Below are 72,089 nucleotides of genomic sequence, written 5' to 3'. Positions count from 1 at the left end.
GAGACTGCCTACGTTACGCTTGTCTCTCCTATTCTGGAATACTACTGCTCAGTATGGGATTCTTACTAGATAGGATTGGCGGAGTTCTAATAAGGGCAGCTCATTTTATATTACCGCGAAATAAGGGAGTGATTTGAAGTGACAATCAATAAAACAAAGGGGTTTGGTTGCATAGTGAGAAATGACCCTCATGATAAAATAAGAGGCCTCAGAGCTCGACCGGAAATATTTAGTTCATTTTTCACCATGTGTTACGAGTATTTTAGCATGAAATCGTCAAGGCATGGTCTGGAAACGGTTTTATGGACCATCTACCAAGCCCTTAATTGTGAATTGCAGAATTGTCGTGAAAATGTAGGTGTATTTACCATTAGGTGGCGAGTGTTGTGTTACATTGTTAGTTTCTGCAAATGCGGAGGCAGGGAGCGTAATTACAGCTAATAGCAGCACTCGTCCACACCCTGGTATCCACCTTGCGAGTGACACCATAAAGGCGACGCTGTCACTGCTGGAGTACTAGTTCTTCTTCATGTTTTCTGTCCGTTTTGAATATCACATGAGACTAATTTGGGACCGCTCTATCGAATGACCACATAACATTCCTCTTTAAAAATTATTTGTTTGTAATGGGGAATAAACGGTCCCTTTCCGTCAACACTGGGCGTCGCATAAAAGCAATATTTGTTTTGGTTGCCTTCACTTATACACTGAAAAAACTAAATTGCAAATATCTAGCGAAACATTAGAGAAAATTCGCCTTACGACTCTTAAGGGGAACACCTTTTATATTAAAGTGAGTGCTACACCTGCTTTCTTGTTTGCCTAGGACACACTGCAAAGTGTATGTATAGTACCAGCACTGAGTGAGCTAGGTGGAGCTTTTACTCCGGAAACACTCTGCTCCCTTTGCTGAGTATCCTTTCCTTCTCCGCATATTGTTCCACTAGGGAGGAAGCAAAATTTCACAGGTAGTAGTAGCTGAACATCATATCTTCTTATACAGGGTGTTACAAAAAGGTACGGCCAAACTTTCAGGAAACATTCCTCACACACAAATAAAGAAAAGATGTTATGTGGACATGTGTCCGGAAACGCTTAATTTCCATGTTAGAGCTCATTTTAGTTTCGTCAGTATGTACTGTACTTCCTCGATTCACCGCCAGTTGGCCCAATTGCAGGAAGGTAATGTTGACTTCGGTGCTTATGTTGACATGCGACTCATTGCTCTACAGTACTAGCATCAACCACATCAGTACGTAGCATCAACAGGTTAGTGTTCATCACGAACGTGGTTTTGCAGTCAGTGCAATGTTTACAAATGCGGAGATGGCAGATGCCCATTTGGATTAGCACAGAGCAATAGCCGTGGCGCGGTACGTTTGTATCGAGACAGATTTCCAGAACGAAGGTGTCCCGACAGGAAGACGTTCGAAGCAATTGATCGGCGTCTTAGGGAGCACGGAACATTCCAGCCTATGACTCGCGACTGGGGAAGACCTAGAACGACGAGGTCACTTGCAATGGACGAGGCAATTCTTCGTGCAGTTGACGATAACCCTGTCAGCGTCAGAGAAGTTGCTGCTGTACAAGGTAACGTTGACCACGTCACTGTATGGAGAGTGCTACGGGAGAACCAGTTGTTTCCGTACCATGTACAGCGTGTGCAGGCACTATCAGCAGCTGATTGGCCTCCACGGGTACACTTCTGCGAATGGTTCATCCAACAATGTGTCAATCCTCATTTCAGTGCAAATGTTCTCTTTACAGATGAGGATTCATTCCAACGTGATCAAATTGTAAATTTTCACAATCAACATGTGTGGGCTGACGAGAATTCGCACGCAATAGTGCAATCACGTCATCAACACAGATTTTCTGTGAACGTTTGGGCAGGCATTGTTGGTGATGTCTTGATTGGGCCCCACGTTCTTCCACCTACGCTCAATGGAACACGTTATCATGATTTCATACAGGATACTCTACCTGTGCTGCTAGAACATGGGCCTTTACAAGTACGACACAACATGTGGTTCATGCACGATGGAGCTGCTGCACATTTCAGTTGAGGTGTTCGTACGCTTCTCAACAACAGATTCGGTGACCGATGGATTGGTAGAGGCGGACCAATTCCATGGCCTCCACGCTCTCCTGACCTCAACCCTCATGACTTTCATTTATGGGGGCATTTGAAAGCTCTTGTCTACGCAACCCCGATACCAAATGTAGAGACTCTTCGTGCTCGTATTGTGGATGGCTGTGATACAATACACCATTCTCCAGGGCTGCATCAGCGCATCAGGGATTCCATGCGACGGAGGGTGGATGCATGTATCCTCGCTAACGGAGGACATTTTGAACATTTCCTGTAACAAAGTGTTTGAAGTCATGCTGGTACATTCTATTGCTGTGTGTTTCCATTTAATGATTAATGTGATTTGAAGAGAAGTAATAAAATGAGCTCTAACATGGAAAGTAAGCGTTTCCCAGACACATGTCCACATAATATATTTTCTTTCTTTGTGTGTGAGGAATGTTTCCTGAAAGTTTGGCCGTACCTTTTTGTAACACCCTGTATACAAGCAGGCATATGTATATGTAGTGTCCAATAAACAATTTAGGCAGTTTCATATATATATATATATATATATATATATATATATACTCCTGGAAATTGAAATAGGAACACCGTGAATTCATTGTCCCAGGAAGGGGAAACTTTATTGACACATTCCTGGGGTCAGATACATCACATGATCACACTGACAGAACCACAGGCACATAGACACAGGCAACAGAGCATGCACAATGTCGGCACTAGTACAGTGTATATCCACCTTTCGCAGCAATGCAGGCTGCTATTCTCCCATGGAGACGATCGTAGAGATGCTGGATGTAGTCCTGTGGAACGGCTTGCCATGCCATTTCCACCTGGCGCCTCAGTCGGACCAGCGTTCGTGCTGGACGTGCAGACCGCGTGAGACGACGCTTCATCCAGTCCCAAACATGCTCAATGGGGGACAGATCCGGAGATCTTGCTGGGCAGGGTAGTTGACTTACACCTTCTAGAGCACGTTGGGTGGCACGGGATACATGCGGACGTGCATTGTCCTGTTGGAACAGCACGTTCCCTTGCCGGTCTAGGAATGGTAGAACGATGGGTTCGATGACGGTTTGGATGTACCGTGCACTATTCAGTGTCCCCTCGACAATCACCAGTGGTGTACGGCCAGTGTAGGAGATCGTTCCCCACACCATGATGCCGGGTGTTGGCCCTGTGTGCCTCGGTCGTATGCAGTCCTGATTGTGGCGCTCACCTGCACGGCGCCAAACACGCATACGACCATCATTGGCACCAAGGCAGAAGCGACTCTCATCGCTGAAGACGACACGTCTCCATTCGTCCCTCCATTCACGCCTGTCGCGACACCACTGGAGGCGGGCTGCACGATGTTGGGGCGTGAGCGGAAGACGGCCTAACGGTGTGCGGGACCGTAGCCCAGCTTCATGGAGACGGTTGCGAATGGTCCTCGCCGATACCCCAGGAGCAACAGTGTCCCTAATTTGCTGGGAAGTGGCGGTGCGGTCCCCTACGGCACTGCGTAGGATCCTACGGTCTTGGCGTGCATCCGTGCGTCGCTGCGGTCCGGTCCCAGGTCGACGGGCACGTGCACCTTCCGCCGACCACTGGCGACAACATCGATGTACTGTGGAGACCTCACGCCCCACGTGTTGAGCAATTCGGCGGTACGTCCACCCGGCCTCCCGCATGCCCACTATACGCCCTCGCTCAAAGTCCGTCAACTGCACATACGGTTCACGTCCACGCTGTCGCGGCATGCTACCAGTGTTAAAGACTGCGATGGAGCTCCGTATGCCACGGCAAACTGGCTGACACTGACGGCGGCGGTGCACAAATGCTGCGCAGCTAGCGCCATTCGACGACCAACACCGCGGTTCCTGGTGTGTCCGCTGTGCCGTGCGTGTGATCATTGCTTGTACAGCCCTCTCGCAGTGTCCGGAGCAAGTATGGTGGGTCTGACACACCGGTGTCAATGTGTTCTTTTTTCCATTTCCAGGAGTGTATATATATATATAACATATTTTCTTTCTTTGTGTGTGAGGAATGTTTCCTGAAAGTTTGGCCGTACCTTTTTGTAACACCCTGTATATATATATATATATATATATAGTTGTAGCATATATATGTATATATACTACAACTTTTTAAATATTTTTGCTTTCATCTCTTAGCATTAAGTTTTATCTTTACACTAAACAAAACCAGTATCACTGTACCTGACACTGTAAATTTTTATATCTAAATAAAATATTAGTATTGCACAAAGTAAACACCCTGTTCTATTATTGAAGTTTCAAGAATGTTTAGCAACAAAAAAGTATTGTCGTTTTAATATATTAAGAATATTGGATATTTCTGACAAAGACAGAATCTATTGCAGGTCACATTTTAAAATTTTAACACTACAAGGCATTACTTGATGACCAATTATGAAAAGTGTTTTAAATTATTTAGACAGCAAAACATTTCAATATCATTACACGTAGTTATAAGCAGTTTACCACATTCTATTAGGTTTTATGAACTTAAACATGATTGTGTAAGAATGCACATGATTATAGAAGTCAAAGTATGTGTGTTTTAGTTAGGCAGTTGCTGACAGTACTATTGTATGAGTTTCCTGAGCCATAGAACATAAGAAAAATAAAAAAGTATAAGTTTAGAATTGTGTGGAGTATATAAGGTCATTTAGTAATATGTAAGCAGGAAGTTCGGGCCACAATGTGTTCTCCCATGCAGAACGGAATATACTTTATGGGGTCACCAGTATATACCTTCTTTGTTTTACACCACACGATCTAACTGCTCTCTCCTCTGGCAATGCTGTTGAAATCTCCAAATGTGGGCAAAGCCTCTTCTTCTTAATCTTTCTGTCAAAAACGATATGTATTTAGAAAATTGGAGCTATTGCTTCTTCATAAGATACTTACTTTGCTAGCTTCATGTTACACAAAATGAGTACTACAGTGGATGAGGAATCACAGTTTTCTGACACCAATATGACACTCAAGTCTCACTGTTCAATCTGCACTCTGAAGCAGACACTAGAGACAGAAGTGGCAGACTGGTGCAGTTGGCTAGTGTGTCAGGTGAGACGTCGCCACTTGCTAGTACCTTGTGTCACCCCACCACCAACATTAATTACTGTAAAATGCTAAAGACATACTCATTATTTGTGCAGTAACACAATCATTTATTTATGGTAGGCAAGCCTACTGTAACACCACTGTAGGCGCAGAGCCGGAGAGAAGGAGGGGACCAGCAGGGATAGGAGGGGAGGGTAATGGGGAAGGGTAATGGAATGACAGTACCACCTCAAAGAATGTTTTAGAAAAGGCATACTCAGAGCGTGTTTCGTCTGCCAGCCAAGATTAGAGCTCTCCTTGGCTTGGTTAGAGATAAACTAGGACTGAGCAAGTCTGGTAGTTACAGAATCCCTTGCCATTGTGGGGGAAAATGTATAGTGGTCATATGATTTTCACCATTCACAACAGATGTGTTGACCCCCATCACACTACACGATTACTGCAACCTGAGAAATAAGTGGTGGGGGAGCACTGTCTAATTGAAGGACATAGAATGATGTGAGGTGAGTAGATCCCAGACTTTCATGCCCTATCAAATCGTAAAACGAGTGTGCATTCATGCAGTATCATGCCATTAAACATACGCAATAGGGCAATGAAACAATAAAAATAAGGATATCAAAATTCAGTTCAATATTTATTTCTATTTTCTTCTAAAACAGAACACAACTACCGATTTCTCCAAATTTTCTTCACTCATGTTCATGCGTTTGTCAGAATATTGTCATACTTAGAAAATGACCTTTCTACATCACAACATATAGTGAGTTACTGAAGCAGTTTTTCCATGTTTAAAATAAAATATTGCACAGACACACTGCTATTTCCGACCAGTTATCAAAAACTGGAGAACTCACAGAAATATGACAAAGGAAATATGCTCAACAACAACTAACTATACCACTCAGCTCACTGCCACCTCCACAATGATTAAAGAGAGATATATGGAGTGGCACCTAGTGGTATGTCAGTATACAGAATGCAAATGACAGTATACAGAACGCAAATGACAGTGGATTATCAGGAGAAGAAAAAGTATGAAACTTGTCTTACAATGGCTTGGAGAGACCCTGAAAACTAGTTTAATGATTATTATTTCTCCCTAGTAAATATTTCTGGAATCTATCGAAACAATTGCATCAAGTAGACTTATGCCAAGTTAGTCTCTCCCAAATGCCTTATATTTTACTCAGTGAAGGTGCCAATCCCAATATTTCACCAGCTTCCAGAGCTCTGTGAGGATGAGTGCTAAGTCTTTGATATTAATTTATGTTACAGTGATTATTAGGAGATGTCATCAGTTCCTTAACGTTTCAACTAGAATGCATTAAATAACCTCGCCAGATATCTCAACCTGTCAAAAGAAGCTTCTGAATTACTGGCATCCAAACTGTGTGACAAAAATTTGCTGGAACAAGGAACTAAAATTACCTTTTACCATGCAAGAGAAAACGAACTGCTACATGGGACTACTAGAAAAAATAGGTTTTCCTGAACATTTTCCAGATGATTGGCGCCCACTTATTGACAGCTTAAAGTCAAGTGCGAAATGCGTCCTATACAATGGGAACAAGTATGGTTCAATAACAATTACTCACTCCACGAAAATGAAGAAGAACGTAACAACACCATAACTTTTGTCTTGAAGAAGATAAAGTATCATGTAATCAATAGGTATTTATATCAACTCAAAGATTATAAACTTTCTCCCTGGACAGCAAAGCCACTTCTTGTACATATGGGATAGCAGAGACAAAACACCCCACAGGATTATAAACAAGTGGCCTAAAAGAGAAAACATCAGCATTGGCGTTGGCAGAAAGAAGGACATTAAGACCCCTTAGTTGAACGAGAGAAAATCATCTTTCTTCCACTGCATAAGAAGCTGGGTTTTATGAAGCAGTTTGTGAAGATGCTTGGTAAAAAAAGGATCACGTCCTTCATGTGTAGGGAAAAAGTGCTTCAGCTGAGTGCATAAAAAATTAAAGTAAGAATATTTGATGGTCCACAATAAAACAATGTATTAAGGATCCTACCCTCATAACTTCACTGAATGAGACTGAGCAAAAAACCTGGACTTCATTTGCTGCCTTTCCCGGAAATTTACTGGGCAAATAGCAAGCTGAACCGTTGAAACGATAAACAAGATGCTTAATAGTTTCAGATCTCTTGGCTGTATCATAAGCATTAAGGTACAGTATTTACACAGCCACTCTGGTCATTTTCCTGAAAATTTAAGACACAATAGTGAGGAACAAGGTGAAAGGTTTCACCAGGATATTAAAACTGTGGAATACTACTATCAAGGAAAATGGGATACGCACAATATGACAGATTACTGCTGGAGTTTATAAAGGGAATGTTCCAAAATACATTTGAGATTGTCACAAAAATGCTTCCAAAGTGTTCAATAACTAGTTGGTTTCATTGATGACTTTTTCATTTATTTTTGTACATAATAATAATTGTGTAACATAATAACAAAAATTCTATGTAATTTTTCATTTGATCTGTGGATTTAACTTACAGTAGTGTAATGTATATTGCACTAAAATTTTATATCTTAGAAATTCGAGCTACTAGGCCTAAACAAAGGCTAGAATAAAATTTAAGGCAAAGAATTCATTTGAAATCAGCTCCAAACACCCCAGTATCAAAACAGCTATTTGCCTATGTTATTATCATTAACTTACTGATTAAATAAATAAACAAATACATTCACCTTCATTTAGGAACATAACACTTTTTTTGAAGATATAAAGTGTAAAGTTGTATCCTGCACAATATCTTCAGATGACCATTTAGCACACAGTCTTTTCATAGCCACTTACATATGGTTGACAGTCACAAAAAGAATCCTAAACGATTTTATCAAAATATTTTGTTTTAAGTAACTCAGCACTACACCAAAAGAGATGATCCAGTAAATGTATGTTCTTTGGCCTAAAATCTCTTATTTCTTTTTCTTTCATTCCTAATAGTTGGTAAAAATGAGCATTGTCACATTTACAACACTGTTTCTTTTTGTAGTTGTTATTTCCTCTATTAGTAGCTTCTTCATTGGTTAATCATATATTTACCTGTAAGTTCTCTTCTATGAGGATTGCCCACAAAGTAATTCATCACATTTTTTCTTCAACAATTCTTTATATAACATAATGAGAATTACACACACAAAACAATGGCATTTTATCTATTTATCCACATAATCTCCATCCTGTTCTATGGCCCAGCTCCAGTGTGAAACTACGGTGTGCATGCCTTGTTGGTATCAATCCTTGTCCTGGGGGGTGGAGCCAGTGTTTCACTGTGTGAAGCATCTCCTCATCATTCTCAAAATGTCTTCCATGAATGGCATACTTTAATGGCCCAAACAAGTGGAAGTCAGAGGGGGCTGCAAGATGTATGGTGTGACAGCTGTGGATGGTCTCCACCTTCTGATGACCTCACTCTCCATGCCGAGTGACTAACTGTACTGACTGTACTTCTGTCAACAGTAGATGCTCCATGGACTTTGCACAAGCGTTTGTGAATATTCCCCACAGTTTCTTCCTCTGCAGTGGGAAATTCAATGACAGCTACACTATCTGTCAGAAGAGACAGAAACTTGGCACACTCATTTAGGAGACTTCAAATAATACATACATAACGTTTTGCATTCGTAGCATTGTATTCGGTTGAGGAAAAAAAATGCGGTGCATTGCTTTCTGGGCAGCCCTCGTATTTCTTTAGGATGACTTCGTTTTTGTGGCCAATTTTTTGTCGATGTGAGTCTCACTGTTATCCCCTAAATCAGTCCTGGAGAATAGGAACACAGAGCTGGGACAGCATTAAGCTTCACCTCGCATTTTGGAGAAAGATACAAAACGGCAAATTCCAAATCTCTTTCATAATCCAAGTCAGCAAAATATGTTCAGCTCACAATCAGTAGTCACTGCAAACAAATCAACACACTTACAAGCATTTATATATTTTTGTTTCGTCTCATTGCTATTAGAAAATATGTGAAACTTGATTCCTAACTTTTTTCGTTGTCTGCAGTGGTTAGTACAAGACGCCATTGCAGTGGAAATCATTATTTTTCACTAATGATTATTCTCAGAATCCCTCGAAAAACTGATAATTGTGGTTAATCCTCAATCGCCTTAAGAACTCACATTCAGGTTAATAACCTAGTATTCATTTACCATTACGGTGACAGCACAATAGCTTATGGCAGCATAGGGCTACGGTGTCAGAGGCAGCTGTGAAGTCAGTGTCAAGGCCGATTCACAGTGGCTGTCACATCAAATTACATCATGGCACTACCACATCAGGGTGTATACCCACTGTCTGTCAAGTCAGGTCACGTCAGTTTGCTTAGTGTAGTACTGAACAGTGAAAGAAAGGCTATGAGTTATCATCCATGTTACAAAAAGTCAGTAAAACACCGAAATTGAGGAACTAACAACGATAAAGTTTATTAATGGCCAAAGCAAACTTCCTAGTGTATGTTCTTGATCAGTTTCGTGTGGTAAAGTACTAAGAAGCTAAACAACATTTCAAAACATCGACCTTCCATTGCTAGCAAACACTATTTATTATAGATTCCTTACATAACTAGTAATATTATAAAAAACTATATTTTTCTTCTTTGTTAGAGCCCCCTTCTTCACTTAAAATATTAACTTACTGCAAATTTCTTCATCAGTTTGTGATATTATTGATATACGGAATGCGCATCATCTCTGTTCTGTTTCTGTAAAACCTATATAATATTTCGCTTTCAGGTACCTTACCTCTCTTGTGGAAGAATAGTTAATGGAAAAAAATTCCAGTTAATCGTGAAACATTTACAAGTTGCCACTAAAACAAAACACAACAACAAGAGTAAACTCGTTGTTTCATTTCATATCAGTAAGTAACAGTCACGGTAAACCCTAACCTAAAAGGTTCGCATTTATAGTGAAACATAATAATAAAATAAAGATTAAGAAGAAACTAAAGCACGAAGTCCGGTACTATTATATGAGCGAGAGAGGCGAAAATACAGTAGGTTAACTTCCGATTTTAGCAGACGATCACAACGTCAAAACTTTCTTCCCGAGACACCTGAGGTGAAGTAATGGACCACTGGTGGCCTGTGTGAATGCTGCCATTTGAAATGTGCTGCTGAATGATTTGATATGACGTGAGGTGACATGACGACCACTGTGAATTGGCCTTCGCTGCTTGCTACTACACACATACCCTGCGACCCATACTGTGTATTCTAGTAACGACGCAATTTTTCTTCCTGTATTTCCATCCATATTGATATTCGGACAGTAAAAAAAACTCTCCTAGCTTTTGGGACTATTACTTCCTTTCAGGGAGAAAAGTGGGATATGTTAGAAAGGAGAAGCATTTCATTCAGACTCCAGGATGAGAGGAGACCCACCTATTGTAAGGACAAAGAGAAAACGAAAAAGATATGGAAGGTGTCAGTCTATGAGACACATAATGCATAGCTTCCCCACTAAAATCTATTGCCATTTCTGAGCAATAATGAAAACAAAGTTTGATATTGTAGGGGCCCAGCATCTGCAACAAGTGAACATGAAATGGTTTTTCATGAAGACATTAGTGCAGAATGCTCCCTTTTCTCTATTGGAGGTTCTGCATTACAAACCTACACTATGCTGCGAATTATGAATCAATTCTTGACGTTATCCTCTATCGACTGGTAAGTTTTTTCATGCTTAGTCTCTTGCAGTTGTTGTCCACTTGCGTTCTGTAGCGTCTGGATGAGTGGCCCCACATTCAGCGAATTTATTGTCACACTAATATTTGCTTCATAGCATTTTGTTACATTCAAATCTGCACCAAGTACTTCATGAGATAGCTTAGATACAAGCACAAGTCTGTATGCCCTTATATGTTGCCAAATTTCTACTGCCACTGTGCTGACTTTGTGATGAGGAAGTATTTTTTTAAAAAAATAAGCACTGAATGTAAAATATAAACCTAGTTCTATAATTTGCAACTGAACCATGTGGATTTTCAAGAATTTCAGGTCTCCCAGCTCAGCAGAACAGTGATGGGCGTTGGTTTTTGGAACTCAAGTTGTTGTGTCTTCAAAGTTTGTTTGTTCAAGACATAATACAAAAGAAAGCCTGTTATTGTGTTGTGTTGTAGAACTAGCTCCAACTTGCCATTAGGAGAGACCTGTTGATACAGTTGTTCTTTTCTTAACACCAGAAGTCTCAATATTATATTGCTGCTCTCACTCTTCAGTGACTTGATAGCTTAAGTTTATCTATACTAACAAAGTGTGCCTGCTACTTTTCTTGACTTGAACGTCAGCTTTTGCTACTCTTACATGCTACTATTGTCACAAATAATGTAATACAGTTGCACTTACATAGTTAATGGGGTGTAGGGAAATGTCACTGCCTTTTGAAGAAGCTACATCCTTGGTGCCATCGACGGTTATCACCATAAAGAGTAACAAAACACTTCGAAATGCTGTTTCCGAAATCTGCATCACTCTGGAGAGAAAGATTTATTTTATGTATACAATATATTCCAGCTAATTTTCTTGGCAGTCTTATCCTTAAGATTTTTTCTAGCTTGTATTAGAAGCTTTCATTGACGTATCATACATTACTTTTCGTCCCTTGCACTTTCGCTAACACGCCAGTTGCACTGTAACACAGAAATGAAACTAACGTATCTGTCGTGTACCTAGGGTGATAACGTCATACATAGAACTGAAAGATTATCACTAATATGATCTGATTTGTCGAGATCGTGGTAGGAGAAAGCTTTTAAAATATGCAAGAGCAATGCGGGTGTGTACCTTGACACCAATATTCCCTAGCTGTCGGCTAGCTGGTGTTTGCGAACTTTCAGTGTTTCGTGATTGACGGCGATAAACAAATTCCGTTGGATGACAGACATAGGAATATTGCAACTGGAAATAAAAAATCACAATAAACTTCTAAGAGTGGTGTAATTTTTGCTCAAAATGTACTTCGATAACACCTGTTCGATACGAAATTGTTTTGGCTGTCAAAAGGTGTATCTTTGACTGCCAGTGTGTGGGGTGGGAACTTGTCAAGTGAGGGAACTAGGTAAGTTATTCTTCATTTGCTTTTTGATAGATTGTTGTATTGTATGTTGGTTGTTGCGTTGGTTTCTTGTCTGCTGAATTTGTCGTTCTGAAGTTTCCGGAGTTTTGGTCCTATTTCGAAAGATGCTTCCGCACGTTGGGCCTAATGTAGGTTATGGTTGCAGGGCTACTCCAACAGCAAATACTTATAATGTTGTTTAGTATTGTAAAGAACAGAATATAGCGCAAGACAATTCAAGGCGCTGTAATTTTTGTTTACAACATTGTGAAACGATGCAATCAATCGTAACAGGCGTACCCATCAAATCATAGTTTTCGTTAGCTTATTCCGGCTGTTGTTCGGAAGTATTTCAAATATAGTGTAATATTATTTTTCATTTTCTTTCAGCATCCAGCCATGACTGACTCAAAGTATTTTACCACAACAAAAAAGGGTGAAATATTTGAACTGAAATCTGAACTTAACAATGATAAGAAAGAGAAGAAGCGGGAAGCTGTTAAAAAAGTACGTATCCGCCCTCCAATCAGTTTTTGAACACAGTTCTTTCAACACTCTTGACACTGATTTCTCTGTGCAGGTTATTGCTTCAATGACAGTAGGAAAAGATGTTTCTGCTTTATTTCCTGATGTCGTTAATTGTATGCAGACCGACAATCTCGAACTGAAGAAACTGGTGTATTTATATTTGATGAACTACGCGAAGAGTCAGCCTGACATGGCAATAATGGCAGTAAACACTTTCGTAAAGGTGAGTTTCATATGTTCCCCATGGCTTTACTTACACAGACGACAATAATAAGACGTGACAGTATTTAGAATTACGTTAGTTGTGGTCATACATAATATACTACTGTAGAAGCAACGGTGGATTGCCGTAGCAGTCGGAGAATTGTTTTAGTGGACTAATTATTATTGGTTAGATTTGCGTTATGAGATTAACAGTAAATACAACTGACATAAATATTCATATGAAATAAGTGTAATAGAATAGTATCAACTTGTGCTTTCTGGGCATAGTTCCTCAGTTTCCGACAAGGCCGGATATTAAAGGGTCAGTTTTAAAGGGTGGGGGTGGGGGGTTGTGTGTGTGTGTGTGTGTGTGTGTGTGTGTGTGTGTGTGTGAGAGAGAGAGAGAGAGAGAGAGAGAGAGAGAGAGAGAGAGAGAGAATCATTACGGAAACGTAAGATTCCAACCGTCTGCTTCGACCAATGACAGAGGTGACAGATTTTTAGCTTCCAGTGTATACAATATGGCGACCCTAACTTCACCACCCTCGGCCACCGCGCCGTTTGTCAACTTATTTTGCGCATATAATGCGTATACGCGCGAACAGAAATAGACATGCGAGTATTTCACTCGAGCAATAAAATGAAACTAATGGGACAACCGCGGGAAGTAAATGGTTCAGGGAGGGCAGATATAAATACACAATACAAAACAAATATTATCCGCAAGTCAAACATAAAGTTAATAACATACGATGTAACACTACAAGCATGAATAGTGCAAGAATCATAAATTTCACTTGATCTATGTAGACCTAATGAAACCCTAGATACCTGATAAACCAATACGCACAACTCCAAAACATGGTATTGCAAAGTTCCCTTCACCTCAAACGAAGCTGACCGTACCAAAATACAAAATCCCCCAGATTTACTAGGACAATCAAAATAAAAAAAACTATACACGAATACAAACCGGCCACAAATACTTCATTAAAACGAAACAAAGCAAAATAATTACCAACCATAGTCACTGCCGAATGGAACTGGGTTGGCTAACTACCGGACACACACACACACACACACACACACACACACACACACACACACACACACACACACAGAGAGAGAGAGAGAGAGAGAGAGAGAGAGAGAGAGAGAGAGCAGTCACACATTTAAAAGAAAAACAGTTCTCAGAAAACAAAGGAACTCAAAAATGTAAAGGTGACCACCAACAAAAAAAGTAATTTATAAGTAAAACAGTCTTGCTGATGGCAACCTAGATCTCTCAAGAGGACTGAGGCACTGCTCATATACATGTCCATCACCCAAGAAGCTGGGGATTTTGTGAATATCATACTCATTGTACAAAACACCTCACATAGTTGGCAATTGAGCCGAATCCCTTCGAAAACCTCATCTTCATTTCATCAACCAATGCAACTCTGAGTGAATAACTATCAGATTTTTCCCATCATATCCATCTCTAACAGAGAACAAGAAAACATTACATTTTGGTCCAAGAAAAACAGTAGACACTAATTGTACCTAACACAAATATGAACACACAAACCTCCAAAACGATAAATCACATTAACTCATTGGTGACACAGCACACCCATCCAACTACTACTTCAAAAATGATTACACAGTCAAATGACTGAATACCACACATCATCTTCAAATATGAACTCCCACTACAAGAGCACACCAACAAATATAGCATGCCATCTACAGACACGACCACTCAGCAACACTGTGCAACAATGATGTCACACAACACAATACGCTTAATGTAATACCTTGGGTCAGAACAGACAGTTGGAATCTGACTTTTCCATTGACCCAAGAAAACTATTGCAATATGATCAAAGTTGTTTATTCTTATGGCACCCTCCTTGTAAGGTAAAGTACAAATATAAACTGTCTGTAGTAGTTTGAAATTTTTGTCCATCTAGAGAGGTACTCATAAGAAAGGTACAGGAATTGTATTCAGGAGAATGCATATTAAAATTGCCATCAAGTCTTTGAGATTTAGGCTTACCATGGTTTTGTTTCCATCAGTTGTTTAAGGCATATGCCAGAATGTTTACTTAGGGAAGAATACAGCTGATTTCGTTTCCTATCTTGCCCCACTCATTGTATGTGTTTCATCTCTGCGATACTGTTTTAAATCCTTATCTTTGCTGTCCTTTTTTCCAAGCTTTGTGTCTGCTGTTCTCATTTTGTATAACTTGGAGCACAATGTATCACCTAAGCTCCATTTGTTCTTCATACCCAGCAACAGCTACTACTTTGTGGGGCTAGTAATATAGGAAATTTCATTTCTGTTTCTATATTTCAATATTTGAAGCAGTATTTCAGTATGAGTGACCTTAGGGGAATAAAAGATGTACTCACATATGTAATTGCTGTGAAAAAAGATTTACTGTTTTGTGTTAACCCTATATTTTATCTTCTACTCTTTAGTGTTTGTGTTTGTGTGTGTGTGTGTGTGTGTGTGTGTGTGTGTGTGTGTGTGTGGGAGGGGGGGGGGCATTGAGTTTCTGTCTGTGTGTAGCCAGTGTAAGTGCGAGTTGGTCAATACCAATTTAATTGAGGTCACTTTGGGTATCTACTAGCCAACAATTTTGAATTGTCAGGTTTCTTGGTCATGCGAGTCATACAGTTGTGCTATATGACCAACAAATTTCCTACATCTTCTCTGTGCAATTCAGGTCAACTGCAAGAAGCAAATACAATTGGAACTTTTGTGCATCCAGATTTTGAACAGAAGTCTATAACTAAGGCAGTATATTCAAAATTTTTGAGTGTGTTCATTGATGAGAGACTGAATTGGAAGAAATATGTTAATGATCTGTTGAAGTGTTGTTCACCTACTTTTGCTGCTGTGGTTATTGCAAATTTTAGTGATAAACACACCAGTAAATTAATTTACTAAGCCTATTTTGATTCACTGCTCTCGTATGGCATATTTTGGGATAATTTCTCATTAAGGAAGAAAGTATTAATTGCACAGAAGTGTGGAATTGGAATAATAGTTGCGTCCACCCAAGATCATATTGCAGACATTTATTTAAGGAAGTGTATTTGCTTAAGAGATTCGTCATTAACCCTTGAGCCTATGTATGAAGTGCACCACGTACAAATAACATTGTCTTGTACAGTTTCATTGTTTTACAGTTGGGAGTGCATGCCTGTTCCTTCATTATTGCATCAGCTAACACAGTGCTAAGTTGTGCTGCCATGCACCCAAGAGAGCAGCAGCAATATAAAATAAACAGTGTGCTAGGTGGTCAAAAAATTTAAATTTCTGCTAGTGGCATAAGCCCCAATGAGACTGTTCTCGAAGAGATAATTAGCAATCAAATAAGAGGTTTTCTGGGATCCAATGCAACTGCATTGTTTAATGCTATGTGGGGTTGTTAGTGTATGGCAACACTTGTGCTCAACAATACAATGACATAATGCATTTTATTATTGTTTAATTGAACTGTGATTTAGCTTTTATAATGTAAGTTTATTTTATTCTTAGTTAATTAGGATTAAACTGTTACTTTCCTCATGCATGTTTACCTTTGTAACATAAAGACAACTATTGTTTACATGTGTACAAAGACCGGCTGCGGTGGCCGTGCGGTTCTAGGCGCTCCAGTCCGGAGCCGCGCTGCTGCTATGGTCGCAGGTTCGAATCCTGCCTCGGGCATGGGTGTGTGTGATGTCCTTAGGTTAGTTAGGTTTGAGTAGTTCTAAGTTCTAGGGGACTAATGACCACAGCAGTTGAGTCCCATAGTGCTCAGAGCCATTTTGTGTACAAAGTATGCCGCGTGCCGACTTGTGCTATAACCAATGGCACACACGCTCTAGGGGTAATAACCCATCCCAGTTCAATAGCGCAACAGCAATATGCATAGCTAAACCACTAGGAGAAAAGCTGATTGTCACTATTCTGGGTTAAATCTAACTTTGGACCTGAAAGGCGTGAATTATACTGCCACAGAAGTCTTCGCTCACTTACCAAATAGCATCAAAAGTCTGACAGATACCGAACAGTATTTAAAAACAAATTTAAAGAATTTCTGAATGACAACTACTCCTACACAATTAATGAATTTTTACATATAATTTAATAATTTCACAATTATTTTAAAAAATTTCATGTAAAGAAACCTATTGTTAACCTGACACATTCCACATCATTACGAAGTGTCCTATTCATGATCTGTGGAACAAGTATAAACCTGATATAATCTAAATACCATCCTGAATGTTGGGTCCAAATATTTTTCTCATTATGTTGTTTTCTTGATGTCTTTGATGTTCATAGTTCATGATGTCTCAGTTGCATGGAGTGTTTCTGTAGGATTGACTGAATGGCGGTGACAAATTTTGGCTTTGATGGACAGCCATATCTTGTTGTAAATATTCAAAGTAGTTGTGTAGGCCTTCGCAACTTTTCTGCACACAATTTGGTAGCCAGCTTTTTGTTGCTAGTGTTTCCAGTAACTTCGTGTAGACACTTCTAATGATTAAACGTGATTTTCACGTGTCTGTTAATATGCTGAAATAAAAAAATAGTTTGCCAGCATTCTCAAATAATTATTATGGAATGTGGGTGGATTGAAGATCAGTGTTTGTTGGAAGATTGTGTATATTCAGTGTATAATACTTACCTGTGTGTGTGTGTGTGTGTGTGTGTGTGTGTGTGTGTGTGTGTGTGTGAGAGAGAGAGAGAGAGAGAGAGAGAGAGAGAGAGAGAGAGAATATGTTATGGGTTTCAAACAGTCATTGATAATTGATGATAAACATTGTAAGGGAGAAGGTTTACTTTGAGACTGCTGTCAGTACGTCCAACTGTGTGGAGCTGTCATCAAGAAGTTACCGAATGGACACCACACATTACCCTTATTACATACTTCTGTATAGTACTGTCTTCCTTAGTGATGCGCTACACCAGAATATGCTGCTATAAGGCATTCGTGAATGAAAATAGGAAAATCAAGCAACTCTTCAACTTGATCTTCTCAGACATTGAAAGTATCCACAACACACAAGATTTAGAGCTAAGACATTTAAGAACTGTAACATGTGGTCTCCAGTTCAGGTTTCTGCCAGTATAAACACTTATAAGTTTTAGAATTTTGATTCGTTTCTTGATTCAACCTCGCATATTGTTTCTAGTGATGTGGTCAGACATTGTGCAGCACTGAATTGCATGTATAGCATTTTACCTGAATTCAGTCACAGCGTATTTCCAAGAAAATATTGTTTATATTAATATACTGTGAAGTTGCTCCATTGAGTTTTATTGTAATACTGTGGTTGAATTGTCAGCAAAGAGAACTAGTTCTGCTGCTTTTTAACAAACAATGGAAAACAATGAAAAATCCAGGATGGAATGTAAAAATATTATGAAACTCCTTGTTGTGCCTATAAACGACTCGGCATCTCTTCTATATCGTGAGTGGCAACTTTTCTTTCCATATTATTTCTGCTTTTTAGATATATCAAGGAAGATGATTTATACACAACAAGAGCAAAAAAGACCCAATATTGATCCCTGCAGTACACCTGTAGTGATTTCCCATTCTGAGAATGCTGCTTCGTTGTGAACACTCTCCAAATTTCTTGATGCAACACTCGGTATACTTTTAGTTAGATAGGATGAAAGCCAGTTACAGTTATCATCTGATATCATAATATTTGCGCTTCTGTAGGAAAATACTGTGAACTGCACAATCAAATGTTTTTGACAAGTCACAGAAGAAGCTAATGCTTTTACACAAATGCCTGTTTGGAGACACATAGATGTATGTGGAAATTGCAATGCTACAATCTGTGTAATGGTAGTGGGATAAGTATTGAGTGAAAAACCAACTGACAAAATGTCACATAAATCCACGTATGTAATACCCCAAGTAGATGGTCAGGCCACTAAAACAGTAATGTCACCTAATGATGAGACCAGTCCATCATACCAACATGAGAACTGGAACTTGTGCAGGTCCAAGTGAAGAAAGGGTTTCATTTAGAGTTAAAGCTCCCTCGATCTTGTTGCTGTTGTACGTAAGTACTTAAACTTATCTGCAGCCAGGACTATGCATAATAACATGTTGTTTCTAATGTGACGAGCTTGTATATCCAGTATGACATTGGATTATGTTAATCTCTGTGACATTTTGCATGTTCAAGCCTTTTGTGTAATTATAGTTACAGCAAGACTAGCTGTTACTAATCTGCACATACTTTCTCCATTTATTGCTATGTTATATCCAGAGGCAGCTTGAGTTGCATTTTGTGAGTTGTATATAGAGGAATTTATGTATGCAATTGCACTCATGACAGAAGTCAACCAACTGTGAGCTGAGTGACAGGCTTTGTGCAGATAGTATGTAGCTGTGTTCAAGTCTTTGAAACCATTACATAATGTAACCTCCCTAGTATTTAAGCTTGAGTTTTTGGCATAATAATCACAAGTTAAATTACACTTTCTGCATACAGATGGAAATGGGATAAGACTACAGAGAACATTTACAAAGTCAGAATAACATAAGTGGCCCTTTTTGAAGCTACAGAACCAAACTATATTAAACATATACATGTAATATTCCTCCTTCAAGCTTCCCTAATGATAATCCTTTTTCATAACGTGTTTATTTCTCACATGTTTGGTCTGTAGTGATTTTAATGTCACTTTCAGAGATTACACTATATAAATAGTGTATGTAATCGAATGTATCAGGACTGAATAGCAACAATGAAACTTTCAACTTTTTTGTAGGATTGTGAAGATCCAAATCCTTTAATCCGTGCCCTGGCTGTTCGAACAATGGGCTGCATTAGAGTTGACAAAATAACTGAATATCTTTGTGAGCCTTTGCGTAAGTGCCTCAAAGATGAAGATCCATATGTTAGAAAAACTGCTGCTGTTTGTGTTGCCAAACTGTATGATATCAATGCCCAGTTGGTTGAAGACCAGGGATTTCTTGATCAGCTGAAAGATCTTCTTTCTGACTCCAATCCTATGGTAAGGATATTCTATTGGCAGCTTTACTATCTGTAGCTAGAAGAATAGAAATTTTTAATACGGAAAATTTTCATTAAAGGACTGTGGACGTAATATGTGTTTACTTAATGGTCTAGGTGGTTGCTAATGCTGTGGCTGCTCTCTCTGAAATAAATGAAGCAAGTGCAAGTGGCTCTCCACTCATTGAAATGAATGCACAGACCATAAACAAACTATTAACAGCTCTTAATGAATGTACAGAGTGGGGCCAAGTCTTCATTCTAGATTCTCTTGCAAATTACAGTCCAAAGGATGATAGGGAAGCCCAAAGGTTAGTAGAAGCTACATACTGATTATATACGGAGTTTAAGCGTAAAGTAACAGTTGAATTTTATATAATTTTAGTTAAATGTGTGATTCTTGTGCTGTTTGAGTGGCAGTAGAGAAGTATTCATTTAACAATAATCATACAATCAAAGAAGTGTTTATTTTACATAAATTATAGAGTATTAAGACTCATCTTGCTCAGCGAGGGGAACTAATATGAAGTTGTCGGGATTCTAGCTGGGTGATTTCACTGAAGTGGAGAACTTTTCAGTGAGTGTCACTCCCATTGTTGATTAAAAGTTTTTATTAAGAGAAGTTCAAAATATAGGATAAAATAGTACAGTAAAACCTGGTTCTGTGTTATCTCATTTAACATTATCCCACTTTTTACGTCCATTTTATTGGTCCCAATGAAAGGCCTATTCTCTCAACACAATGCTTTCTCATCATTACCAATTCTGTGTTATAACATTTCTTGTATTTTAAGTTGTTGTTGGTATTACCATGACCTTTAAAACTGATTTTCAACAGATTGTTGCAAAACATGCATCGTATTCCTCCTGAAAATCGGGATTGGAACAAAGCTGTTTCTCATCCAGGAAACCTCTGAACTGAGTGACCTTATTGTCAGTAACAAGCTCTAGACTTTGGGCCTGTTGTTCTCTATTTATGAAGACTGCCAACTGTGATGTTTTAACCAATATGTTGTTAAGATTTATTTACCATAATTTTTAACGATTATCAATAGTAAATCTCACAATATCTTCTTAATGTGGTTTCACAAAAGACTTTCCCTTCTGTGTTTTATTTACACCATTGGACATTATTGGGGTGAAAAGGAAAACTCCCATGCTCGTATGTGTGTCAGCACTCGTTCCCTGCCATTGTGATTATCACAAAGGTGATGGTTGGTTGCTAATACACACAAACACGTGTTTCTTTTGTCGTCATGTCCAATGGTCTAAATAAAACACAGAAACAAGTCTTCCATGAAACCACATTAAAAAGATATTGTGTTCTAATGTGAGACTTTCTTTTAATCAGTCTTCAGACTGGTTTGATGCAGCCTGCCACGAATTCCTCTCCTGTCCCAACCCCTTCATCTCAGAGTTGCACTAGCAATTTTTGCCCCCCACAGCTCCTCCTAGTACCATGAGTTATACCCGATGTCTTAACTGATGTCTTATCCTGTCCCATCTCCTTTGTCAGTGTTTCCCACATTTGTTTCCTCTCTGATTCTGTGCAGAACCTCCCCATTCCTTACCTAATTTTCAACATTCATCTGTAGCACCACATCCCCTGTCCATGTTTCACTATCATACAATGCTGTGCTCCAAACGTACGTTCTCAGAAATTTTGTCCTCAAATTAAGGCCTATGTTTGATACCAGTAGACATCTATTGACCAGGAATTCCCATTTTGCCAGTGCTAGTCTGCTTTTGGTGTTGTCCTTGCTCCAGCCATCATTAGTTATTTTGCTGCCAAGGTAGTAAAATTCCTTACCTTCATTTAAATCGTGATCATCAATCCTGATGTTAAATTCCTCGTCATTCTCCTTTCTGCTACTTCTCATTACTTTTGTCTTTCTTTGATTTACTCTCAATCTGTCTTCTGTACTCATTAGACTGTTCGTTCCATTCAGCAGATCATGTAATTTTTCACTTTCACTCAGAACAGCAACGTCATCAGTGAATCGTATAATTGATATCCTTTCACCTTGTATTTTAATTCCACTCCTGAACCTTTCTTTTATTTCCATCATTGCTTCTTCATTGTACAGACTGAACAGTAGGAGCAAAAGACTATATCCCTGTCTTGCACCCTTTTTAATCTGAGCACTTCATTGTTAGTCTTCCACTCTTATTGTTTCCTCGTTGTTCTTGTACAGTTTGTATACTACTGTTTCCATACAGCTTTCCCCTATATTTCTGAGAATTTTGAACATCTTGTAACATTTTTCATTGTAAAGTGTGTTTCCAGGTCTACAAATCCTATGAACGTGTCTTGGTTTATTCCACTGCAGCATCAGAATTGCCTCTCTGGTGCCTTGACCTTTTCTAATACCAAACTGATCATTTTCTAACACATCCTAAATTTTCATTCTAAAACTGTGGTAAAAAAAATTGAATCAAAGTATTTGTTGAAACACACAAGTTAGCAATTTTCTGTAAACAGAGAACATATGAAGTCCACAGCGTGATATGTTTCCTGTGCTTTTCTGTACCTTATACTTTACTGCATTTTATACTTTTTCAGCTCAGGCTTCTGAAAAGTGCAAAAAGGTGGTTTTACTGTCATTTTATCAGCATAACATCAGCTGAAACTTGTAATACATTCACATTTTCATGGAAATTAGATAAGACCCAGGCTAACAGATTTTAAAATTTCTTTTGGCCTCAAGTGAAAGTAAAGCAGATAATTTATACAAGTATACCCTGTTTGTTGGAGTATCTTTCTAGTGGGGTGGGTTGGCCATGGGAGAGAGTTAAAGGGTATTGTATGGTACAATACAGCTGAAAAATGTAATGTGGTATCGGCATCTTTCTTTAGAGCTAAATTTTTGCACGATGTCATCTTGACTTCATTGAATCCGATTGTTAGCACTGATACTCTGGATTTTATTGTAGTGACAGATGGAAGAGCAGTGATTAAGGAACAGTTATTTAATTTTGGAAAAGTTCGGTTCAGGTTGCCATACAAACATTTTGATTAGTTTCTCTAAATAACTTAGGGTGATTATTGGGCTAGTGCCTTCAAGAAGGCCATAGAATATTTGTGCCCATCTTTATCCAGTCAGTTCTTTTTGTACCACCACTTGTGTTGTACCAACCACCACCACCCTCCTGCATCATTCTCTTGTTGCACCCTTTATTTTTAATTATGATTAGATATGACACAAATGAATCGGTATGCCTCTTTTATATTGATTTGTTGGAATTATCTGTTAAGTTCTTTCTTTTAATAGTTTTTTGTACCTACCTCACTGTTACCACATTTAGAAGTGTTGCATTTGGACCTATAAAGCCACTGTGCTCATAAATTCATAGTTGTTTACGTGTCATATATAATGTCTCAACTATTCCTTGCAGAAGGCCACACTCATTCCATCCCAGGTTCTCGTCAAAATAGCTTCTGCTGTAAGTTTGATCATGTAAATTCAAAGTGAGTAAACACATGTAACTACAGGGTGGCATGTAGATAACTTGGGGTGAAGCCTTTAGCTACTGTTAAGTGTCAAGAAATTTCTTGCTTGTATGGCAACAAATACCACCTGTTGATTGACAACATATACTGATTCTCTTGTTTAGGCATTGTTGTAAGGGGGGGGGGGGGGGGGGGGGCGTGTGCGCACACGCGCATATCCACTACTAATCTCTCTAAGAGGAACAAATTCTGTACTAGATTGAAAATTGACCAGTAAACACAGAAGAGTTGTTAATTTTTACGGTAGTGAGCATCTTGGCTTTGATGTGGGAAGTAGAACAAATGATGGTATCCTGTTTAATCTTTTCTTCTTCTTCTTCTTCTTCTTCTTCTTCTTCTTCTTAAAAAAGCTGTAATTTATTGGCGGCAGTTGAATTATAAGCTTATAAAATCAAAATATTTACTTGCATGTGACACACACACACACACACACACACACACACACACACACACACACACTCACACACACACACACACACACACACACAGAGAGAGAGAGAGAGAGAGAGAGAGAGAGAGAGAGAGAGAGAGAGTGTGTGTCTGTGCGTGTATGATTCTTTGCAGATATTTTTTGATTTTTTGAAATCGCATAATACACAGAATTTTAAAGAAGAATATTCTTGTAAAGATAAGTGTGGAACATGGCATTATTTTTATTACTTTCTGTTGTATTATTATTAACACTTTGTCACTAATGATATTGTTATGGGTGGGTTATTTTTGTTGCATCGGTGAATACAATTCTAAATTTTAAAAGTTACATTTAATACTGCAGCATCTGTGAGCGGATCACTCCTCGTTTGGCCCATGCAAATGCTGCAGTTGTCTTGTCTGCAGTGAAGGTTTTAATGAAATTTATGGAGATGCTTCCATCAGATTCTGATTTTGTGTCAACACTCACAAAGAAGCTAGCTCCTCCACTGGTGACACTGCTTTCTTCGGAACCAGAGGTATGTCCTAAGTAAATCATTATTTGTATTGCGAAAGTCTAAAGTTCTTGTTATACTTAGTTTTATAGTTATTCCTCCAAATTTCGGTGAACAGTAGACGTCTCGTGAAATATTCATGCTTACCATGAGGTATGTAAGAAGACTGTCGACAAAGTTCACAGTAAAACTTCTAGAAGTAGTGAGAATGTGAAAAGGTAAGAGCTTTGCAAAATTCGAGGAAAAGGGTTTGGAAATCATCCCAGCTTGTGATACATGGGTGCACATTTCTCAGGGTAGAGATATCCAGCTTCTAGTTTGATATATGAGAGAGTACTCAAGTCCCCAGAAGAACATCGCCCGGAGCATAGCTTGCATTGTATGAATTTCTCTCGCCAAGGGTGGATCACACAGTTGTCTTGTGAGTCCAACAGTACCCCAGGCTTCCTGTGGAAAGGTTTCTTCTGACTTTATTAATTTTTTCCTTCCTTCACTGCTGCTGTTTTGCTCTCTCCTCTTTTTTTTTTTTTTTTTTTTTTTTTTTTTTTTTTTTTTTTTTTTTTTTTATATAGCAAATGCAAGTGAATGATATGTGGTTGTGAATATTTGCTTTCTATTTGGGGAAAAATTCTGTGCAACCCATTGTAATGTTGCAAACAGTTTACAGAGATTACTCAATGAGAAGTGCAAAGTGATTTTCATGTTTTAAAAACTGCAACATGTCAATTGAAGACAAATTTGGTTCTTCATGTCCAGAAACTGTCCGTGCAAACGAAAATGGTGAGAAAAATTGTGAATTTTGAGTGGCCATAAACTACCAGCAGCTACATAGCTCCCTGAAATGGTCAGGCAAAAGGAGTGTAGACCCTCTCCTACAGTGGGCAAAGATGAGAAATATTGTGCTGGGACAGTCTGATTCAGGGAACAGGTGGCACGAACATCCATTAAACACGTGATGGAGCTGACTTGATTGCAATTTCAGTGATGTCACTGAATTTTAAGCAAACATTTGGACACAATGGTGTTTCTTCCCAGATTTGTGTATCTGATTTTAACTGATCAGCAAAAAATTCCAAGTATCAACTGGAAATAATGCTGTGCTGACTGTTATTTTTCAAAAGCTTTACAGGTGAAGAGTTGTGGTGCTAGGCTGATGACCACAAAGCACAGTAATAATAAGGAAATAAATGAGGGAGGATCTATTTGGCTGTCACTATAACTAAATAAAAAAAAACCACATTTTTCTGTCTTCAGACTTACTAGTTGGACAAACGTATTAAGAATAATGGACATTACTTTGAAAATAAGATTGTTTTGAGGAGAGTACTGAAATTCCTAGCTTTGAAAAAAAAAAATGTGCTGGTTTACCTCCCAGTAAATGTTTTGATGATGACACGTTCACAGCAGGAGCCAAAAATCATTAATTGTATATTCTCAGTAGAACTTCCTGTGGCAATAAATATTTCATACCTCTCTGTTGTCTTCTCTTGATGTTTGCCCCAGTTATAGAAGGGATGAGGATTGAGAAAGAGGATAACACCTTTGTTCACTTTGCATTTGTCAACAAACAAAAGTTATAAAATTTCTAGAGATAATAATTTGAAAGGGAAAATGTCATGTTGCAAACTGTAATGTCAAAAAATTGAAAATCCGGAATGGAACAGTGACAGTATTATAAAAGGGATAGATTGCTGCTTACCATATTAACAAGACATTTGGTCATAGAAAGACTGCTATACATTTGAGATTTCAGCTTCTTGATTCAGGGTCAATTGCCACTTTTCGCACCATACAGATATCTTATCTAAATCATTTTGCAAGTTTTTTGATCATCTGATGACTTTACAAGACGGTAAATGACAGCATCATCTGCAAACAGTCTAAGATGGCTACTCAGATTGTCTCCTATGTCGTTAATATAGATCAGGAACAATAGAGGGCCTATAACACTTCCTTGGGGAACATCGGATATTACTTCTGTTTTGCTCAATGACTTTCTGTCAGTCCAATTGTCAGGTATAACCTCTACCCATACTATTTCACATGAACTATCTACTTCAATTTTGCTACAAGGCAAACTACCTCTGACAGCAATAAATACTCCACCACCAACTGTATTTAATCTATCCTTTCTGAACACTGTTAGATTGTTTGAAAAAATTTCGCCTGAACGTATTTGCGGCTTTAGCCAGCTCTGTACCTACAACCATTTGAGCTTCAGTGCTTTCTATTAGGACTTGGAGCTCTGGTTCTTTCCCAACTCAGCTAAGACAATTTAAATCTACAATACCAATCGTTTCTACAACTACCTTACTGTGTTTTACCTGCCCACTTTCTGACGGATGCCCCTTCTGTGGTTCCCTGAGACCCTCTAACCTAAAAAACCACCCAGTCCCTTCCACATGGCCCCCGCTACCTGTGTAGCCGCCTCCTGTGTGTAGTGGACTCCTGACCTATTAAGCGGAACCCGTAAACCCACCACCCAATAGCACAAGTCAAGGAATCTGCAGCCTACACGGTCACAGAACTGCCTGAGCCTCTGAATCAGGCCCTCCACTCGGCTCTGCACCAAAAGACCACAGTTGGTTCTATCGACAATGCTGCAGATGGTGAGCTCCACCTTAATCTCGGAAGTGAGACTGGCAGTCTTTACCATTTCTGCTAGCCACCCGAAACCAGACAGAATCTGCTCCGATCCAAAGCCACACACGTCATTGGTACCGAAATGAGCCACCACCTGCAGTTGGCTGCACCCTGTACTCTTCATGGCATCCGGACGCACCCTTTCCACATCTGGAATGACTCCCCCCGGAATGCACACTGGCTTCCTTCACCTCCTTGGCAGTCATGTTCCTAAGGGTCCCCATTACACGCCTAACGTTGGAGCTCCTAACTACCAGCAAACCCACCCTCTGTGAATGCCCAGACCTTGCGGGCCGAGAAGCTTCCTCTAGAACGTGGCGGACGACTGCATTCAGCTCAGACACCGTCAGCCACTGATAACGCCCAAAACCTGTTTGCCAAACGAACTGGGGAGGCCCTATGATCGGCTCCACGGAAAGTTATTTGCTGCCTGCCAGACTTTGGAATGATCTCCCACTCGACATCGGGTGAGGGGACAACCTCAGTGCAGGCAGTACCCAGGGACATCACAGCAGTGGACCGATCAGAGGACACGTGAGACGTCCTCGACGTCCCTCGCATCGCCGCATCCAATCCCCCAGTGACGCCCCCTGGCAGCAGCCTCAAGCTATGTGACAGAAGCCAACGCAGCCTAAAGCTGTGAGCGAAGGTTCGCCAGCTCAGCTTGCATCTGTACACAACAATCCCAGTACCTATCCATTACTGCACTTCTCCTGTTTGAAGCTCGTAAAAATATGTAAAAAGCGAACGGTGTACTCGCTTTAGTAGTAGCAGGAACTAGCGGTGCGCTCTTGCTGACAGTGTAACTGACACTGACTGACTTTGACGTTGAACAAACTGTATTACTCAGTGTGGATGGGTTTACAGGTGTGACTCTGTTAGTTACGTAAGCCCATCCATCACAGCAAGGCCATATCCCATCGGATGGGAAAAGTCGATTTTTAATTGTCCTGAGGCCAAAATCCGCATAAAAGTCTATGTTTAGTTTCCGTGTGACTGCCACAAAACATATTCAATATGCTGTCAATCGTTTTCTGAAACAAGTTGAAATCGAGAAATAGCGTGTTCCACAACTGGTAGAAGTGTTTCCGGGGTCATGTTCAGAATGTGTTGCACAATGCGTACCCTCAATTCAGCTAAGTTTGCAATCGGAACACTGAACACATCTTTCAGATATCCTCATAACCAGAAGTCGCACAGATTAAGACCGGGTGATCGCGATGGCCAGGCTATAGGGAAATGGCGGCTGATAATTCTAGCATTTTCGAAATGGTGCTTCAGCACCTGCTTAACTGGATTTGCAATGTGCGGAGGTGTGCCATATTGCATAAAAATGATCCCACCCACACATCCAAGCTGTTGGAGAGCTGGAATGATGTGGTTGTGCTACCATTGTCAGTACAGGTAACAGGACCGGAAGCATCTCTCTCTTCGAAAAAAATATGGCTCTATCATAAATGATACCGTAAACCTGCAACAGTCAGTGACCTTCTTAGGATGAACTGGTATGGATTTATTTGCATGTGGATTTTCTGTTGCCCATATTCAACAATTCTATGTATTGACATATCCTTTCAGATGGAAGTGGGCTTTGTCCACAAAATCTTCCACAGCTATATCATTGTCCACTTCCATGCAAGCAAGAAATTCTAAAGGAAAAATCTCTCTTGCTGGCAGGCCAACAGGAAGCAGCTTGTGCACATGGGTAATTTTGAATGGATAGCAAAGAAGGATGTTCATAGGATTTTACGCACCGTGCTCCCGGGTAAGTCCAACGTTCGGGCAATTCTCTGTGCACTACACGTTTGCTAATCACCACTCTTCTCCTCCTGCATTGCTGTAGCCTCTGTTTCCACTGATGCCGAATGAGTTTGTTTCCTCCCTCTACCAGGTTGCACACCAAAAGAACCAGTCTTTTCAAATTTCCAAATCATTTTCTCCAGACCCACGGCAGTCATTGAACCAGTGCCTTTTTTTTTTAAAACCCTTCAGTGTCTGGAACTTCTGCAGAGCGATGTGTGCACACTCATCATTCTTGTACTACAGCTCTACAAGCAGAGCGCGATCCTGCATTGAGACAGTCATGGCGAACATTGCAGATGTGAAAGAAGGAAAAGCCATATACCTGATGTGTTTATACCAACTTCAATAGGTCGTGCACATAATAGGTGTTTTCATTTACATTTTCTGACACATACAGTGCCATCTATTGATCAATTTTCACACTATTTTTTTTATTCTGCCATACGTTTTCCCCCTTTTCCAATAATATTCTGTTGCAATTTGCCATCATTCTGACCAGTGGTGTTATTTATACAGTGTTACGAAAGATTAACTTTAGCTGTAATCACCCTGTATATGTCCCTGTAGTTGGACCTTTTCAAGTTTTTAAAGTATTAGAAGTCAACAACAACAAGAACATTGGCACCCAAAAGCTCTATTTTTTGAGGCGGTACCTACATTTTTATGGGTACTTAGTGATGGTTACTTATTACGTGTGTCACCATACTGGTTGATACTGTCACTTGCCAAAGCTGACGAGTTGTAATGATTCTTCAGTGCTTTAAGCAGTCTGTGAATGCTTCTGCTTTTCTTCAATCATTAATGGATTCCAAAAGCAAATTCCAGAAGTATATAACTGAAGCTAACACAGATAAATGAATGACAGGCACAGCTACACATAGGAACAATCTTATATTCAGGCGATGGAAGAGTGATGTGTGTGAACAAAAGAAGAAAGAAAATGTAGCTTCTGGGTGCAGGAGTTGCTTTATTTGATGAAAAGGAAGTTTGAGCAAGAACCCTAGAGCAAACAATATACTACTATAACAGAGGAGAAACAAGTAATGGAATACCAGCATGAGTAACATCTCAGCCATGAAAACTGGAAGATGAGGAATGAAATGGGTGACCATTGGGATATTGATGTAACAAACCAACAGTAGGTTTGTAATAGTTTCTGGGCTCCTGGCTGACTTCATCATCATGTTATGTAATTTCCTCCAGTCCTTTTCTTTTTCACCAGTTGAAAAAGACCATGGTTTTTAGAGCTATTTTTTGTGCATTTTTGTTTCTTTAATGCAACTTGGTAAATAAATTTAGGCTTGGCTTAGTTTTATTTGTCCTTTCTGAATAAATTATGTAATAGTACATTAAGATATCTTCATATACTTGGGCTATTTTATTTTTACATTTGTCTCACTTCTTACTTTCACATACAGGTCCAGTATGTTGCACTTAGAAATATCAACCTCATTGTACAGAAACGTCCTGATATATTAAAACATGAAATGAAAGTGTTCTTTGTGAAGTACAATGACCCAATATATGTTAAGCTGGAGAAGCTGGACATCATGATAAGACTTGCGTCACAGGCAAATATTGCTCAAGTGTTGTCAGAACTCAAGGAGTGAGTATTCCATGTTGATATACAAAGGGGTCAGCAAAAGAAACTGCTAATCCACAATTTAGTAAGAACTAGTCTGCTCAAGCTATCTGTTTTAGAATGCCCCACAAACTGGTAACTTGTAGTTCCATATTTACTGTTACAAAGTGCTTTTTGCTGTATAAATTATTTTTTCATGTTGTATTTATGTTACTGTCTTTAAATTTAACCAAAGATATAACATACAACAATTGAAAATACCCTCCTGTGTGTTATTGCTTTCTTCCGCTGACCCCTTCATATGTAACTGAAGGAATGGTAAAATTACAGAATTCAGTAATAATATATTTTTGATATAGGTATGCAACTGAAGTAGATGTGGATTTTGTTCGTAAGGCTGTCAGGGCAATAGGGCGATGTGCTATAAAAGTTGAACAGTCTGCTGAAAGATGCGTTTCTACACTGCTTGATTTGATTCAAACAAAGGTAAATATTTCACTGTATTGGCCTGAAATGTTGTTTGTATACATTGATATTTTTGTAACCATTTACGTGTTGTCTAGGTCAACTATGTTGTACAAGAAGCAATTGTAGTAATAAAGGACATTTTCCGCAAGTATCCCAATAAATATGAAAGTATTATTTCAACTTTGTGTGAAAACTTGGACACACTGGATGAACCAGAGGCTAGGTAAGCTGTATATACTACTAACTATTATCAACACTTTGGTTGGTTTGACCACCACAGGGTGTTATGACATTGATAAAGTATCAAATTGACCTTAAAATGTGCCACTTGCTGCCCTGCCCTAACCATCCTATTAATATTAAGCCTGAGTGCTTGATTAAACAGTACTGCTATTATAGTGCAGGATCTGTGTGCATAAATGTAGACTCAGTTAAGAATAGTTCTTGCTTCTCATAAATCCTGATCTTCATTACAAAAGAATTTGTCAACACACTCCCTCAACCAAAATGGAAAATAAAAAACAAACTGAGATACAGAAATAGCCAGTTAGAAGAACGAACAAAGGATGAACCTGAACTAAGATGTAACTGTCTGGCCCTGAGACATTGTTACAGGCACCATCATATTTATAATCTTTTAACAATCTGTATGTTATATCCTTTAATTTTTTTACAATTTATTTTTTTGTATGTAAACAATTTTTTAACAAATAGGCTATTGAATGTACATTCCCTGTTAAACATAAAGTACAGTTTTGCTAGTAGACTTACTTTTTTATTTGTTTATTTATTTAACAAATCATCATAAATTTTATTTTCACATATTATATTTATTTTAATGTGTGGTAATCACCTTGACATATGTCACCAGTTACATAAAATAATTTCAACTGTTTTATCTATTTAACATTTTATAAAACAATACAGTAGACACACACAAATAAAGAAGTACCTGTTACTTGTGTATTGATATTCATAATTGTAAATAACCCATGAACTGACATTTCAAGCCAGGATCAGGCAACATATCGAAATTATTAATCAGACATTTTGAATGCCCATATAAAGAAGTTATTGCCATGAAAAGTTACAGGAAAAGTCAGCAAAACAAAACTGTTCACACAGAAGATGGAAAGTGCTACATGTAGCCAAGTCACAAATTTTGACAACGCTGTAGACTCAGTAATGCCCATTTTATGTTATAGTGGCCATATATCATAATACTAGCAAAACTTAAAGTATACAGTATTGCGAATTAATAATAGTTAATTATACAGAAGTATATGATGTAGACAGCAGTTACGAAACCTGCAGCTGTTTAGTCAGCAGTGCTAGATATGGTCCAAAGAAGCTATTAGTCTTGCTGTGGTAAACACCCATATTAATACATGGTGTAGCCTCCATAGATGGCAGTGCTGATGCTGACCCTGTCATACAGTCGGTCGTACAAACGGAGAATACCGTGATGGGATATGTTGTGCCACACTTACTTGACCTGTTAACGTAGTTCTAAATGTTGGTTGAAAAGATGCAATAGTCATTTCTCGTCTCATCATATCCCACAGGGCATTGATTGGAGAGATGTACAGAGGTTGTGCTGGGCAGAAAAGTTGCTGCACGTGTTGTAGAGCACATTGAGTTTCACGGAGTGTGTGTGGATGAGCATTATCTTGTTCAAACAACACATCACCTTCCTGCTGCAAGAACGGAAAAAGAATAGGTGTAACAACATTCTGCACATGCTGAGTGCTGATTAATGTCGCCTCCAGAAACACCAAAGGTGTAAAAGAGTTGTAACTTATGACACCATAGTTCCTGGGTTGGGCCAGGGTGTTTTGGATGAATGCATTCTCAAAGACGGGACTCTCCAGTTCTACATCGTATATGCAAATGACTATTACTTGCATGCTGGCTAGTTCAACAATTCATCGTAATGGGTATGAATAAGACATTTAAATTTTGTTGGCCAATATTTATTAAACTCTGGTTGCGCATGTATAATGATTCGAAAGAGATAAAAAGGTAAACTGCCAAATACCATGACCTTCCACTCGGCAAGAAAAGTATAGAAAATGGTTTTACAATGGAAGTCATGGTTTGTTTCACTCTTATATCCAAGGTAAATAGAGCTCAGTGATGTCAGCATTCTGCAGGTGTGAAACTACAGAGCCAGACAATTGAATTCACCATACTTTGCTAACAGCAATTAAAATGTGAGAAAATGACTGTTCATCTTCTGATTTGCCTTTGGTTTTAATTTATCCAAATGATGCTTTCATTACTGAAAATCGTTTGAATATAGAGGAAAGGTGCCTGTTATGGGAGAGTTCACTAATGTGAGACAGCTAGATGCATACTAAAGTAAATGCTCAGCTGTGTTGAGAAGTATTAGAGCTTCGTTCTCACAGGGCCTGAGCTGTAGGGCAGTGACAATAAGGGTATTAGAGCTGAACATTGTCAACGGGTTCAATAAGTGTTTTGAGTGAATGTGCTTGTCAAGCTTTCATATCTAAAGACGGGTAGCAGTTGCAACAATATTCATATGGTTGATGTGAAGAGCATTTAAAAACAGACATTCCGTGCAGATGTCAACCAACACTTTCTTGCTGAGGCGTTAACACTTTTCCTGTCCGACCCTCAAATCTGATGAGTTAGCCTGGTGTTGCACCACTGCTTTACCTACTTCTGGGCACAGCAAGTTCAGACACTGCACAGGGCTGCCACTTTACGTGCACTGAAATCATTGTATTGGGCAAGTACCAAAACACTAGCTTTTGTCAGCTACATATGCTGAGAGATCCTTGCAGTAAACGAGTCACGTATACCGTCTGTGCTGCTGTGTGTTACCCTGTTCGACATACTTTAGCTGTTGCAACACACAACAAGCAATACAGTGTTTAAAAAAAATCAAGGGAATGCAAATTTTAATTACTTCAGTAGAATTTCAGAGCTTCAAACATTGCTACATGGCTACCACATAACTATACAGATTCTATCTTATTTGAAACCTAAGTATTTTGGCATTGGAAGTGGATAAAAGTTAATGTTACAGTATTATGTGTGTCTTTTGGACTGTTCATTAATTGACTCTATCCATAGGTATACTAAACAAATCTACAGATGTTACATTACAAAATTCAATAATACTTTTGTAATTTTATCTAGAGCGTCCATGATATGGATTATTGGAGAGTATGCAGAACGTATCGACAATGCAGATGAACTCTTGGAAAGCTTTCTGGAAGGATTCCATGATGAGAATACTCAGGTCCAACTGCAGTTACTTACAGCTATTGTGAAACTGTTCTTAAAGCGACCTACTGACACACAAGAATTAGTGCAACAGGTATGGTATCAGTGTATAGCTTGAGGATACTCTGTAATGCTAATCTTTTATTTTAATTGTAAGTCTTGTCTTGTAGGTTTTGAGTCTAGCTACACAAGACTCTGACAATCCAGATCTGCGTGACAGAGGTTTTATTTATTGGCGTTTGCTTTCAACTGATCCTGCAGCAGCCAAAGAAGTTGTCCTCGCAGAAAAGCCACTTATATCAGAAGAAACAGATCTGTTGGAACCAACATTGCTGGATGAATTAATCTGTCATATTTCTAGCCTGGCATCTGTCTATCACAAACCACCCAATGCTTTTGTTGAAGGAAGAGGAGCAGGTGTGCGCAAGATGTTGCCTGCGAGGTTTGTATTTATCTATAGCAAAATAGTTTGTTGTAGTCACACTTGGAGTATTTTATAAGATAATTTTGTTGCAGTGACTGGGTGAAAAAGTGTTAGTTGATGTTATTGAAATATATACTTTTAACATAGTTCCTATTTGAAAAGTAGGTAAAGTACCCCTCTTTTAGTGCCATAGCCTCTTCATTAGACTAAACATGATTTTCAGCCACAAATTTCTGTAGATGTTGGAGTGTGTGGAAGTTAATACTCTGATTCTGGTGAATAGGGTGATTATACACCCACTACTCACCCATGATAACAAATTGGCACTCAGTCATTGTGTGTTTTTTTAAATGGTCAAAGTTAGATTTCACATTGATATTTGGTCAGTGTTCAACAATTCGTCTATTTAGGATCAAAGAAATGTAACTCCAAAAAACAGTGTTTTGAGATAATTTGTGTTTTGTCCAAAAAACTGAGTACTTTCTAATAGTCTTTCACAAACCTTTCTATGGTAAATAAAAAGTATACTTAACTGTTGTTTTCTACTAGGTGTTAAATATTCTAGTCATTCGATAGACTAATGAAATTATGCCGTAGTTACAATAGTCCGATCCTGAACTTAATGGTTGCTGCTGTATAACATATGAACGTCAAACAAATAATATGCAGCTTTAAGCAATACTATCATATTAAATATTACTGCAGTTGTGTTATTAACGCCTTCATAAATACAGAACACCTGCAACAAGCTATGGGAATGTGTCATTGCTATTCAGTGAGTGCTGTAAGCAAGAGAACTGTTTCTCAGGAAGTTTATCTTCAGTCTATGATGAATACATAAAAGCCATTATTATTTTCACTTTGCGTTATTTGTCTGCAGTGACATTGAACATCCAATAAATAATTTACAGGTAACAGAAATAATGTTCTTGTTTTGTAATCTTCACATAACATAGGAAAAATAATTTTAACGAAACACAGTGCTCCCTCACACTTGCTTGTCTGTTTGTGGATTGCTGTTTCAAAAACAATACAACACTTACATTTAAACGAGCCAAAATTAGTGGTTTACATGAAACAGCTAAGGTGATGAACTAACAACAATAATAAAGGAGACAAAAAGCAGAAAATAAACATGAAGTCTATTCCTGTGATTCTTCCACATTTTCCTCATTTTCTAAATCTTTAGCAGCATTGAGTTTTTGATATAATATGTGATACCAAGGAGTTATAATACCCTTATTACATAGATATGACATTTTTCTTTCCTTTGCTTATGCAGAGAGCACTGTCATATCCTGGGCACAGAGTTTTGTCTTCAGGCTCTGAATTCGAAGAATTTTTTAGGCCAAGTCTTTTCTTGGTGTGAAAAACTTGAAAGTCACAATCATTGTAGGAATGCTTGAAAAACATGTCAGGCTGATCCTTCCTATATTGCATCCAAACAATCTTAAACCATTTCACTGTTTTCTCGATTCTTGGCAGTTTTCCTATTCCGAATTATTCTCTTCTGAAGCTGGTTGAAATCTAAAATTTGAGTGTTATCCATTTGTCACTCAGTACTTGATGGAGGTTGTTCTTACAATTGTATACCAGCCAATGGGATCAAAAACAGCCACATATTTACTTTTTCTTTCAATGCTCGCATGTGCCAATATACTTCCATTTGTCAATGTCCAGGCACAAAAAAGAATTGGTCGATAGCTAGAATGTCCAGTGTATTCACTGCATGCAAACACACAGTGCTCATATTGGCATTCCTAGTCTGACCCCCATATGTATCAGAAAACAAGGTCATCAGCTTTCCTTGTGCATGATTTTTCAAAAAATCCCACAGATATGAAGCCACCTCTATGGACCCCCCTTTTTGCTGTTGTCTCGTCCCACATGCAGCAATTGATTTTGCATTCTCCTACATTAAGAACTACGGAGAGCTTTCTCTTATAGAATGGTGCCTTTGTATTCCCTTTAGGGCAGTGAAGCACTGCTTGAAAGTCAAATTCAGCTAGCAAAGATTCACCTTTTCTTGCATTTTGTTTATTAATGTTCTTAAATTTCCTTTCCATTTCTTTCCTTTTCAAATGCTCTTCCTGTTCCCTTTTAAAATTTTTGTCTTCATTTTCCTCAGCCAAAAGGTGTGAAAACTAAACATTCATCACACATAGCTTTTCATGGCGTGTGGAATTTCAGATTAAATGCCTTGGTGAATATCTCCCTATACAGCCATAATTTCTCGACTGTCTTTCCTTCCTCATAGCATTGTTCTCGATATAACCGATACAATATCTTAATACACATATCGGCAGGTAAATAATCTGCTGTACATTCTTTCCTCTTGTAATGAGAGGGAAGGGTAGGAAAACTCTTAATGTGTTTCCTTACAGCCTCTTTACTTTTTTCTGGTCTCCTTCTACCTGACTGATGACTCCCTCTTCGCCCTTTCTCAATTACACAATGTTCATTTCTTTTTTAATAGAATTTTTTACAAAGGTTTCAGAAATGTCAGTCTTGAGGAAAAAGTGCACACACACTTGAACTGTATCAGATCCTTTTATTAGATAGAATTTCTTGGTCCTCTTCCTTCGTGAGTTATCAGATTTTGTCCTCTCACTTTGTTTTTCTTCTTCTTCCACTAATTTATTTAGGTACTGCCTTTGTAGCTCAGCTGATCCAAGATCCCAGTAGGCTCTGTGGATATTTTGTCTGTCTTGCTCAGTAAACTTACTGCTGCACACTCGCGGACATTTACAGCAATATTTTGGCTACCAATTTCTTGCTGGAACTTCGGAATTCTTCATAGAAATATGTGCCCCTCCATGCTGTCAACTGATTTTTCTTTGATTTCTTTTCCATTTCTCTTTAACTGCTACTCTTTTTCATCTCCTTGCTTTGTTACTACTCTAGATACCATCATTGTCATCTACAATTTCCCTGTCCTGATTATGATGATTTCCTGTGCTCTAGTTCCATCCTCAGCAGTTTTTGTGACATTCTGTACAAGGGATGTTCCATGTTCAACACTGCTGTCTGTAACAATAATATGTCAGGTATTCAGAGGAAGGGAAAAGAAAATTAAGTGGAACTGCTGTAGCATCTAGTAATTGTTCATTTACTCACCGGAATCTGTAGTGTTGTCCAGTTTATAGGACGGATCATCTGGTGGTGGTGGTGGTGGTGGTGGTGGTGACGATGACAGCAGTAATAGCAATAATAGTAATAGTAATAGTAATTACTATTATAGTACTAACTACTGAAATATATACACTGAGAAGTAGTTTCTAATACTTACAAGATTCCATTAAATTCTGTTCCTTGTCCAGGCGCATTTTCACCATCCTCCTTCCTCTGGGCTCCATAGTGCTCCTACTTGCTTGTAAACTCATTCAAAACTGAAACAATATATATCTTCCTTGCCAGGAAGTCGCATTTCATTGTAGTCACAGAGCAACGGCGACAATGTGTCTAAAGAGAAATAGTGGGAAAAGTAAATTCTAACAGTTCTGGTAGGATCAGAGAAATGTAAGAGATGTCTCGTTTCACTAGTTAACACTACGTCATGTGGTCTAAAAGCGAATCAGCTCTTCCGTCTGTCTAATCCTTGCTATTTTTAGGAAAATGTAGGTACATTGACAACTAAAACGGAAGACACAGAAGATAGTTACACTTGTTTGATCGTAAATTAGGTCTTGAGTCCGTGTACCTTATGGTACTAACAACTCAAAAGTGGCAAAAACGTAGTTACGTGTGACTGATTCTAAATGGGTGAATGTATTAATCTTTCATTAATATTTCTGATAGGTAATGCTGATGTAAAAACTAGCATATTATTTCTTCAAATCTTCTTGGTACATTAGCTGCTTCATAAAATTTACCATTTGTTCAGTCATGTTGTATACTTTCTTGATAGTTCCATTTTTGGTTACAGTTCTTATATGAACCATCTGAAAACGAAGTAAAATTGTTTGAAATTCAGCCATCCATTTCTTAACTGTTAAAACCTTCACAAATTCAAATGAATTTTAGGTGACAGTAAACTGTCCCAAACAGAGAACTGTATGTTGGCTTTGTATTCTAGTTTATCCATTTGAAATAAAAATTACAGTTTTTAAAGAGCTGTACAAGTAACTGTTCTATAGATAAACTGACACTCAAATTATTATGTAACTTGTCAAAATGCAAAAATAATTTTTTCACTAATGCCATGTCTGCCCTTGCAATAAATTTTGATCTTGCTCACATGTAATTTAGTTCTTACCTTACATTAAGTAATTCTACAGAATGATAGGTATGTCACACATTGCTTGTAGACTTATACAATTTTAAACGTACCTGAAGTAGTGATAATGTTGTAGTCTACAGATTTTAGCCTTAAAAGAAAGGGAAGGGTGTAGGGAACAGCAATAAGGTTTATGAACATCCCTCAGAGAGTGGTTTTCTGCAACTTTTAAAGGAATTACCGTGAACAGTTTTGCATTTCATAAGTTTCTTCTGTATCGACATCCAAAGCAGATATTGCAGTGTGCAAAAATTTTCAATCTCTTTCATGAGTTATACGGGAGGCTACCACCCTAAGACCTCATGACATGGACCCTGGAAGTCCCAGCACAACTTAAGTTATCCCAGCAGCTAGTCTTACGATGCAGAGTACTACCTAAGTGCTGTTAGATTAGGAATATTGTGTGTTCATTCTCAAAGACAAAGCACCAGGGAGTGTATACTTTAAGATTCAGATCAACACTAAGTTTGTCAGACCTGACCAATGGCTGCTTTTCAGCCAGCAGCCTAGTATCCAGACTGAAACCTAAATATTGTAAAGGTGGTTTGTATATAAATTTTACTAGAACTACCCATGAATTGTGGGGGCTGCGGATAGTGGAAAAGTGAATGTGAGAAGCGCTAGATAGCATGTTTCCGCTTCGGCATTCCAGCTGTGGCCGGTGAGATATCAGTGATGTACTGAAGTAGACAGTCTCAGAAAGCTGGGTGTGTAGAGCATTTCATGTGAATGTGGCATGTCTTACATGTGGACACTCTCTCAGAACAGACGGGGAAAGATGCAGGGAGCATAGCCAACACACACGACTAGAACAGCCATGCAAATCATCTGTCACCAAGTACTCCCTCGAATATTATGCATATTTTTTTCCAAATTTAAGGACAAACAAACTTTTGTGCACTGATTAATTGTAATAAACTAGGTACTGCTCCACCTCCAACAAAAGATACCAATATATTATATAACAGCATTGCAGCCTCAGTATGTGACATGTCAGTAGCACATTACAAGTTAAGTATTAACCACATGTTAATTATTCTACAAGCTACTGTTACCACTCATACACAGCTAAATAAAAAATTATTGAAGCAGAGAACATTGGAAACTGCGTAGCGGGAAGAAAGTAAGATATGAGCAAGTACTGTCTGAACTGTGATCACTGGTCATTTAATGGCCAAAAAGCAAAGCATCGAGAGTTTAAAAAAAGGCTCTGTGATTATGTAGATCAGAAGTGATGATATATATGTGAGGTGACTAGTGAAATGTACCAGCTCAAAGCATTAGCTTTTGCCAAAGAACTACGCATCACCAGTTTCAAAGCTAACCAAGGCTAGCTATCAAGATTTTCAGTCAAAATGTGTTAGGCTTCCTGAGGTAAACTACCATCAGTTGATGGCTTCCAGATGATTAAGAGGAAACAGTAGTGACTTTTCATCTCCATGTGATGATTTGTGTATTGAACATTCCTACATACTATCGCAAATTGCTAACGTGGATCAAAGACCAGTCTATTTTGAGATGTCGCTTGACAATATTGTGAACAAGAAAGGGGAATAAAGTGTCATATACAAATTGGCGGCAATGAGAAGTAAAGGTGTACAGTGGTATATGTAACTGGCAATACAGTCATTGTTAGAAAAAATCTTTTGTAAATAAAACCAAATTGAAGCCAATACATGACTCCCTCCCTCCCTTGAAGTTACGTTGTGAAAATTATTCGATGGTGTGGATTATTTATTTATATACAGTAATCATGAAATGAAAGGAAATTAGACCAGTATTGTGATGCAAATGACAAGTTTTTGAGGCAGAATAATTACGGAGTCGATTGAAATAAAGCTTTCATAAAAATCTCATAATCGGAGACTGAGGTTTCATTTTAAATAACGTTTAATCTGGCTCATCCACCAGAGTTGGAAAATACTGAGAGAATTTGTTTCACAAGTGTGAGCTGTGAAAAACGAGCATAGAGGGTGCGGGTAATCGAAGTCTGCTATAAACAGTGGCACGAGACCAGTAATAATAAAGTATGTTTAGAGCCCAGGTGTGAGTACAGATAACAGCAAAATTTGCAGTGCTAAAGTCTGTGTTGGTTGTCAAAATATTGTGCAGAAAATGGAAACAGAACACCTGGATGTACTCTACTAATCACTCACTCTGAGAAAACCAGATCAATTACATTAGAATCTGTTTATAGTGTTTTGTTTTCAAAGGTATGTGAACAGGAGAAGCTTAGTTTCTATGTTCAACAGCTGTCTCTCCATTTCCATATCCATGTCCATTTGTTTGAAATATACAGCTTGGTTTTGCATTCGCTTATTTGTTTTAGGGTATGACACATTTGATTAGTACCATTTTACAGGCATATTAATGTGCCATTGCTTTGCCTGATTGACTTGGCAGACATCCAGTTTGTCCTGTGACATTGAAGTTGTCGTTAACAAGTATTTCAATGCAATCTGTTTAGAGCTGGTTCGAATGAGAATGTCCTGGAAGTGGCAGCTACGGAGCAGCCTGCTGTCATTCCATCTCAGGATTCACTGATTGGAGACTTGCTCAGTATGGACATCAGTGCTCCAGCAATACCAGCACAGACAACTACAAATGTGTTTACAGCACCACCATCAGTTGATTTGCTGGGTGGTGGACTGGACAGTTTGGTAAGCATTCAAAAAATGTTGATAGTATTCGTTGTTGTAATAGTAACTACAAATGTAACGGAAAAGTCAGTGGCTAGTGGATTGTATAAGAAAAGTTGAATGCCACGATGGAAATGTATTGGCCTCTAAAGGATCAAAATTCTTAAGTTTTAATGTATACAAAGAGAAACTTTTTACTGTTATTTGTTTAATTTTGTTAGAATTCTCAATTATTAATGTAAATTTAAAAGTTCAGTTTTTGGAGAAGAATTTTGAGTTATCTAAACAGTAGTCTTGTTTTCAAAAATATATTTGATGTATATTAACTCATATCAGATACAAATGGGAGGACCATTGCTCTTGCTGGGTGGCACTTGTTAGGAGTAGTGGTACCATTGCAGATATTTGTATCAATTGAAAGACCAAAGTTATTACCTGGTGGATGTGAGGTTCTGGCAGTCCATTCAGGTACAATTGAATTTTGCAATGTAGATTGTTAAGACACTGCGAACTTTTCCTCCTTGACCACATTGTGGAAGGAAAGCTAAATCAAACAATCTGCATAAACTTTATCCCATCAGTTCGTATTTTGTACCTGAACTGGTGGAGGAGACTGTCTACTAAACCACTGTTCTATGCAGAGAATACTGAAAGTGTATTTGGAGAAATCTCACCTCTCAGTAAATAATGAAATGTTTCCACTTTAATTAAAATATCAAATATTGCTTAGTCATAAGCATTATTCTTGTAGCTAATATATCATGAGGTACATGTTACTGTAACACCTCATCAGAGCCTGAACGTAGTACAAGGTTTAATTTTCCACAAAGGTTTAATGCTGCAGACAGATGAGGAATTGTGCAAAAACTTGGAGAAATGAGAATCTGACTTCACATTAGGCACGTGTCGAGGTCCTTCAGACAAAAAGGTTGACACTAGAGCATTCATCCTTGCTTTTGAGAGGGGATTTGTTTCCTGAGAAAGTCAAAATCATTGTCTGCCCGTGTGATATGAGGCTGATTGCACATCCTGTTGCAGTGCTTTATATGCCAGTGCTTCATATACCCTCCCATTGTATGAAAAATACAATTTGTAGAGACTATGGTGGGCCACTTCGTGAAAACTTCCCATGTGAGCAACTGCCTTTTTGTGTGAATTGCAGAGGCAGTCACTATCCTTGAGTCCCAAAGTGTGCTATCCTTGTTAAGGAATGTAACATCCAGAAAATTTAGGTCTCAAATTGCCTCTCATCTTAGAAGTATGATAGTGGATATTCATCCCTGGTACTGCCGACTTTAGCCAGCACAATGGCCAGGTCATTGGCAGTACCTCAAGTACGTACTTCATCCATTCCCTCAATGTTAACCTCTGGTAGTCATGCAAGTCAATTAAACCAAGGGGGATGAATGCCCTCTTATACGGTTCTACATCTATGTTTATACTCCACAAGCCACCCAACAGTGTGTTGCAGAGGGCACTTTATGTGCCACTGTCATTACCTCCCTTTCCTGTTCCAGTCGCGTATGGTTTGCGGGAACGACAACTGCCGGAAAGCCTCCGTGCGCACTCGAACATCTCTAATTTTAAACTCGTGATCTCCTCGGGCGGTGTAAGTAGGGAGAAGCAATATATTTGATATCTCATCCAGAAACGCACCCTTTCAAAACCTGGACAGCGAGCTACACCGCGATGCAGAGCACCTATCTTGCATTGTCTGCCACTTGAATTTGCTAAACATCTCTGTAACACTCTCACGCTTGCCAAATAACCCTGTCTTGAAACGCGCCTCTCTTCTTTGGATCTTCTCTATCTCCTCTGTCAACCTGACATGGTACGGATCCCACACTGATGAGCAATACTCAAGTATAGGTCAAACGAGTGTTTTGTAAGCCACCTCCTTTGTTGATGGACTACATTTTCTAAGGACTCTCCCAATGAATCTCAATCTGGCACACGCCTTACCAACAATCAATTTTATATGATCATTCCACTTCAAATCATTCGGTACGCATACTCCCAGTGTTTGTTTTGCTATCATATAATCATACAGTAAAGGATCATTCTTTCTATGTATTCGCAATACATTACATTTTTCTATGTTAAGGGTCAGTTGCCACTCCCTGCACCTAGTGCCTATCCGCTGCAGATCTTCCTGCGTTTCGCTGCAATTTTCTAATGCTGCAACTTCTCTGTGTACTACAGCATCATCCGCGAAAAGCCGCATGGAACTTCTGACACTATCTATTAGGTCATTTATATATATTGTGTAAAGCAATGGTCCCATAACACTCCCCTGTGGCACACCAGAGATTACTTTAACGCCTGTAGACTTCTCTCCATTGAGAGCAACATGCTGTGTTCCTGCATCATCAGCAGCAGCAGCAGTTAAAGGACCTGATTTTTTTGCACCAATCTAGAGAAGCATCCTCTTCCTCCCCAGTCTACCATTGCCAGAGCTCAAGGGCTGTCCACTCCTCTTCACTCTTGGTGTAATTCCAACCCCCTAAAGTAAGAGAAAAAGGAAGGAAGGGGGGGGGGGGGGGGTAGAGGGCTGCTTTGGTGACCCTGGAGGTGCCAGATTTCCAATGCCGTCGGACTTCAAATCTGTCACCATTGTTGTTGCACCCCAACCAATGACAGTGATCCTAGTGCATGACTTAGCCTCTTGCCCCATTTAAACCTAACCAGGACACCCTTGGCAAAGTTAAATGGACTGTAATGGATATTACTGCAACAGCTGATGTCCTTCTGATCTGTGTTGTTCTAAAAAGAAATGTATTAAACTGATGACCATTCTTCAACTCTTTAATGTCAGTGTGCATTCTGTCATAAGTGAACTGCAGTTGAGGGGGGCCTTTTGGAGGGGCCTGTATATTGGTTTGTGCAGATGTCAGTGATTGCATTCTCCTCCATACCACATTGGAAGGAATAGCAGTAGGATTGCAAACAATCTCAACAGTTACTATTGGCAATATTTATTTATTTAGCCATGGGTTGGACACTAAAGTATGTTGATATGGCCTCCTGAATAACCCCACCCCCACTTACCTTACATTGGGATTTTAATGCGCACAAACCCCCCCCCCCCCCCCTCCGCCCCCTGTGGGATTGGAAGTACCAAAATATCTGATAGGGACCTTCTGACTGTCAAATTTCTGTCTGACATTGTTCTGTACCTCTTCAGTAGCAATACCCCTATCCACTTTAGTGCCACCCGTGGCACCTTCTCGGCTATCAGCCTTACAATCTGTTCTCCTCCCCCTCCAGTTTTGGTTTTATTACTTTGGCCACTATATGATACTCTTTGTGACAGAGATAACTTTCAGTTATCCTGTCACTTCTTGTCACTACCACCTGATGAATCAGTTGTTACGTTGGGCCTTCTAAAGGGCCAGCTGGCAATTGTTTGTTGTATACCTCTGCTCTCACACCTTTGTCCTGTCTCCATTAGATTGCATCAACAGTGTTGTGTGTGTCTTCTCTGATGCAATTTCTTGTGCTACTGAAACTTCTGAGTTTTTGACAAACTGCCTATTGGATTCTGTCTCGGGTTCTTCGGCCGAAGTTCATCTAATGACTTTACTGACATTTCGCCAGCTTGAGTGGCTGGCATTGTCAAAGCTTCACCCTCCATTGCCGGTGGTGAACTGGAGCCGAGCTCGCAGCTGCAGACTATATGTACTTGGTGCACCAACGTCCGAGGGCTTCTCTGCGATCGTTTCTGGTGCGGTTCTCCTCTTGCTACCTGCAACAGTCGTTTGCTGCAGTACAGGAAGCCAGGATCCGTTTACCTTAAGACTTTCCTCTTTCTTGTTGAAGCTGTTTGCGTGTTTTTGCATTTCTACAGCTTCTCTGAACAAGCACGTGTGATAGTGCTTCTCTGCAGCCAGAACTTCCGTGTTGGCGAATATTATTATGTGGCCGGTCTCATACAGTGCGTGCTCTGCCATGACCGATTTCTCCACCTGCCCGAACCTGCAGTGTCACTTACGTTCTTTGATCCTGGTGTTGATTAATCGTCCAATCATTCCGACAAAAAATTTTCTGCATGTCCATGGTATACGGTATATTCCCGACATTGCAAGTGGATCCCTTTTCTCCTTTGCCGATCTAAGACACTCTCTTCCTTGTAAGTTTGAAAATCATCTTTACACCATGTTTGTGCAATATACGGCTGATTCTGTCGGTCACTCTGGGAATGTATGGCAGAAAGGTCGTACCCAACATTTCTTTTTCTGATTCCTTACTTCGAGTGTTTGGCTCTGTTACACTTCTAATATAATTTGTGGAGTACCCATTGCTCCTCAGAACATTTTCCAGTTGATGGATTTTGCATCTGAGGTGCTGCGGCTCACATATTCGTCCTGCTTGCGTTACAAGCGTATTAATCCTGCCTCTTTTTCTGGCTCATGTGGTGGTTTGATAGTTTGAGCAGGTATCGGTCCATGTGTGTCGGTTTTCGATATACGCTGTGTCCCAGGCTTTTGCAATCCCTTGTGACCAGCACATCTAGAAATTGCAGTTTTTTGTCCTTTTCTACTTCCATGGTAAATTTTATGTTTCCATGGAGGCTGTTCAAGTGTCTTAGGAGCTCACCGAGCTGTTCTTCACCATGGTTCCACACATCGAAAGTATCATCGACGTATCTGTACCACATCTTATGTTTGCAAGTCGCCAAGTCCAGTGTCCGTGCTTCGAATTGTTCCATGAAGAAGTTGGCTACCACTGGACTAAGAGGAGTACCCATGGCGACGCCTTCCAGTTGTTCATAGAAATCGCCATTCCACATGAAATAGCTCTTGGTGAGACATGCATGGAAGAGCTATGTGATGTCTTGCGGGAAAATCGAACCAATGTGCTCCAGAGTGGCACTTTCGTAAACAAATCAACAACATCAAAGCTGACCGTTGCAGCAAGACAGATGGTGTTGATCAGTTATTAGTTAGAAGTGATGGTGCCACCTGCTGTAGGTGTGGCCTGAATGGGGATAGCTTCTGTTGTTCTGTTGGGCACTGACACAGCAAAGTGTGTTCAGCATCCTACTGATAATTTGTCCCAAAAATATCGTGTTGCAACACTCTGGATGATTCAGGATCAATTAAGGTGTCATTATGACCATACTAAAAGTATATTTTGAGTAATGCCATCTATCATATCACTGATAGGTGTCTTGCTCGTAAAATCCATCTAAAGCACTGTTACATGCTGTGAAGTTGATATTTACTTCATTGGTTTTGGTTACACATAAAATATGAGAAGTAGTTCAGTATGATGAAACTAGTCATGTACATTTGCATGTACACAATTACTCAATTCACAGTTACGTGCCTGTCAGAGGGTTCATTGAACCACCCTCAAACTATTTCTCTACCACTTCACTCTTGAATGGCGTGCAGAAGGAAAGAGCACGTTAATCTTTCTGTGTGAACTCTTAGTTTGTGCATTAGACAACTATTTCTCCCTATGTAGGTGGGTACCAACAAAATATTTTTGCAGTCAGAGGCGAAAGTTGGTGATTGTAATTTCACGGAGATCTGCCTGAATAAAAAATGCTTTTGTTTTAATTACAAATGATAGAGCAATCAGTTGTCCTTTCTTGCAGGTCTTATTCAGAAAATCTAGATTTTGATTATTGTGTCTAGCCATTGTCAGTGCACTATTTCATAGTATCAATGCATGCCAGTCTCCTGCTGTTTGGGCATTTGTTACAGTTCTTTCTTTTAATGATAGCAACCCCAGCTTCTGTATCATGTCTGTGGAACTCACTCCCCTATTTTGCGATAATAGAAAACGAGCTGCCTCGCTTAGACAGTGACAGTATATATGATGACAGAATTAAGATTGTTTAACAAAGAAATTTGTCAAACAGCCATTCAAATTGAGGACTTATTTTATTTTTGCTGCAAGTTTCAGCGATTCAGTATGCCATCTTCAGGACTTATAATGCAGCTCTCAAAAATTAACAATATTGGCATACTGGGACCATCTGTTTCTGGATTTCGTGATTAAAGTGCTTCCTTCGAAGATTAGTCTGAAACTCATATGGCATATTGAATAGTTGGAAATAGTAGGAAAAATAAAACAGTATAACTTATCAATTTACGAGTATATTATGCCTCTTGAAATAAATGTTTCATGATTCTAAATTATTCAAAATGAAGATGTTTCTTTCGATTCTGTTCACTGACCCAAAATTTCTTGCGCGCTACCTGGCCGTGATACCCATACGTTCTGAATTAAGTAGTGAGTGGTGGTTTTTGTTCCCCAAAAAATACAGCAATAAAATTACTTAAAGATTACTCCAAATATGTTCTCAAAAAGTTAGGAGTGTCTGCTTGCCAATCAGAGATTACAATAACTACCTTGCCGCATCAGAGATTACAATAACTACCTTGCCGCGTCTTAGCTCACGAGGTTTTTTTCCTTATATGATATTGAAGTTATGGCATTTACCTGTATCTTCTAATTGTCAAGACTTCCAGTAAAACTAATTGTGCGTTAATAACCAGGAAAAACTATAAACAATCGATCTATAACTTTAAATGAGATTTTGCATACATAACACTTTCACACATTCCTGTACTTACAGTGTAACAGTGAAAACAATCAATCATTGGTAAAAAAAAAATTTAATTGGGTAGGTAAAAAATCTAATCACCAAGTGGGCAGAACACACACATTTCTTCTCATCCTGTACGTAAGTCTCCCCTGACCCCCAGATCTGGGTGACTTTCCTGAAATCTACCTGCTTTCCTAGACCTCTCCATTAATGTGTGTATGTAATTACAGTATATTGCATGTGCACCCGCCTCAGATGTGGAATGGGGGAGGGGGGGGCTTATTCTTGGGAGCAGGAAATGTAACCAGTGCGTTAAGCTGCAATTTGCTATGTCCCAACAGGTAAGGTTGCTTTACAGTAATATTGCTTAAGCAAGAAGTCTTTCTGTGTTACCACCTGTTTGCTTGCATATTCAGATAGGTGCTGTTGTGCCTGCTGAAACAGTTATCACTGTTAACCTTGGCTACTCCATTAAGGACACATAGTAAACTGTAGTATGAACAGTTGGTCTTGTATAATGAAAATAGGTGATGAATTATTATGTAGCTAGGACCTACGTCTGCCGCATCAGTGTAGTGTATTACACAATAGTTGTGCCTTATTTAAAAACAATATTCCTTAGTATACAAAAAGTAAATATCCTCCCAAAGACTCAACTTTACTTTTTTTCATTATTAATTGACTGAAGGACCTTTTTTTTTTTTTCCAGTTGGGTGGTGATGTTACCAATAATGCCGCTCCTGCGGCTGCCACTGCTGCTGCAACTGCTGCTCCAGTTTCTCAATCAACAACTGGTCTCCTTGGTGACATATTTGGTTTTGCCTCTGCACCAGTTATGTATTCACCTCCCAAAGCTAACTGGCTACCAGCAGAAAAGGGCAAGGGACTTGACATTTGGGGAACATTTTCACGCAGGTGATTATCTATCTCAGAATACATGTGTGCAACATGTGCTTTGATGCTTTATGAATCAGTAGTTGTGTAATTGTGCTGTATTTTTAGCTACCATTTACGGTGTCCACATATCAGTGTATTATCAGAAAAGTTATAAGCATTAGACACAAATAACATGAAGTGTTGGTGTTTAAGATGATTTTTATGAATGTGGTAGAAATATTGTTTGATAACCATGCACCTTATCATAGTCTTCACTGCACTCTGGTTCTGAATTTGAAGAAGTCTGGAAAGTTCGTACAAATAATTTTTCTCCCAACATGTGTGATCAAGTAATATTGAAACTCAGTTAAATTGTAATCAGGTAATTAATATATTCCACATCGATAACTTTAGAAACCTTTGTGCAGTGAAATTTGTTTGAAGAGTGATGATGGCAGAACTGGTTCATTAGTAACAACTGACAATCTGAGCCTTGGAATCACTTGTGCATTCTTTGTAAGCATGAAAGGTGTACATGATGAACAGAAAATTGTTCTTCGAACAGGGCTTGTTTGCTTCATAGATGTGATGGAACCTTGATGGAAATTGCATCGCACCGTAAGTCAACCTTTTGTTGAAAAGTTCCTGCATACACAGCCACCAAGTAGGCAAGCTACCTACAAATTAAATCAAAGGTTTGAGGTGACTGTCTAAAATTAGTAACTACCGAAGAAAATCTGCAACATGCACAGGTCTTCATTAAATTTCCCAAGAAATCTGCAAGAAGAGCTTCAAACGAGCTGTAGTTCCTATAAAGTATAAGGAGAAAGTCAAAAATACTATATCTGAAGCCCCCATAAAGATAAATTACTACCTACCCTAAACAGGAATGATCTTTATCGAAGACATGAATTCTTTGAGCTGTATGTGATCTGCAGTGAAAGTGATCATAACTTTTACAAAACAGTCCCGTAGTCTGAAGCAGGTCTTTAATTAAATGGAAGAATTAATAAATACAGTTCTGTGTATTGGTCTTTTGAAAATTCAGGACTTGTTATTGAGAAGTTAAATATTCCCAAAGCTAGTTCGGGCTGGTATATGGAGTAAAGAAGTGATAGGCCCTAATTTGTTTGATGGGACAATGACTGCAGACATGTATCTTAAAATGTTCCGCCAGAGGCTGTGCATTATGAAGAGGTGCTTGATCGTGTTGAAAGATGCAATTGCCATCCCCGAATTACTCTTCAACAGTGGGAAGCAGGAAGATGCTTAAAACACCAATGTATACCTGTGCTGTGATAGCGCCGTGCAAAACAAGGGATGCAAGCCCCCTCCATGAAAAACACGACCACACCATAACACCACCGCCTCCAAATTTTACTGTTGGCACTACACACGCTGGCAGATGACGTTCAGCGAGCATTCGTCATACCCGCACCCTGCCATCGGTTTGCCACTTTGTGTACCGTGATTCGTCATTCCACAAATTTTTCAACTGTTCAGTTGTCCAATATTTATGCTTCTTACACCAAGCATGTCGTCCTTTGGCATTTACTGGCGTTGTGTGGCTTATGAGCAGCCGCTCAACCATGAAATACAAGTTTTCTCATCTTCTGCCTAACTGTCATTGTACTTGCAGTGGATCCTGAAGCAATCTGGAATTCCTGTGTGATGGTCTGGATAGATGTCTGCCTATTACACATTACGACCCTCTTCAACTGTCAGCAATCTCAGTCAACAGACGAGGTTGGCCTGTAAGCCTTTGTGGTGTACGTCTCCTTTCACCTCTCCACTTCACTTTCACATTGTAAACAGTGGACCTACAAATGTTTAGGTGTGTGGAAATCTCGGGTACAGATGTATGACACAAGTTACACCCAATCTCCTGACCACGTTCGAAGTCCGTAAGTTCCGCGAAGTGCCCCATTCTGCTCTCTCACAATGTCTGACTACTGAGGTCACTGATATGGAGTACCTGGCAGTAGGTGGCAGCACAATGCACATAATATGAAAAACATATGTTTTTGGGGGTGTCTTGATGCTTTTGATCACATAGTGTACATAAATCAGTGTTTAAATGATCGGTTAAATATCTAGATCACAATGGAAGACACTGAACCATTTCAGTGGAACAGATTACTTTGTAAAGACCATTAAAGCTACAAAACACTGTACTACATTTTCAGTTAATAGACTTTTGTCACACTCCGTATTTTAGATATCAGTGATGAAGCAGTTCTACATAGATAGACCTGTTCTGGTTTTAAAGTTGACTTCAATTGTAGGAAATATGGAAGTGCTGGCATGGAATAAAAAAAAATACAGTAAAAAGTCCATATCAAGGAATACATTACAAAATGTAATGAAACCTGAGCCCTTCTATACAACTGAATGCCTAGCACTGAATTAGACAAACTAGAAATATTAGAGAGAAAAATTGTGAAGAAAAGTTCAGGTCCCTTAAGCAGCACATAAGCCTGTGAATTGAGAAACGATGTTGAAATATAAAATTTTCCGGTGTTCCCCCATGAACCTCTTGGGTAAAATATTCCGGAGGTAAAATAGTCCCCCATTCGGATCTCCGGGCGGGGACTACTCAGGACGACGTCGTTATCAGGAGAAAGAAAACTGGCGTTCTACGGATCGGAGCGTGGAATGTCAGATCCCTTAATCGGGCAGGTAGGTTAGAAAATTTAAAAAGGGAAATGGATAGGTTGAAGTTAGATATAGTGGGAATTAGTGAAGTTCGGTGGCAGGAGGAACAAGACTTCTGGTCAGGTGAATACAGGGTTATAAATACAAAATCAAATAGGGGTAATGCAGGAGTAGGTTTAATAATGAATAAAAAAATAGGAGGATGGGTAAGCTACTACAAACAGCATAGTAAATGCATTTTGTGGCCAAGAGAGACACGAAGCCCATGCCTACTACAGTAGTACAAGTTTATATGCCAACTAGCTCTGCAGATGATGAAGAAATTGATGAAATGTATGATGAGATAAAAGAAATTATTCAGGTAGTGAAGGTAGATGAAAATTTAATAGTCATGGGTGACTGGAATTAGAGAGTAGGAAAAGGGAGAGAAGGAAACATAGTGGGTGAATATGGATTGGGAGAGAGAAATGAAAGAGGAAGCCGTCTGGTAGAATTTTGCACAGAGCATAACTTAATCATAGCTAACACTTGGTTTAAGAATCATGAAAGAAGTTTGTATACATGGAAGAACCCTGGAGATACTAAAAGGTATCAAATAGATTATATAATGGTAAGACAGAGATTTAGGAACCAGGTTTTAAATTGTAAGACATTTCCAGGGCCAGATGTGGACTCCAACCACAATCTATTGGTTATGAACTGTAGATTAAAACTGAAGAAACTGCAAAAAAGGCGGGAATTTAAGGAGATGGGGCCTGGATAAACTGACTAAACCAGAGGTTGTACAGAGTTTCAGGGAGAGCATAAGGGAACAATTGACAGGAATGGGGGAAAGACAGTAGAAGAAGAATGGGTAGCTCTGAGGGATGAAGTAGTGAAGGCAGCAGAGGATCAAGTAGGTAAAAAGGTGAGGGGTAGTAGAAATCCTTGGGTAGCAGAAGAAATATTGAATTTAATTGATGAAAGGAGAAAATATAAAAATGCAGTAAATGAAGCAGGCAAAAAGGAATACAAACATCTCAAAAATGAGATCGACAGGAAGTGCAAAATGGCTAAGCAGGCATGGCTAGAGGACAAATGTAAGGATGTAGAGGCTTATCTCACTAGGGGTAAGATAGATACTGCCTACAGGAAAATTAAAGAGACCTTTGGAGAAAGGAGAACCACTTGCATGAATATGAAGAGCTTTGATGGAAACCCAGTTCCAAGCAAAGAAGGGAAAGCAGAAAGGTGGAAGGAGTATATAGAGGGTCTATACAAGGGCGATGTACTTGAGGACAATATTATGGAAGAGGATGTAGATGAAGATGAAATGGGAGATACGATACTGCGTGAAGAGCTTGACAGAGCACTGAAAGACCCGAGTCGAAACAAGGCCCCGGGAGTAGACAACATTCCATTGGAACTACTGATGGCCTTGGGAGAGCCAGTCCTGACAAAACTCTACCATCTGGTGAACAAGATGTATGAGACAGGCTAAATACCCTCAGACTTAAAGAAGAATATAATTATTCCAATCCTAAAGAAAGCAGGTGTTGACAGATGTGAAAATTACCGAACTATCAGTTTAATAAGTCACAGCTGCAAAATACTAACACGAACTCTTTACAGACGAATGGAAAAACTGGTAGAAGCCAACCTCGGCGAAGATCAGTTTAGATTCCGCAGAAATGTTGGAACACGTGAGGCAATACTGACCCTACGTCTTATCTTAGAAAATAGATTAAGGAAAGGCAAACCTACATTTCTAGCATTTGTAGACTTAGAGAAAGCTTTTGACAATGTTAACTGGAATACTCTCTTTCAAATTCTAAAGGTGGCAGGGGTAAAATACAGGGAGCGAAAGGCTATTTACAATTTGTACAGAAACCAGATGGCAGTTATAAGAGTCGAGGGGGCATGAAAGGGAAGCAGCGGTTGGGAAGGGAGCGAGACAGGGTTGTAGCTTGTCCTCGATGTTATTTAATCTGTATATTGAGCAAGCAGTAAAGGAAACAAAAGAAAAATTCGGTGTAGGTATTAAAGTCCATGGAGAAGAAATAAAAACTTTGAGGTTCGCCGATGACATTGTAATTCTGTCAGAGACAGCAAAGGACTTGGAAGAGCTGTTGAACGGAATGGACAGTGTCTTGAAAGGAGGATATAAGATGAACACAAACAAAAGCAAAACGAGGATAATGGAATGTAGTCGAATTAAGTTGGGTGATGCGGGGGGAATTAGATTAGGAAATGAGACACTTAAAGTAGTAAAGGAGTTTTGCTATTTGGGGAGCAAAATAACTGATGATGGTCGAAGTAGAGAGGATATAAAATGTAGACTGGCAATGGCAAGGAAAGCGTTTCTGAAGAAGAGAAATTTGTTAACATCGAGTATAGATTTAAGTGTCAGGAAGTCGTTTCTGAAAGTATTTGTATGGAGTGTATCCGTGTATGGAAGTGAAACATGGACGATAAATAGTTTAGACAAGAAGAGAATAGAAGCTTTTGAAATATGGTGCTACAGAAGAATGCTGAAGATTAGATGGTAGATGGGTAGATCACATAACTAATGAGGAGGTATTGAATAGAATTGGGGAGAAGAGGAGTTTGTGGCACAACTGGACAAGAAGAAGGGACTGGTTGATAGGACATGTTCTGAAGCACCAAGGGATCACAAATTTAGCATTGGAGGGCAGTGTGGAGGGTAAAAATCGTAGAGGGAGACCAAGAGATGAATACACTAAGCAGATTCAGAAGGATGTAGGTTGCAGTAAGTACTGGGAGATGAAGCAGCTTGCACAGGATAGAGTAGCATGGAGAGCTGCATCAAACCAGTCTCAGGACTGAAGACGACGACAACAACAACAACAACAGTATTCAGAAAATATAGAAAGAATAAGATGACAAGGAAAACATTGATATTTTTTGGACATTTATGTAGGACGAATGACAGTAAGCTACAAACACAAATCTTAAAGTGTATCTCGGAAAAGAAATTACCTAGGAGCGGGATCTATGAAGTTAAAAGATGATTTAGAAATATAGAAGATAAAGGTAGCAGGAGAAAGTTTTCTGCAGGAAAATATTAGTCAGAAGGTTTGAAAGGCAGGAGCAATAAAAGTAGGCAGGAAGTACTCTTAAAAAAAAAAAAGGAACCCATGGTGAAAAAAGAGAAGAAAATTAAAATAGTCACGTGGTCCCTAGTTGGCTAAAATGGAAGGGCAATTTGTCCACTGGTTAATATTGACAGGTTCTCATTACAGCGAGAGTCATACTTCTGTTGACAGTACAGTACTGTGTGAGATAGTTTGTTCCGTTCTCATGTAGAGCTCCATCTTGTAAGATTGGCTTCAACTTTTTGGTACCATTCAACACCCCTACACCCTTTCCCCACTCTTTTTGTAGATGGTAAAGGAAGCTGCACATGTAGACAGTGAATGGAGAAGATTTATAGTTAGACATATTGTAGTGTATAATAGTTCCATGACTTTTAAATTACTTAAGTCAGTTGATTTGGGGTGGGGGAGGGGACCAAACAGCGAGGTCATCGGTCCCATCAGACTAAGGAAGGAGGGGAAAGGAAATCGGTCCTGCCCTTTTAAAGGAACCATTCTGGCATGGCCGGATGTGGGTTTGAACTGTTGTCCTCCCAAAATTACTTAGGAGTATCACTTTTGTACTGATCACTAGTTTAGTTAAAGTACTAAACATTGAGCATTCATACGTCTTTCAGAACAACCAGTAATGTATACAGCATCCATGAGTCACTGAAAGATGTGCAGATAGTTACATATTGATATTTGATTGTTACACTTGACTATAAACCCCTGTTGATATACTATTAAAAATTTGTACAATGATGACAAAACATAATTAGTGACTAGTGTACATTTCTTTTCAGAAATGGGCAGATTCAGATGGATTTTACGTTTACGAACAGAGCCATGCAACCAATGGCCGGTTTTGCAATTCAGCTTAATAAAAACAGGTATGTGAAATCTAAATCTACTTTTTTAGTTTTTAGACAGCTTTTTTATTTGTTTTGTTTAAATTCAGTTCTACTTATCTATAAGATGTCAATGTTTCTAAAGGTCTGTGTTTGTTACTCTTTATATCCTAACTTTTGAAGCTTGGGTGCTGCACAGCTTCAGCACACATAAGTTATTTTGTTTACAAGTAAGGGTCGAAAAAGCTATTTGTATTCATTTTATTTACTGAAGCTTTTCGGCCAGACTAGTTCTGTGCATTACTTAAAATTTTCCCACTATTTGTGGTGAATGTCTTCAACATCATCCAAATTTCTGAATTATTGTTAATGTATATGCAGCTCCTAAATATTTTAAATACAGTCAGCAATGAGATATTCTAACACTTCAGTCCCCAATCCAAACCAAGCACAAGCCATAACAATACTGCATGTGTTCCATCGCACAGTTTCTGTGTCAAGTTTTCAGTCTTCCATTAGTTTCAGGCCTATCACTGAGGGAGGTGGCACAGTAATTGACAGTGGACTTGCACATTAGTTGTCTAGTGTTGAAATCCTCATTGACCATCCAGAGTGGATTTTTTTAAAAAAAAGGCAAAGCTGAAATTGTTCTCTTCAGAAATAATATGGCTGTTCTCTTCCGAAATATGGCTGTTTTCATTCCTCATCCTTCCCTGATAAGTTTGTGGATCTTTTCAAATGACCTCATTGACAGGATGTGGAACCCTAATCTCCCTTCCTTTGCTTCAGGCCTAAAACACAATATTTACATCTCATTCTGATCACTTGGCACTAACAGTGTAGAAGAATCGTGCACAAGAACACTGAAGTATCCTCTGTTGTAGTCAGTGTTGCTGACATTGTGGTAAGTGCAGAGCATTCTTGTTACATATTCAAGGTAGACGTACGTTGAAGTAGATGCTGAAATTCTGATTCTGGATGAGGTATTTCCTAATTTTTATATACATTTCTCTGAAAATTTTTGACAACCGGAAATGACAGGAAAAACGATGAAATGTGCAGCTGCTGAAGGGACGGAAGGGAGCCAAATACTAGATAAGGAAACATACAGGCAACAGTAAGAAGTGAACCAAATACTAAATTCCTTTAATTCAACATTGCAAGTTGTTTGTTCTCTCCCTGTTTAGATTTTCAAGAAGTGAGATTCCAGTGATGTAAATGAGGATACAGTAAGTTAACATTCCAATTCATTTTATGAAGTACTTTTTTAAAATTATACCCATGAAATATATACTGACATACCTATGTTTATATTGCTGTAAAAATTCACAAAAATATTGTTGCTTATAATTACATTAGAAACTGGAAGCTGCACAGATGTGTGTGTTAATTTTGAGGAAAAAGTGATTTCTAATCATGTTCTGTTCTTATCACTGTGTTTCAACAAACTAATTTCATTCGCTGTGTGAAATCATTAACACAGAAACTGCCATAAGCTCATCTGCATAGATTGTAGGATGCTGCTTGGTGCAGATACATTGATTAAATATCTAGGTGCAACATTGCAGAGCGATATGAAATGGAATCAGCATGTCAGTTTGGTAATGGGGAATGCGAATGCTTGCCTCCATTTTATTGGGAGAATTTTGGGGAAGTGTAATTAATATATAAAGGTGATGGTGTATAGAACACTAGCATTCTTGGGTACTGCAAGAGTGTTTGTGATCCCCACCAGGTCAGATCAGAGGTGGAACCAAAGCAATTCAGAGGCGCCACCAGAATGCTTGATCAGTCTGCAAGTATTATGAAGAGGCTTTGTGAGCTCAAATGGAAATCCCTGGAAGATGATGTTCTTTTTGCGTGAGATTGAGGAAATTCGCAGAACTGGCATTTGTGGCTGATTTCAGAACAATTCTAATGCTACCAACATACATTTCACTTAAGGATGAGACAAAATACATCTTGTACAGGGGCTTTTAGACAGTTGTTTTTCCTCTCACTCTATTTGCGAGTGGAATATGAAAGAAAATGACTGGTAGTGGTACATGGAATCCGCCTTCTATGCACCATATGGTTGCATGTGAAGTATGTATATAAATGTAGCTGCAGTGTCTTCTTGTTGACAGTGATGTGAAATTTTGTACAGTGCAGGTCAGGAACATCTGGACCCAACGGATGGTGTCTGTGCAAGTTTGATAGTGAGCTTGAATGGAGTCAGTTGTCAACATCACTTTGGCAACGACTTCATATGTAGATATTTACAGTTATTTTTGCTCCACATAATATTGATCAAAGTAGTTTTCCATTTTAAAGCTTTTTTCTTGTGTAATTAGTTTTGGTGTTAAATTTCTTATATCGAGAATTTTATTGATAATGATACTTAATTTCTGTTGCAGCTTTGGGTTAACACCAAGTGCACAGTTGCAGGTGATGACTCCATTGCCACCTGGGATGTCCCATGAAAGTTCCCTTCCATTAGCTACCACAGGAGCTGTACAGCGTATGGAACCACTAAATAATCTACAGGTATATGTGAAATGTGACTATTCACTTCGTAATGTGCAATTTTTGAATAATTTGATTTGATGTGTAAGAGAGATGTCAAGATATTAAATAAGAAAACATTTTTAAGAGAAATACATTAGTTTACGTTACTTTAGACATTCCTGAGATACTGCTACTAAAATGCACACTGCAGTTTGTAGTATACAAAAATAAAATGTATAAATTCTTTGTTCTGTGACTCTGTCCTCAATGAATTCTTCAGTAGAATAATGTTTTTCAACCAGAAGAGCAAATAGTAATCTTTCCAGTGAACCAAGACCCATGTTAAAATATGTTACCCCCTTTTATTTTATTGTAAATTTTAAATGCCATATACTTTCGTGTTGGGGTATAGTTTTAAGCAGTGTGTCAGGAGTTCAAAATTCACTCTGTGCTGAGTGCTGTAGTTGTGATCAAAACAGGGTTTTTATATAAGAACAACAGTACTTCATATATGTAAAGGGAGGGAATAGACAATATTTTTAAATCTTTTAACAGTGGACAACAGGATACCCATTGTTTGGAAACACACATATTCCAAATTGTTTTCTTTTGTAATACTAGGAGTTTCATATTTGTTGAATTCCCCAGATCATGCCATAACGAATAACTGACTCAAAATGACAGTGAAAGTCTACCTTTCTGGTGTTAGTCTGTAGAAACTGCCAAAATAATCATTGCAGATGCTAAGCTGTTGAGTTCATTTGCTAATTGGTCAATATGTAGATTCCAATTTAGATTTTGTCAAGATGATTAAACCCAAGAACATCACACAGTTTGCTTCTGTGAAATCCTGATCATTATAGGTTACCTTCATTTCACTCAATTCTAATAATTTAGCTTCAGATTGCATCATTTTAGTTTGTTACATTTAGTTTTAGTCCATTGTGATACAACATAGGTTCAAGCTCTTTTGGAGCATTTTTGACACTTTCTGAAATTCTGTCAGGTACCTCATTTTCAATTACAACTGATGTCATGAGCAAATAAAACTGTATAAACATCACTAGCAAGTGATATGTCGTCTAGAAAAAGGACAGACAGGGACCAATATCAAATTTTGTGGGGCTCCTTGGGGAAATTCTTTTACAGTTTTAGGAGTAATTGCTTGAATTTGAAGTTACAATTAGTCGTCATTTCCTATCTGTTAGACAGATTTCATATATCTGTAATTTGCGGAGAAATATTGAAAGGGTTCACTGAATCAGGATTTTGTCAGACCACAGAATATTCCTGTGACCTCTAATGTAGAACTCTTTTTAGTAAACTCTTTGATGGCGTTTACTGTGCTTTCTCCCTGTTGGAATACAAACAGATTTTTAAAAAACTCATTTGTAGTAAGAAATTTTGGAATTTGTCTTGCTACAGTCTTTTCAAACCCTTTGAGAGGATTGGCAGAGGGGAGATAAGGCAATAATTCCACATACCTTGAGCCAATCCCTTTTTGAACAGTGGTTTTATCTCAGCAATTTCAATATATTTGGAAAGCATACCTGCTTGAAAGATTGATTTGTAACCACTGACAGTGTTTGTGAAATGATATTCTTGATCACAGGAAGGGTATTTCATCACATACAGGTGTGGTTTAATTTTTTTAGAGAGTATTTCATTTTCAACATCCATTTGGGTGATTTTTCAAACTCTTCACAAGATGTATTTTGGTTATTTTCGGAGCCTGTGAAATTTGTTATGCCTCGACTGGCTGCCATATCTACATCTGAACTTGATACATTTAAGAAGAATTCTTTGAAACAATTTGACATCTGAACAGGATGTATCATATGATTTTGAAATTTAATTTTCGAAATCTCTTGGCTTTTGACATTGGTTGCTCATTGTGATTGAAAGACTGACCAAACACTTTTGTCTTATTTCTGTGTTTGAGGATAAATGTATTATTTGTTAGCTGCCACTATAAACTTCTTGAAAACTGCTGTATAGACATTACATACTCTACAAAATCAGGATTTCTGTTCAGTTTTAACTGATTATGTAGTTCTCTCTTTCTGGCACTATACACATTTATTCCTGGTGTAATCCATTTAAGTTTACTGCTCACTTTCTCTTGACAACATCTAGGAGGAAAAGATCCATTAAACATACTTGGAAAAAATTCAACAATTTGCCTATTCTATGACACTTGAACTGTAGTGGTCTGCAGGTTAGCTAACAATACTTAATTTATTGTAGAATAAATCCCTATTATGTTTTCTTAAATTCCTTTTTATATACAAGAAGCTTTGTCTGTGTTTGGGAGGTCAATAAACAGAGCTGAGTGATCCTAAGTACCTAGGTCTAGCAGTACTTATTTGCATTTTCAAATTGGTAATTAGTAATGAAGTTATCAGTGCAGGCCATTGATCTGCTGCAGTCTCTCCAGAAAAGTTTAAGTTAAAACCAGATTTCTGCAAAATTTTACAGAATCACTGCTTTCAGATAACATATTTTTGTTGAAATCTGTTACAATCACTTTTTTTTCCTTACTTTCTTGTCGAAGTTTTTCCCAAGAGGTTGTGAAATTTAGCTAAGAACACGTGTGTTAAAGAACATAAAGAAATTCTATAAATTGCTATAATCACTGTATTCAGATAACTTAACTCTGTAGAGCAACTCCGAAACACATTCACTTCATTTAAATTACTCAAATTTTCTCTTACTCTATAACATACTGAAGAGTCAATAAGAATGCAGGAGCCTCCACAAGATCTCTTTCTCTTACAAAAGCTGCTGTCTACCTTAAGATTATTAATATTTTTTAAAACTTGTATACAGTCTTCTGTTAACTAGCATTCTTTTTGACAGATTGTTATGATATTTACACATTCTGAAAGCAGAATTGTAAGGTGATCAATTTCAGAGTATTTAGGATAAGGTAGTTCTGCTGTAAAGCCATTGATATTCCAGTGCATTCAGTGAATTGTATCCAAAGAAGCAGTTGAGTAACCCACATATCAGATTTCTTTTTATTTTGAACTGAGAGACATAGTGTTAGATTAAAATATTATGAGTGAATATGTTAAGGTTAAAATTTTCAATTGATAGTTTCATAGAAGTATTTCTACAATTTAATAGAAGTACTACTTATCTATTGTCAAGTATTGACTCTTGAGGGGGTTATTTCTTTAGTGTGTTTGAAATAACTTGACTGATTCCTTTGCCGCCAGTTCTGAAGAGGCTACAGTCAGCTCTGTTGGTTAAATAACATTGATGTCAATGTAAGATAACCTTATTCTTGTACCCAGTCCCTCAAATGTAAGAGTAGTCTTCGCGAGTACTGTTGTATGCACCCAATTATTTCAGAAGCATAGAATTGTGTTCTTCCTACTTAAAGTGAAAATGCTAGGCACACTGCAAACAGGCCTTCTAATACCATTAAAATCTCATAAATGCAAAGATAAACCTCTTTATAATTCAGATGAACTGTTCTAATCAATCACTTCAAATACTGAGTTCATTCAATGAAAAATGTTTTGTGGATTCTGTATAAAGAGATAAAAACCAGTTAACATGCGACTCAAAGGAACACAGCTGTCTGCCAGTGTAACTCCACTGTTCTACGCACAGACTCAAGGTGTGCATCTGTTGCTATTGTTTGAATTACCATTGCTAAATAATAAATATTTAAGTGATATATAACGGTCCTATAAAATTTACCAAAAACTTGAATAATTGGTCCAGTACCTTGAGACGGGTTTGTTCTACACAGAGATATTTAATTTAAAATTTTGAAGTTTCTAGCACCAAAACTTGCCTCCTGTAAATATTTAGGGAAAAAATTATAATCACCAAATACACTGTTCACTTACACCAAAGCCGGCCGTGGTGACCGAGCGGTTATAGGTGCTACAGTCTGGAACCGCGCGACCGCTATGGTCGCAGGTTTGAATCCATGGATGTGTGTGCTGTCCTTAGGTTAGGTTTAACTAGGTCTAAGTTCTAGGAGACTGATGACCTTAGAAGTCAAGTCCCATAGTGCTCAGAGCCTTACACCAAAATTCGGGTAACACAAGTTTATAAATGTTCTATTAACTGATAATATGATGGTTTTGTAATGAAGCATCGCTTTGTAAGCTACATTGTTTAATGTGCTATATTGCTGTCACCAAATGCTAAGTAGTTTAAATTATTCGCCACAGTACTCCACTATTTGTGAGTTTCTTTACAACTTAATTTAAAAGATAATTCTTAAATTCAGATATGAGAGTGTGTGAAGATGGTCCGTGGATGATATTTAATCGTTGTCGTCAGTGTCTGTTTTGGGAGAATTTTCTGTTCTTTATAAATGCAACACATTTCTGTTATTGATGTTTCTCACATTGTCTTGACAACTTCCACATTCTTAAAGAAACACAGAATTTTTGATTGTTGTACATATTAGATATCATGAAGCATAATTGCACAATAAACTTGGGGGAGCTTAATTGTACTCAATTTTTGAAGGCTGACAATTTTGCTTCTGTTACATTTAGTTTTACTTCTAATACTTTTTTTTTTTTCATTTGCCAGGTTGCTATAAAGAACAACATAGACGTTTTCTATTTTGCCTGCTTGGTACCAATGAATGTTTTCTTCACTGAAGATGGGCAGATGGACAAGCGTGTGTTCCTTGCAACATGGAAAGACATTCCAGCTCAGAATGAAGTTCAGTATAATTTGACAAATGTGCAGTGCAATGCTGGTAAGCTGAAAACATTAAGCTATATTTTTTGTAGTATTTGCTGTAGTAAATGTAATCAGAATCAGAAACTTTTACCAGGGAATTAATGTTGCTTAAAATTCACTTCATCCACAGATGCAGTGGTGCAAAAAATGCAACAAAACAATGTTTTCACAATAGCAAAGCGTAATGTTGAAGGTCAGGACATGCTGTACCAATCTCTCAAGCTGACAAATGGAATATGGGTTCTTAATGAGCTTAAGATTCAACCAGGAAATCCTAACATCACTGTAAGTACCAAAAATCTGTTCATTCATTTTCTGCTACTCATTGTGAGAATAAGTATGGGATGTGAAATAAGGTAAAGATGATTCAAAAAAGAAAGCTTCAACACCCAAGTGAAAGCTAGGGGAAAAAACTGAAAACGAAAACTTGGGGCTTTGTTTATGGCAATTTTTGTTATCTGTGGTATGAGGACATGCTGAAAAGTAATGCCTCTGAATTTTTTTTAATGTGAAAACTCTTAAAGCTTTTTAAATAAAATGAAGTTAACATCTTTACTCGTTGTATCTGCATATTTGCAGCTATCTGCCATAGAAGGCTTCAAATAGCAGTATGTAGCGTGGGTTGCGTAACATAACTGTCTGTGCCTGAGTAACAGTGTACTACAATAAAGTTTTGAATTCAAAGATTTTGTCCACATGGGACATCTGCAGCAATGGGATGCATTGGGTTCTCTGTCATTGATCATTCTTTGTACAATCCTGACTTGGAATTTTCATCTGCTTCCAAATGGTAAAGAACATCTTTGATGACTTCATTTTGATAGTTATGGAATGGTGTAGTGGAGAGATTGTGGCTTCATCAACAAAATCAGGCATAAACGGGTGTCTCGTCTGGAAATATATGGGTGACTACCGTATTTACTCGAATCTAAGCCGCACCTGAAAAAGACTCGAAATCAAGGAAAAAAAATTTTCCCGAATCTAAGCCGCACCTGAAGTTTGAGACTCGAAATTCAAGAGGAGAGAAAAGTTTTAGGCCACACCTCCAAATCGAAACAAAGTTGGTCCATTGTAATATGAGACACAATTTAGGTCGAATAAATGATGATACAGCTACAGTAGTTTGGTTCGAGTTGTAAGCTTAGCAGTTAAGCTGTACCAAGTAGCCATTGCTATGCGTCAGTCGCTCCGTCCGTATTTATACGGGTACCCTTCCTTTTTCACGTGCTTCGTCTGGTTTGCATTGATTGCTTATTTTTCTTTGATCTGATAAGTGCCGTTCTCTTTGTTATAGGTGTTTGTCACTCTAAGCTGAAAATGCATTACTGTACTGTCATACATTGTTTATCGCATTCTGATAATGAGTTTACGGCCTGTCGCCTCTCGCGGCATGGCTTGCTTTTGTGCGCGCTGCTGCCGCTTACAATTTTAAAAAGAGAGGAATCGTCTCATTATGGAAACAATGTCAAGAGAGTGCTATTTGTTGTTACTACGCTGCTGCTTTCTTTGATAATGATCAACAAGAACCAAATAATAGACTGTGTATGATAGAATATGTTCTGAACAAGAGTTTAGCGAAAATTTTTCTCAGTTTGAAAATCTTTGCTGACGCGTCTTTAGTACGTTATATTCTGCACAGAAATTAGTCATCTTAGATTTAAAAATCTAGTCAATTGCCATGCTTCAATTCTGACTGTATAACTATTAGGCATAAGAATACGAATATAAACATGACATGATATGTATATTCTTCCGCGTTTGTTGTTGTCTCACTCTAGTTTCGTAGTTTATTAGGCAGACAGGATTTAAATGAGATAGCAGCAAATACGAAAGAATGCATGGTAAAATGTTTATATTCGTATTATTCTTATGATGAAGAGAATACTGCGTGTGATTCACAATTCATAGAAGTTCCTATTAGCAACCATCTCTTCTCACAGGTAGGAAAAAATTCAGAACGTAGAGTTGGCCATATTGAGAAACATCCCAGTCTTGCCAGTCGGATTTTCATAGTACATTGAAATGCTGCTACATTCGAAGGTGAACAATACGGAATTTGTATTTGCTTCGTTGGATAATGTATGAAAATGAAGTGGTTGAAACTCGGGGCGGAGAAAAAAGCTCATCTTCCATTTTTTTGCTGACGCAGAGGTTTTGGCGCCAGTATTTATCTTTGTGCCTGCAAAGCATGCCTGTGCAGCGCTACACATATTCGAAGGCAGAAGTTAGTTGTGGCAGCACCTACCAACATTTTTCAGAGCTTCCGCTTACTTTGCACTCGATTCTAAGCCGCGGGCGGTTTTTTGGATTACAAAAACCGGAAAAAAAGTGCGGCTTAGATTCAAGTAAATACGGTACATTGAGGAATAAATGTGTCGATATATACAATAAAGATGAAGTTGTTGTTAAAGTTTGGTTTATTTATGAAGCTTTAAGAGCTTTCACATAAGTAATTTGAAGGCATTAGTTTTGAACATGCCCTTGTACTTTTATGTTTGGCAGTTTGTCATGTTCCCTGAATTATAATTAATTTTTGTGAAAATTGAGAAGTTTTATCAAATTATGTAGATGTGTAAAAAAAAGTTGAGAATTATATATTAGTTAGGAATAAAGGAAATGACTCTCTCCCCCCTCTCCCCCCCTCTCTCTCCCCTCTCTCTCCCCCCTCTCTCCCCCCTCTCTCCCCCCCCTCTCCCCCCCTCTCTCCCCCCCTCTCTCCCCCCCTCTCCCCCCCTCTCTCCCCCCCTCTCCCCCCCTCTCTCCCCCCCTCTCCCCCCCTCTCTCCCCCCCTCTCTCCCCCCCTCTCTCCCCCCCTCTCTCCCCCCCTCTCTCCCCCCCTCTCTCCCCCCTCTCTCCCCCCCTCTCTCCCCCCTCTCTCCCCCCCCCTCTCCCCCCCCTCTCCCCCCCCCTCTCTCCCCCCCCCCCTCTCTCCCCCCCCCCTCTCTCCCCCCCCCCTCTCTCCCCCCCCCCTCTCTCTCCCCCCCCCCTCTCTCTCTCTCCCCCCCTCTCTCTCTCCCCCCCCTCTCTCTCTCCCCCCCCTCTCTCTCTCCCCCCCTCTCTCTCTCTCCCCCCCTCTCTCTCTCTCCCCCCCCTCTCTCTCCCCCCCCCTCTCTCTCCCCCCCCCTCTCTCCCCCCCCCTCTCTCCCCCCCCCTCTCTCCCCCCCCCTCTCTCCCCCCCCCTCTCTCCCCCCCCCTCTCTCCCAAACACACACACACACACACACACACACACACACACACACACACACACACACACACACGTTGAACTACATTGTGCTCAGTCGATTACCGGCTCTTTCCTGACCAATGATTGTACTGCGATGAGTTGGGGGTCTGGGATGGGGTACCTGTTGACAAAGCAGCCCTTCTGCCTTTCAGTGAGTCGTCTACTTTATTCTTAAATAATTCATAATTCTCAAATAGAACTTTCTGTACATTGTTGTGTAAAAGGTTAATCACATTATTAGCTCTTATCAGAATGTATTAAAAGTTTGATAACTGTCATGTCACTGTGTTACATTTGCTTCATTGTGAATTGGCTTATTTTTACTGTCATTATACTATTTCTTCCCCTGTTGCAGTTGTCACTGAAGTCTAGAGCTCTTGACGTCGCACCTGGTGTTTTCCAAGCCTATGATGCTATTCTCCACAGTTAACATTCCATTTGATTGATGTTTCAGTATAGATATGAATTATATCCTACATTCAACAGTTATAATTTATAGTACTCTATTACATGTGTAGTAAATACTGTTACATAGTTAAAAGTATATTCGTTTAAATGCACTGTGTAAATGAAGAGAGATGGTGGATATGAGGAAATTCATATAAAATATGAATTTTGAATATGATTTGTCTCAAACTGTCAGAATAAGAACCTGTAATGTGTTAAACTAGATTTGTAATTGTTTCTGCTACTGGATAGAATCTCCTTTTGGAAAACTCAAACATAAATAATTCAAGGGAAATGCACTGAAGGAAAAAATGTTCCCTGTTACAATGTCTATCTTAAAAACCAAAGAGACTTTGTTTTGGAGCACTATGGCTTGTTAAATGAATAAATTTTTAGGTAAAACTGAAATAGTATTTTCATTTGCCACCACACCTACATATTAGTTCTTAGTATTTTTTTAATTAAAAATTGTTGGCATATTTACTAATTAGCATATTTACTAATTAGCATATTTTAGTCACAGTATTTCTGAAAATGACAAAGTACAATTATAAAAGGGAAACAAAACTTTCAATTTAATTTGTGGTGGTTTCTTACTGTTACGTTACTTGTTTTCTCTTTTTTTTATCTTCCAGTTCAATCATAGGTATGAAGCAGATTAATTTTTCTTCTGTTATTTGTATGATTTTGACTTGATGTACAATCAGAGTATTATCTGAAAGTCCTGAAGAAGTTAGTTTCCTGTGTTCACAAAAAATATAGAATGTGCAGCCAAATATGTGATAAAATTTTCTGCTGAAAGTAACTATTAAATGGTATGGTGCAAACATGAAGAAAAGAGAGAAAACACAAGTTTCTTTAACATTAATTTGACGATGCAGGAAAAGATATATTGCTAAGTTGCAGACAGGCACAATTTAAAAATATTTACAAACAAGTTTTTGGTCTCAGCATTCGTCAGAAACACACACTCACACAAGTAACAAATATATAGACAGTATGTGCTAGATTTTACTGTGCTTCTGCAACTAATTTTAAAATGGCCAAGGTGCTGAGCAGAATGGTCACTCAGTGAACAAGATACTGTTGGAAAGTGAACTTTAAAGGGCTATGGCTGGTCACTGGTAGAAAAAGTTATGGCGTGCTACAAGAAGACAAAGTTGCATTTATGCCAATTGCAGGAAGTAGTGCCACATTGAAATAAGCATGAAACAGCAGCAGCAGTGGAAACAGCAATGATCATACTTCCGGAATGGAAGTTATCTTGTCAAGAAAATGGAAAGACTTGACAAGAGGCTCTCTGAAAGTGGTTACAAGCAGTTGTGGGTGATAAATCACTCAAATTCCAATTTAACCCTTTTGTATCATGATTTTCCACTGTGACTCCGATGTCCAACATGTTTCCATTATTGTAAAATAAATGATTTGGGGAGAACCCAGTGAGTAGAAACATTGAATTGAAAGGATTAAGGAAGAAAAGGTTGCAGTCTATTTTTGCTCCTGTCTGCCGTGTCCCTTTCATCTGGGGTTTTGCTTACTAATTGCTTTAAACGTAAACATGTTTTTTCGTCTCAGACCATGGGCTTTTTAGATTGCATTTTAACCTAGCCTACACATCTCAACTATAAGTGTCATCGCACACAACACATAGTCCAGATTCCACATTAAATTGTAGGTCCTCTTTCCCTGGTTGGATAACTGAGATAGGTTAGGGACACAGAAGTTGCCAAAGTGGCATCCAATTGAAAGACTTGGCCCAAGCAATTGAGCCACAAGAAATTATTACCATATAACACACAACTCCCCCCCCCCCCCCCCCCTTTTTCCTTCAGTTTCTTCATGTTCAACAATTGTGTGCCATAATGCAAAATCCAACAATGCAAAGTATGTGAAGGAACAACGGCAATATTATGAATGATAAAGTGATGTCGAGTTACAGGCAGGCACAACAAAAATATTGCCAAATGAGGAAGTTTTCAGCGAAAAGGCCTTCTTCTGTAAAAACGCGCACATGCTTGCTAATGCAACTCACACGTCATCACTCTCTCTCAGCAGCCGGGGAAGGTGATCGTGTGTGCGGGTTGTGTTTGTGTGAAAGTGTTTGTGTATGTTGTTTAAGTCAGGAGGAGGCCTTTTGGCCAAAAGCTTACTAGTTTATCAGTCCATTTGTTGTTCCTGTCTGCAACTCAGTGTCTCCACTTTATGGTGAGTCATAATATTGTCATTATAAAAGATGAGACAGGCATTCATTAGACAAAGGTTCCCCCAAACAATGTTCCAGCAGGAAGTGAATAAGTGCTATGATATATATATATATATATATATATATATATATATATATATATATATATATAGGGAAACATTCCACGTAGGAAAAATATATCTAAAAACAAAGATGATGTGACTTACCAAATGAAAGTGCTGGCAGCTTGACGGACAAACATAAACATACACACAAAATTCAAGCTTTCGCAACAAACTGTTTCCTCATCAGGAGAGAGGGAAGGAGAGGGAAAGACGAAAGGATGTGGGTTTTAAGGGAGAGGGTAAGGAGTCATTCCAATCCCGGGAGCGGAAAGACTTACCTTAGGGGGAAAAAGGACGAGTATACACTCGCGCGCGCGCGCGCGCGCGCGCGCGCGCGCGCGCGCGCGCGCGCGCGCGCGCGCGCGCGCGCGCGCGCACACACACATATCCATCCACACACATACAGACACAAGCAGACATATTTTGGTCTTTAAATATGTCTGCTTGTGTCTGTATATGTGTGGATGGATGTGTGTGCGCGCGCGAGTGTATACCCGTCCTTTTTTCTCCCTAAGGTAAGTCTTTCCGCTCCCGGGATTGGAATGACTCCTTACCCTCTCCCTTAAAACCCACATCCTTTCGTCTTTCCCTCTCCTTCCCTCTTTCCTGATGAGGCAACAGTTTGTTGCGAAAGCTTGAATTTTGTGTGTATGTTTATGTTTGTTTGTGTGTCCGTCAACCTGCCAGCACTTTCATTTGGTAAGTCACATCATCTTTGTTTTTTTATATATATATATATATATATATATATATATATATATATAATATATATATATAATATTTGTGTGTGTGTGTGTAGTTAAGATTTAAAATTGAAGTAATCACAGTAAAAAAGTTTTCCTCATATATAAAAAAAAAAATCTTTAAACATGATAAACAGGGTGTTCCCTAAAAGTACCAGGGTTCAGTGTTCCATCAGAGGAAAAGTTTGGGAATCCCTTCCCTAAACAGACAGAAGCAATTTTGAGTGCAAGACAGATTAGTATCATGGAGAAGTCAGAGGTTTGGGAAAACAAATCAGTAGAGCGTGATGTTATAGAAACAGCATTCACTGGAACCAAAGAAAAAGATGTATTTAGAGTAGAAAGGGAAAAGACCATATGAAAGAGAAAATATTTTGCACATTAATAATACCTAAGTGAAAGGATGTAGGTATTATTGAAGCTAAAAGATGGGACATCTGCAGAGATTGTGGCCCACATCCCACTGGGCTGCCCTAATTTGGCCACCGTATGCCTAAACCTTAAACTTGCTGACAGGCTACCTCTGGTGCTAGCGGACGATTTGATTTTACATTTTAACCACAAAAGTGGTTTCTACTCCTCTCTGTGATGTAGGGAACATTGGTCTTTTGGCTGCTTGAGGGATTGGCAGGATGCCCTGTCGCCTGCTCTGATCCTGGGGGACCGTGGTTGCCCTTGGTCAGTGGCCTGGCCTGACTCCTGCCCTTCCCATCTTTTTCATTCTTTTGCATCTGTCATTGGTTTACTGTCTTTCCATAATTGTTTCCTCAGATTCTATCAACTTGTCCATGTAGTTAGTTTTCGCGTGGTAATGGAAGGGGTGTTAACCACTGTTGGATGCAGAGGATGCACCTCCCTTTGCATAACATGTCCCTGCAGCCTCCAGCTACTTTTTGGATGGGGCAAGTCTACCACCTGGACCTTCTCTCGCCTCTTGTTGATTATCTCTTCTGGTTTTCTTGATTCTCAGATATAGCTGGCTTCATTGGTATTTGTCTTTTGTGTCCTTTCTCTCTGGGAACTATTTCTGGCTTGACGCACAAAGTATCAAGGGACCAGTGACTTCATAGTTCTGGCCATTTAACTTCATCAGTCATCCTTCCATTTGCAGAGATGCCAGACCATCATATGGTTTCTGAAGATGTACAACAGCCTTTTCTGTAATTGCAGGAGTAACAGTGCAGATGACTGATCTGGCCTTGTAACATTAGTCAACATGGCCTTGCTGTGTTGATACTGTAAATGGCTGAAGGCAAGTGGAACTACATATTTTGTTTTGATAGGACACATGGGTTTAACGAATTTGTCCTCTTGGGTACAATGTTCTCAAGCTAAAAATGTTCCAATCAGGTCTCCAGATGAGGGCTAATCAGGAGGATGATGTCATCAGGACAAATTTGGTATTCCACTGGCTGGAGCAAAAATATTAAAACCCTTTATTTATTGGATAGGTAAAAGAATTTAAAGAGAAATTAATATGTTGTTGTAGTTTGAATTTGCAAAGTGCATTGGAAGAACAAGAGTTCTGGGAAGGTGAGTACAGGGTTACCAACACAAAATCAAATGGTAAAGCATCTAAAAATGAATAAGAAAATAGAAATCTACTACTACTACTGCTACTACTTCTACTTCAATGACGATTATAAGAACATACGATGAGATACAATAAATACAGGCAAAAATTACATACACCCATGCTCATAAATTAAGGATAATTGCAGAATGTGGTGCCACACAATGTGGCACTACACAAAACTGGCGCTAATAATATAGGCACATAGGGAACACACACGACACAGATATGTGTCCACGGTATTGGTGATAAGCTGAGAAAACCGTCCTGAAACACGTGCTACAAAACGCCACTGTTTTCCTGTGCTTGTACCCTGACATCAATATGGGATACAATTACCATGTACACGTACACATGCCGCACAACAGGTTGGCATACTCTGGATCAGGTGGTCGAGCAGCTGCTGGGGTGTAGCCTCCCATTCTTGCACCAGTGCCTGTCTGAGCTCCTGAAGTGTCGTTCAGCGATACGTCGACTGAGAGAATCCCAGACGTGCTCGATGGGGTTTAGGTCTGGAGAACAGGCAGGCCACTCCATGCCTGATATCATGTGTTTCAAGGTACTCCTCCATGAAGGCAGGTCGGTGGGGCCGTGCATTATCATCCATCAGGAGGAAGATGGGACCCACTGTATGTCTGAGAAGGCGGACATACTGGTGCAAAATGACATCCCGATACACCTGACCTGTTAAGAGTTCCTCTGTCAAAGACATGCAGGGGTGTATGTGCACCAATCGTAATCCCACCCCACACCATTAAACCACGACCTCCATACAGGTCCCTTTCAAGGACATTAAGGGGTTAGTTTCTGGTTCCTGGTTCACGCCAGATGGAAACCCAGCTGAATCACTGTTCAGACTATACCTGGACTCGTCTGTGAACATAACCTGGGACCAATGACCATGTACTGTGTTCTTGACACCAGGCTTTACGGGCTCTCCTGTGACCAGGGGTCAGTGAAATGCACCTTCCAGGTCTCCGGGCGAATAAACCTGTCTGTTCAGTCGTCTGTAGACTGTGTGTCTGGAGACAACTGT

General features: G+C 39.0%; 1 protein-coding gene across 1 annotated transcript; it reads left to right on the top strand.

The window, feature by feature from the left end:
* Positions 1 to 12,126: 12,126 nt before the first annotated feature.
* Positions 12,127 to 66,838, top strand: LOC126418772 (AP-1 complex subunit beta-1). Its single transcript, XM_050085699.1, has 18 exons — positions 12,127 to 12,260; positions 12,648 to 12,764; positions 12,838 to 13,008; positions 19,768 to 20,013; positions 20,130 to 20,323; positions 24,299 to 24,473; positions 30,314 to 30,501; positions 30,837 to 30,963; positions 31,041 to 31,168; positions 34,111 to 34,291; positions 34,368 to 34,639; positions 41,365 to 41,557; positions 48,805 to 49,010; positions 55,507 to 55,593; positions 57,948 to 58,077; positions 62,602 to 62,773; positions 62,888 to 63,042; positions 66,339 to 66,838. Exons 2-18 carry the CDS (start codon positions 12,657 to 12,659, stop codon positions 66,411 to 66,413), a joined length of 2,808 nt encoding a protein of 935 aa, XP_049941656.1. The 5' UTR covers positions 12,127 to 12,260; positions 12,648 to 12,656; the 3' UTR covers positions 66,414 to 66,838.
* Positions 66,839 to 72,089: the final 5,251 nt, after the last annotated feature.

The sequence above is a fragment of the Schistocerca serialis genome, chromosome 9 (assembly GCF_023864345.2).
Source record: "Schistocerca serialis cubense isolate TAMUIC-IGC-003099 chromosome 9, iqSchSeri2.2, whole genome shotgun sequence".
Taxonomy (NCBI): domain Eukaryota; kingdom Metazoa; phylum Arthropoda; class Insecta; order Orthoptera; family Acrididae; genus Schistocerca; species Schistocerca serialis.
This window is presented reverse-complemented; position numbering and strand designations above follow the sequence as displayed.

What these genes read in the sequence shown, in the direction of transcription:
- LOC126418772 (XM_050085699.1), top strand. Translation starts at nt 12,657, where the DNA reads ATGACTGACTCAAAGTATTTTACCACAACAAAAAAGGGTGAAATATTT. An exon ending in TTGATTTGATTCAAACAAAG is followed by an intron (nt 30,964 to 31,040) that starts GTAAATATTTCA and finishes CGTGTTGTCTAG; the next exon opens with GTCAACTATGTTGTACAAGA. An exon ending in AAATGTGCAGTGCAATGCTG is followed by an intron (nt 62,774 to 62,887) that starts GTAAGCTGAAAA and finishes CTTCATCCACAG; the next exon opens with ATGCAGTGGTGCAAAAAATG.